At 33.6% G+C, this 70,387-nt stretch overlaps 1 protein-coding gene and 1 long non-coding RNA gene across 2 annotated transcripts; one reads left to right on the top strand and one right to left on the bottom strand.

Moving 5' to 3' along the window:
- The first annotated feature begins 21,041 nt into the window (after positions 1 to 21,041).
- Positions 21,042 to 38,833, top strand: LOC124372168. Its single transcript, XR_006923320.1, has 2 exons — positions 21,042 to 21,098; positions 38,642 to 38,833. It is a non-coding gene; the product is annotated as an uncharacterized LOC124372168 (long non-coding RNA).
- Positions 38,834 to 45,882: 7,049 nt separating this feature from the next.
- Positions 45,883 to 55,794, bottom strand: LOC124372167 (alpha-aminoadipic semialdehyde dehydrogenase-like). Its single transcript, XM_046830532.1, is given in 11 exon segments — positions 45,883 to 46,077; positions 46,079 to 46,207; positions 47,239 to 47,445; positions 50,868 to 51,050; positions 51,415 to 51,492; positions 51,494 to 51,595; positions 52,364 to 52,486; positions 52,488 to 52,580; positions 53,448 to 53,636; positions 53,639 to 53,667; positions 55,551 to 55,794. Coding segments are annotated over 11 exon segments (1,452 nt in total). The 5' UTR covers positions 55,786 to 55,794; the 3' UTR covers positions 45,883 to 45,993.
- Positions 55,795 to 70,387: the final 14,593 nt, after the last annotated feature.

The raw sequence follows: 70,387 nt of genomic DNA, 5'->3' as shown, positions 1-70,387 counted from the left end.
AATAAAAATAAAAAATTACTACAAAGTTTTAGATCCTTTAATTTATGTCTAGTCCTTGAATTTAAACACACAATTCTTAAAACACTGTTTAATAACATGTTTTTTAACCACTAAGTAGTAAGTAATGTGATTTTAAAACATTTTTTATAATTCACAAGTCGAACTTTAAAATCCTATTCAAAGTGAAATATATGTGTCCATGGTGGCCATTCAAATTTGCATTGTCAATTTTTTTACCAATTTTAATTTTTAATGATTAAATATAGAACCGCCTCTAAATAAAGATTTTTAAACAAGCATTTCTGTTATGGTTAAATATTTCAAAAGCTATTAGGTATAAGAGTGTTGTTTTACCACTATTGTAAAGAGAATTAAAGAAGTGTGGGCGCGTGAATTACTGATTTCTTTCATTTAAAATTACAATGGTCAATCTACAAATGTGTTTAAAAGAATCATTCTATATGTACAATTTTTAATGAAATATCTATAAAAGTTATATAAAATTAAAATAATATTTCAATTAATATTTATTTTAATGCTTATTTTATAAATGGAAATGTGCAGTATAAAATGTGGAATTACTCAATTTTGCTGTTTTGATTCTTATTTTACATTAGTAAAGCAATCTTGTAATATTTCCTGTTCAAATATATATTATATATGATAATATTAAACCAGCCAGTCATTTTTTTTCCCAGTTTTTTCCCCTAACTATTTTTTTATTTCCCCCAATTAAAGTGGTTAGGTTAAATATCTTATAAGCTGTCCACTTTTTCTGTTTGTACGGAAAATTGAATTGTGTGGAAAATTCTGGGTGAGACACCACAGTTTGGGTTTAGACTACCAATAGACCCGTCAGACCAAACATTCATCGTAGAAACAAGAGTTCCGAGATCTTTATATTCCCCGAATGGAAGAGGACGTAGCCGCAGCTGTACCACCCGTATTTGAGACCTCTGAGACCGTCAGGTTACACTGGCTACATTCATACAACAACGAATTTTGTATTAATTTCCGAAATTGGTTGAGTTTTGGGAATTAAGTACAGAAATATGATTTATTATGTAGAGGCACAAGTTTTGTCTATGCATTCAGAAGAAGGTTTTTACATGTGAATAAAAATTTTAAAATTACATTCTGTATGCAATAAAAAAAGGTATTTTATTATTAATTTTAATTATTTTTTCGTCTATTGAAATATATAACTATATACACCCTATATTGTATTTTATTGTTGGTTATGGTTTACTGTTATCACAGTGATAACTCACATATCAATCATGTCTTGGTTTATTTTTACAGTAATAAAGATTTTTGTTGGTTAAATTTTGCTTTACCAAAAAATAATGCCTCTTTAAATCTCCCATGGTTGCACTATATATAAACCTGCTTTATGGCTCAAACCAGTTTGTAAGATTTTATCAGGATTGAATCTTTTAATATTCAAAAAAATATTATACTTTAGAAGTAAAAATGCTTATTCTTCTATTGTAACATCACTTTAACTCAGAGTTATTTCATACAGTTTATATGGTGTTAAACAGTTTTGTTGCCAAAATTGTTATTACAGTGGAATGAAGAAATTCAATAACATACTTTCGACACATTACCTGTACTTGAGCACATTCAGCTGAAGTGTGGACAACTTCTGTTAGTCTAGTTATTTATTAACAATGTAGAATAGCTGATCCGTATGGCATTAAAGTACTTTGCTGCCAAAGCAATACCAAATGGATACATTGGAGGATTTAATATTATTCTAGATTTTTTAATGGAGGACTTTTTTTTTAAACAAATTATGAATCAAAATAGCTTACTGAAATCATTTTTAATTTGAATCAGGAAAATATGGAAAATTAATTTTTAAAATAGACCCTCACAGGGTTCTTTGTTTATAGGTTTTTTATTGACATATGGAAGGTTTGAAAGGATAACAGGAATTGGAATTTGTTCCTATTATCAGTGTGGGGTGAAGGGGGAAGGAAGAGGTAATAACACGTACAAGAAATAAAGGGACAGAAAAGAAGAAAAGAAGGATGGGACAAAGGGTTTAAACATACCTTGAAAGCTGTTTTGGAAGCCCAGTCCTGGCTGTATTGTTGAAGCCAAGTCACGGATGGACGGGGAATTCAGAGTGCACAATCACCATGTCCACTCCAGCAAGAAAAAGAACAAAACTGGGATAATAGCAAGAAACAAGGATAATTTTGTATGTATCCTTGTATGTATCCCTCCACCCTGACAAAGGATTGCAATCCTCAAAATGGTTTTTGTTATACCTTTTGTAACATATAGTCAATGGCAAATGTACCGAAATCCTGGTTTATCCTTTCAGCTCATGGAGTATTGTGACAAAAGTACAGATTGGGAATTTAAAAAATTAGTCAAAATTATTCACTTACTTTATCATTCCAGGTTGAATTGGAGAATGAAGTTTTCGACCAAGTTTAAAGTGGTGTAACTTAAAAACAATATTGGAAGAATGTGAGATAAGGCCATTTAACAAGGTTGAGAATGCAGCGTTCGGGGATATGATTGTAGTGTTTTCCCTGCACTAAGATGAAACCTGGAAATGTTTGGTGGTAAAGTCATTTTAATCTTGGAAGCCATTAATGTTCTTTAATAGTTGAATCATATTCTGGTTTAGTGCTAGAATTAGGATGAAACTAAGATTTTAGAAAAAATTCGTTCCCTATTTTGTTTCTTTAATGCTTCATTAATTGTTAAAATCTCTTTTTAGTACATATAGCCCAAAAAAAATTCAGACTTGCAACTTAAAAACTATATGTTTTTGTGTTTCCATTAGTGAATTGTCTGCCCATATTTGTTATTTCAGTGTAACATTTGGTTCCACATAAAGGTTATTCTGTTTTGAGGACTATTACATTTTGTCGCACTTTAAAAGTATGCTCTGGATGAAGGAAACTTCTTAAGATAAGTGATTAATTGACAGTGTGTGAAACAGTTGCTTGAATTAATAGAATTGTTTCTGGAATAGAATCTAAAATATTAGTACATTAGTGAGTGGCAACTGGCAAGCATTTCACGTGATAGTGGTTAAGTATTTTAAAGGTATATAAGGTAAGTTTATAAATGTAGTTTTTATGAAGAGGAAAAAGTCAAGGATTTTGTACTTAGAAACAATTAGAACTGTGAGTTTCTGTTCTTACAAATATCCTTTATGTTCAAGAAATAAGATTACTAGGAAACTTTTTTTTCCTGGGTTTTATAAATAGTAAAGAAAAGTTTGACCATCTGGTTCTTCCGGCAACTCCACAGAATTTGCACTCATCAGTCCTAGTCTTTAAACACACCTTTAAATCAATGTTTCTGAAGAGGGGCCATATCCTGTTAGGGTTCCAAGTATAAATCAGTATCGAGATTGATACTTAGCTTCCCCCTCATTTAGGGATAAGGTGAATGTTACACATTTTTTGTATTACCTGAGTCATGAGGTCTTTTCTCCATGGTCTTAGATCTGACCATCTTTTCATAGGCTTTTTGTAGCGTGGTGCGTTCCATTGTTAGGAAGAAGGGGGACTATTCCACAACCTGTCTCTGGCCCTACTTAAAGGCTTTCAGAGCCTTTATCTGGGCCAAGGCGTCCGCTTTTGCATGAACCAGCGTCACAACCAAGGACAATCTTTGTTGCCTTTTAGCCAGTTGCCATTAAAGCACTCCTGAATTTTGTTGTTACCATTTAATAGTAATTAGTAATATAGAAATATTTGAAACATTTGTAAATATGAGTATTATTTTAACTTATTCAAGTTATAAATTAAAAGACATAATTCAGGAATGTTCAAAACATGTCATTGGTGGTTGGATCATTTGAAAGGGATAATAGGATTTCTGATCTTTGGCCCATCATTATGTTTTACAAAAATAGAAACACTTGGTTTCAAGGATTGGAACTTATCTTTTTTCTTCCAAGTGCCTCAAAAAAAAACTTAAGATATAACTTTTAGCAAGCGAAATCTAAATAATATGCTGATTAAACTAATCAAACTCTGACTTGGAAAGAAGTTTGTAATGTCTCAAATTTTGAACGAAATTTGACATTAGACAAACTTCTTTATTTCATATATTCCCTTTAAGGAACAAAACAATAATTGCGTCATTGCATTTTTACTGTAAATAGGTAAAACCAAAGTCTATTTGAGTCTTGGATTACATAAAATATTCATACAGCTATAGAAATCATAACCACACAAAGTATTGTTTTAAACAGAGGCTGATTGAAAGTCAACAGAAGAATTATTTACATACTATCTCACGTTATTTAGTATCAGGTAAGGTGGTGAATCATAAGGTTATACATAGTGGCTGTTGACTGGTGGTACATCTGCGATCCTTGGGTAAGTTCTTCCCATCGACATTACCATGTCCCACCTTTCTGGATGTAAAGTCAAACTAACAGTTAGGATCCTGAGGGGATTTGAAAGGACAACTCTCTATATTCTGGACCTTCAAGCTATGTTTTCTGACCACTTTCTTCTGCAGTACACAGAATTCTCTGTAGATGTGAGATGTACCACCCCCAATCTGTTATAGGCCTTTTTTTTAAAAAAAAAAAGGCTGATGTAATCCCGTGAGTTATTTCTTTGTTTTTTAGCTCTTCCTGTATAATATTTAATAAACAATTTTAACACAGAAGACATTCCATCTTATACTATATCATTACTTTCCCAATACCCACCTTCTAATATTTAAGTAATTTCGCATAATATTAAACCATTGGTGAAAATCTGTTTTATTTCTTAAACTTTTGAAAATTAATAACTTTGCTCAGAGTTCAAATATTCAAAATTCAAAATTTATACACTACCTACTTAGCACTATATAAATGTACATGCTGTGCAAAAATCAGATTTTTTATATCATGTCCCACAAGAGAAGATATAGAGCTTTAAACTTTCAAAAATTTATAAACAAGTAAGGAAACATGTTTTTAAGGCCTAAAATTTTATTTGATTATTAGTATGCTTTATGCTATTCTTAACTGAAAAAAAAAAAATTTGAACTGTGGATAAATCATCCATCCCTTCTTTGTTTTTTTAAGCTTTCCAAACAATTGAGACAGAAGTTCAGTGTGGTCACTAATTCAGGGGGAGCTTGAGTTTCGAGGGAAGATCCATACAGTACGGTGGTAATTCAAGGAAAGTACTTTAAGGTCCTATATTATTCTTGATATATTATGAACAATTTAGGTAAAATTAAAAATATGGCAAATGGTAAAATATTTTTTATACGCGGATGACACAGCTCTGTGTTTCGAGGGGGTCCAGGCTGGCCAGTAGGTGTAATGTATGGGGGGCGCTCTGAGTCGTGGATCTCTAAACACTGTAAAGCGCTGTTGGTTTGACAAAAATGGACTCCACTATACAACGTCAAAAAAACAAAGGGCATGGCAGTGGGCACTTTCGGACGTGTCATGATCTCGGAACAATTTACACCTGAGGCTTCACACTTGTGGCGGAGTGGCAGGCTGTATGTCATGTGAAATGTGTAGAGCAGTGTACCTGAGTACAAGTATTTAGGAGTATTTTTTGGATAAATCGTGTTTGAAATGGACTCAGCCGTCATATCCTAGATATTTTAAGAAGTAAGTTGAGGAAATAACATTTTTTTATTTTAATAAAAAACTTTGTAATATATTAACATTTGATTTAAACTATAAAATCGGTTTATTACGCATTCGTACAGTCTAATTCTGCATAGTTCGGAAATTATTGCTTGGAGGTGGGACATTTAAGAGCTTCGCTTGTTACCATTCAGAAATCGTCCCAAAAGACAATCTTTTAAATGCTGGCCTTGAAAAAAAAATCGTCTTTATCCTTCAGATTTGTTATTTGATGAATTTTAAGGTTTTTATCGTTAGACATTTATATTGATTAGAAATAATTATATAATGGTACATGTTTTAAAAAACCACAGTAATATTTTTTAATCAAGTAAGCAATAGCTACTCGACCAGGATTGGCAGTGTCCTCTGGGAATTATTGCCCCAAAATTAGAGAAGTCACATCAATTGCACAAATTCAACACTACATTGCCAAAATATAATACTTTTTCCTAAAATTACCAGATTGTCCCTTAAGTTATCCAAGATGTTTACAAATCCGTCACTTATAAAAAGGTAAGTTAACATCATGGACTACACTAAACATAGATAAAGTTGAGTTAGAAGTATTTTATAACTTCATTTGTATGCACATTAGCATAATTTTTGAACCCTCATGTTTCGTTCATCATCGGGGTTTAGTATTGACAGTGGGTTGGTGAGTCCAATGATGTTTGTAACTGTGTAGGATTGGAGTGTTGATAGTCGTGTCTTTTGATGGTGGTAAATGTAGGGACAGGAAGGGGGAGATAAAAGTAAATGGGGAGCAGGGGGGGAGGGAGTGAGAGAGAGAGAGAGATTATGGATGGTTATTGTGTGGCTAGTGAGTGTTATAAGTTTGTGAAGTAGGTTCCAAGGAACCTCCTAATTAACCGTATTTATCTCGTATTTTGGATAAATTCCAGTTTATAATTCTTGTTCTCATTTATTAATCATCCCATTATCACATTTATCATTTCTGCGGTTGTTATCTGGTTGTAATCTTATTAGTCAAACACACTTGCTTTTGTTGGTAGCTAATGAAGTATTTGTAATTTTTCTTATATAATTACGTAGCATACCAAATGTTGCATTTCCATGTTGTTCATTACGTTGTTTATTTTCCACAAGCGAAGATTTTACATTACTTTTTATGTTGATGAGTACATATTCATGCTGCTGAATTCGCGTCTCGATCTTCCACACACAGGCTAATTATGCCCATGTGGAGATCATCATTTCCTGTTTTTGCGATGTTATGTTTGAGATCTTTGTGTAACTATGAGAGAGGAAATAAATAAATATTCCATTCAATTCAAATTGAAAGTGAAATTTAGCCCCAATTTTCCAATACCTAACTTTGGGGACGATTTGGGAGTTAAAATTTGCTTTTAGTTGCTTTGAAGAAGATAACAAGTATTTGTAGATGAGATATTTCTGAAAAAAAAGAATGGGTGTTGGCTGTTGGAAGGCTCTAGCTTAAATCCCATTCAGTGATAATCAATTTAACGCTAATGTCCTACAAAGCAAAAAATCTCAAGTTTCCTCATATAAAAAAAAAATTGGCCACCATTGCATAATACGGTAAAAGATAAAATTATTTAAAGTCATTTTTTGAACCCATTATATGAGTATAATTAAAAACATAAAAAAAAAAATGAAAATATTAGAAAAATAGGTCACAAGCAACCCTCATTGAGCACCCAACTCCATATGGATTGACCCCAGTATCTTTGGTTATCCTCTTGGAGGTTCATAGAGTTTTGTTCCAAGTAATAAAATCATTATTTTAGCAAAGAAAACCATACTATTTTTACTTATATTTTTTATGTTTCAAACAACCAAGATGAATACTTGATTGAAGTTTTTCGTGTATTAACACTGAAATGTTGTTGCTGTGTGCTAAATCAGGTTCCAATGGAACGTCATTAATCATGACACTAGTATAGGTTTTCACTACTAAATGTAACCGTTTAAACATTATAGACATCCCAGAACCTTGAATTTTCTAATTTGTATAAAAAAATAATGTCAGAACATCAACTTTTGGTGTACACAAATATTAATCCCTTTTAAACCTATACGAAAGGTTACAAGTTTTGTTGTAGTTTATCTTCAAGAATGTGATTTTCATGTGTGAACATAGTGCAAAAAAACAAAGCTGGTATTGTTTTGCATTTGGAATCAGCTAACTTCAATATCATCCATTCAAATTATGTTGTCAGTAACCACCATTTTTATGTAAGAATTAAAAATATATTTTGTTTTTTACCACAATGTTTTCCAAAAATTTTATCATACAAAGAATTTTCCAAACAAAAATTTTAAAACCTCTAAGATTTAAAAGTCTAACTGTTCAGAAAATGAAATATTTTTTAGATTCAATAATATTTTCCATAAATGGTATTATAATAATTTTAAATACTGTTTTTGTGTGTTATTTTAATGTTTATGTGTTTAATGGCTTTTAATTATTTTAGTTAGTGGTTATTTTAATTGGTAAGTTTATAGTTATGATGAGGCACCTGTTTTGTATTACAAATTTTGTAATAGTTGTAAAAATGTTTATGTGCTGATAAATGACTTTATGTCTCATTTGACCATGAGCCCCATGAGCGCACGCTGAAACTCTGGCTGAGAATATCCGTCGGCTCTGAAGTTTGTATGATAAATGGATATAAAATAGTTAGAAAAATCAAAGAAATTTTATTGATTTTTTTCATTCCGGACCAAAGCGATTAAACATATTATTGGATTTGTTGGAGATTTGGACTTGTTATTTTCTGCCTGTAATAATGTTGTGTCACTGGATTTCGTTGTTTTAGGTTGTAGAATAAGTCAAGTGTAAAGTTTACTAACGCTGAGCTATACACTGAAGGAATCTCTCAGTATATTCTCTCTAATCTTCAAAAACAAAAAAAGAGTGGTTTCATCCTTAAAATATCAACATTGTTTTAGTTTACACGTTTTGTCTTTGCCAAATAGGTTTTGGTGAAGGTTGACAGAATTTTTTTCTGGACATTCGCTATTCAGGTGATTAATAAAAATAGTTATTGAACAACCCAGTTTTACCTTAATTAATTGGTATTACTGAAACTGTGGGCAAATGTTCTTGGAAAAGTCCTGCCACCTTTCATAAGATTGTTATTATATATTATTTTGATAATGTATATAAACTGTATTATTACAGCAAGGTGTTTTGCTTTGTTGTAGGAGACAACTGTGGGCTAACGGCTCGTAAGGGCCTGACCTGTCTGTGCGAAAGGCTAATGAAGCTCCGTAAATCAAAATATCAAGTCCTGTGGACAAAAATGTTAATAAGATCAAGACGAGTTACTAAGATTATCTTGCAATTATATAAAAGGCTTTACAAATTTCCACTATCTACACAGGGTAATTTAAAACGTTTTTAACTGTTTGGTAATAAATACAACAAAGTATAAAAAGAACACGTTGGGAAATAGGTATTTTAAAATTAATTAAAAAAAAACATTCACATGAAATTACAAACAATTTACAAAATATTACAATTTATGGTATTGTTTTATTTCCATTTCTGTTAATAAGTAACAGGCGTGGCGCATCATATATCAGTTTCTCCCATAAATTGGGATGTTTTTTGTTTTCCAATAGGTTGGGGTAAACCATAAGTTAAGATTGGCAGTTGTAACACGGAAATACAGTTCATTGTTGTTCTGTTCCAGTGGGCTAACGTAAAGTGACGCTCCTTTGCATCGTTCAGTGTTATTTGTTTGCGTGTGTTTTTTTTAAAATGTTTACAAACCCATCAACGAGTTTACGTCCTTCAGTTTTTGGTGAATAGCATAATAAAAATACTGTTATAATAAATTAAAGAGTTTTTGCGTAAATATCCAGAGTGTCACGATACTCCCACTTGACAGTATATATGCCGGAAGTTGAAATAAGAGATTTGAAAAACACAGGATGTGTATTTAAAATGCCCCAGAAGTGTGGTCGTCCACGATCAATTTTGCAACAAAGAAAAACCTGCAGACAGGTTGCTCCATGCCCGCCCCCCCCTTTTGTAGCCTGCCCATCGTGGTAAATCGACTCTTAAGGCATCCTGTTGAACTAGAAATTAGAAAGAAGTGTGCAAAGAATTGTTTAAGCAATTAAAATTTTAAAACCATTACCCTCTCATCTTTTACTCTCCAAGCGTTTTCCACGAGGATGATTCCGATTAGGCGATTGGAATTTCCTGGTGATATAATAATTATCCCGCTCAGAGGCTGAAATAAAAATTTCTTGACATCAATTATTGTGATTGTGATTGAGGCATGTTTGTAAAACTAAATTAACGAATCAAGGCATAACTGCATTTATCTGGTCCTGATGTTAAATTCTCATAAACGTAATCCATAGTCAGAACTCAATGTGCTCGGGTGTTATGGGTATGGGGAGGTATTTCCAAGTACTAGCAATGCTTGGTCCTTATGTTCTTCAAGGAAATGTTTAACCTAAAAAAGGTACTTACTTACGGTTTGCTCCTTGCTGCATGAAGCCAAGTAGTTTTTCTGAGCTCAGAAAATCAATCATGTTTTCATTATTAATTCGCTTATCTTGGCAACAAGATGGTGCCCCAGACCAGCCACCTTTCGGTTAATCCAAGTTCTCCTAGATTTTTTACATAACACATTAAATGAATGGATTAGTCGGTGTGGTACAATCAATTGGCCTGACGTGTTCGCCAGACCTAAACCTCATGTGGATTTTTCATCTGTAGGGTGTTTTAAAGGAGGAACCCCGGGTTTATGCTTCAAAAACCGCACAAAATCTATGATGATAAATCGGAACACCTAATATTTAGAAATGCATTTGAACTTGTTAATCAACGATAAACCTTTAGTATATGCTAAACATTTGGTGATTTCTGGTTCTCTGTTGTTCGTATGAAGTTTATAAAAAAAATCAAGGGTGGACATTTTCGACACAAAACTGCTTATAACATATATATGGTTTGTATTTAAGTAAATTTCATTTAAACGAATTTGTATTCTCTTGCCTTAAAATTTGCGTTTAGTTCAATCAATAAACCCTTTAGATTACCTCTTTCTGAGGAAAACTGACATATGTGCTCACCCTCTACTGTATAATCCTATGTACATTTTTAAACCCTATATTAGCAAGTTAATTATTTTAATTCAACTATTGATTCTGACACTTTGAAAGGATATGTTAAAAATTTGGGTGGGGTTCGTTGATTTGACATGTAAATTATATTATATTGACACTATTCACTTTTATATATTTTGGAGAAAAATAAAAATGAATTAAGGAACTGTTTGACTCTTGACTTTCACTGAAGACAGATATCACTGTTACTGTTCATGTTTTTAGTTAAATACTAGTTTGAGTATTACCTTTGTGAATTATTTAAATTGTTAGGTATTGTGCCATCTAAATAAAATATAATAATTTAGTTTCAAAGCTAGGCTCTTTTTGATAAAAAAAAAAAATATATACATTGGATCTGCTTTACTAACCTTCTTCATTTTTGACATTGTGATTCTTTCTTAGATTTTTGTTTGATTTTATGAGAGTTTTGATTAAGTTGATCATGAATGTCCTTTAAGTAAACCCGTGAAAATTTTTGCATTTTACATATAGACATGGACAATCAAATTTTACAAGTAAATAAAGTAAAAATAATATTTATTACTGTTTATAATTTAAATATTAATCAGTTTATAGCTTGAAAGAAAAGCTGAAGGTAAGCTGAAGCTTGAGAGGAAGAGAAAGATTGAAGGAGCTTATTCTTGCCAAGCCGTGTTCCGCCACTGGACAGATGCTTTTAGGACAAGGTATGGACCTTCATTAATGTATCAATTTATAAATCATGAGATTGAGTAAAAGAAACTGGAATAATTATACATAAAGTGAAGTTATTAGATTCGTTAATCGGAAGAAAATAACCCTCTCTTGTGACACACACTTGTCCAGTCTTTTAAGAGATATCAAATGAAGCAGAAGCAAAAAAGCTTTACGTACCAGCCCATTTATACATTTCAGCCTGATTTGTTTTTTCATTAGGTACTCTCTTATTAAGGAACCAGACAGGTGAACAATAAATTGTGTGTTTTGTTCCTCCTGTCAAATCTCTCTGTGCTTAAAAAACCCTTGATACACAAATGGTCCTAGAGATTTGAAACTTGATACATAAGTTCCTCTTGAGGGAAGAACCTCTATTGATATTTTGGGTTCCAAAAGGTCAAGAGGAAAGCAAAGATGTTGTAATTCTTAAAGTACAGAGATAAGATAGTAAATCAAAAGTATTTGCCATCCGGTTCATTTACTGTAAAAGAAGAGGGTTGGACATATTCATATTTAAATTTGAACAAATACAATTAGGTAGTTATAAGTTTAGTTATGAATCCTCTGCTGTGGCTTAAGTAGAAGAAGATCTCAGAAGAGATGGATTCCAGGGATCAATTGAACGTTTAGCAAAGTTGAGATCTATAAAGAGAGAGAGCGCTTAAAAAATTAGCATGCACATTAGTTCTTGAAAAACCAGTTGAAATAAAAAATTTATAAGGATAATTTAATTCATTGTGTATGTTAAACACAGTACATTTTTTAAACATTTACACAGTTTTAGTACAAATTAAATAGCTATCCAGGTTTGTGCCTGAAACAACATGGAAAATTTAGAATGGGTTCGACTTATAAGTTTCTTAAGTGTCTCAGAAGGGAATTTTTAGCATTGATAATATATATAGTTTGTTGTTTTGTTTTGTTTACCATTGGTGAAAGTGATTTTTGTCCATTTCTTCCACCAGGGTGTTGCTACACAGATGAACAGCGTTCCCCAGTTTCAAGAGCCATATTACGTTAACCACTACAACGAGAGGACGGTGACTTGAACATTCATTGAGCTTGAAAGTTGACAAGACTTTCAGTTTCTTTCTTTGAAGAGCACTAAGTGAGGATGAATACTTGCAGATAAAAATGATGGAAGGTAATATAGAAATTGCCTCATTAGTGTCCATGTTGGGCTAATAATTGGTAGGAGTGAGGGCTTCATTGAGTATCACCAGTTGAAAATGAATAATTGGAAGAGTGGAGGGACTAGTTAGTATCATAAATTACATGTTAACTAACCACGTCTTTCACTGTGTGGCTCTATGAAATGATGAATAAAAATTTAAAAATATTTAAGCTGGTCATTTAAACTCTTGTTGGGCTAGAACATATGTCGGGTAACATACTAACATTTGAAATTTACCCTAGCACTTTAATACTCTTTTATGACTAGTAAGTGCCAATGGCAGTGGATTATACGTTGTTGTGTGAGTACTTGAGAATAAACGACACCTTCATCATTTTAAGTTTTTTTTTTTTTTGTAAGAAACCTTTACTTGTGTTTAAATAAGGAAAAGTATTAGTATCCGATTAGAAAATTAATTTCCCCACAAAAGTAGTGTTTTAGCCAATGGAAAAATTATAAAGAATTATTTTGTAGGGAGCTGACTATTAGGGTGGTTTAGGAGGTATAAAGATACCCTCCTAAAACAGAGGATCTGAAGTCTTTCTCTGGAAAAATCTTGAGATTTAAAACCTTTATGACAATGTGTTCTAGCTTAAAATAACTACTGTGTGCAATTTTAATGTTTGTTTTTTTAAAATTTTGAGAGAGGAGGCCCCCTTGAGCCCCTAAGCACCCATCCTTGTATACACTCACTCATGATTTTAGTGGCTAAAAGCTGTAACTTTTAATTGGTTTCAATTGCAACGGATTTATGTTATAATCCTTTTTCTGGTAAATTAATCTAAGGAAGAAAATTTATGATTAATAGTTTACAAATCGTTCTTTAAATTTTGGACTAAAACTTTATTATATCAGTCTATTTAACGAAATGATTCAGTGATTTACATGTGAATTATATTTTAACAGCATGACAATTTCATGGTAATAACAGCATTTGCAACCAATTTTTAATTCATTAGTTCTAATTGGGCTCGAGTTTTTTACAAATTAAAAGTTTTGATAACTTAATATTTTCCTACGCTGTGTAGAGATCATAAATTCTTGTGTTCCAACTATAAATTTTTTCACACTAAGTAGTCCTTTAATTTTCAATAACTGCAGCCAATACAAGGAGGTCCCTTCAACATTTATTTTGTTGGCACATATCAATCTGACCTGAGCGAGGGAAAACCTGTTAACCCGTTTTGAATATACATAACAAACATTGTAATTATATTTTGAGTTATATTTAACTTCATGTATTTATTTTATTTTATACTTATTGTAGCTTTAAAAATACATTGCTTATTTGTACTGATCCAAAAACCAAATTATTCTTTTAAAGACAGAGATATATATTTAAAATTCAAAGATGTGTAAAGTTGACTTTATAAATACAAGAGATATTAAAAACTGTTTTCTCATGAAACCAGTTTTTTGAGTTTAACTTTCCAGTTCCACCTTCTTCCATAATGCGAAGCGTCTGATATCTCGGTATATTTCCGGACTTAAGCTTCTGGAATCTGGAGTCATGTTCATTTTAAAAGATCAAAATAAAGTCTTTTTTCGAATTCTAAAACATCTAGACTATACAATTAAAGTGTAATCTAGGTTAAAAGATGTTTTCATTGTCTCATCAGGTTACACAATTGAGTGAGCACTCTTAACCAGTAGAGAAAGATTGCAGCCCGCAGTTGAAAAATTTCTAATTGTATGTAAAATATATGTACTTTTATGTGTTCTTTTCAATCAATGGACTCTAGGAGGATTAATTTCAAGGTAAGCTTGTTGATCTCCTTTGTTTTATATTTAGACATATCTATCAACTCGGCTTGCTCGTCACGAGGAACTTTGGGGATAAGACTTCTACATCTAGAAGAGCAAGCTTAAAAAGGACGTGACCGGCTATTCAAGAACCGAGGTGGCCAGGGCTATTACTGAGGAGAAAAAAAGAAAGAAAGCTTGTGCAAAAGGTATTTAGGTGGGAAGAAATGTCTGTAATACAATGCACAGTAAAATGTTAGTAGTGGAAATATTTGAACAAACATTAAGTATTTTTGTCCCCATCAATAAAGTTATTTTGGAAGAAAGAAAAAAAATGTTTATAGTGGTCATAAATCTAAGTTAATTACAGTAGAACCTTCTGGATAATTTGGAACTTGGTTCATATCGAAATCTTCTTTAACCCTTTTAGTGCCAACATACGGGACATTTAAAAAACTACAGAGAAATGCCAACGTCCGTATATACGGACGTTTGAATAACTAATCGAAGGAATGCAGACGTCCGTATATGACGGATGTTCGGAGTTAAAAAGCGTCATACCGCAATAATTTTTTTAAACTTGTTCTAAATATTTGGTTGGTATAACAAACAATTCAGAATGAACCAATCTACATTAAAAAAAATAATAATAGTAGTATCGTAAAGGTTAGTCAGGTGTTTAGCCATGATAAGAAATGGCCGGTATGTTGTTGCATCAGACAAAGTTGTGTCTGCTGATTCAGTTCACGTCTAACCTCTGTGTTTGGATTGTTTGTGTTGCTGCTTTCCACAGTGTTTGTTTGTTTGATAAATAGGTTTACTAACAAATGTTGTTAACTAACATAAAAAGTAAACTTCAATAATAATTGGAAAAACCACATTTGTGTGCAAACGCTTGTTAAACAAAAAAAAGAGGGGATTAGCATCCCTTATGTTTGCCTCACCATATTTGTGTTTTACCACCCAACCGCCTAACTATAATACCTATGTACAAAAGTGTGTAAATTTTTGTTGTTGGTATTTTACAAAGTGTACATTATTTTTTAAGTAGAAAGTAGTTTCAGACAAGTTTTTTAAATAGTTTCATAGTGGAAAATAGGTACTTTGGGATTATACCGGACCACACCCCAGACATGAATCGTTATTTGACATTTTGCTTATCACTGATTACTAGATTAGCGTAAAACAATATTTCGTCAATATAAAAACAGGGAATTGTCTTATCGCGAAACCCCTCCCCATCCTCAGGGAGACAAAGTCAAGCAGTCTAGTAGATAACGTGATTGCAGAGTTCGCGTCGCTTTGTTGTACTTCCGTGTTTTATCTCTACATTTCTCCCAAACACACAAAAATTCAACAAAAACAAAACATTACCAAACTAAAACTAAACTCTTTATTGAAAAAAACACTCAAAACTTGTTTTTATTCTTGATCCACATTCCGCCACCCAAAAATGCGAGTGCCTCCTGCCATCAGCGCGGGCTTCAGCAGCCCCCACGCTGATGTCAACGAAAGGAAAAAAAACATCCCTCAAGATAGTACCTATCAGTTAAAAATTTTCAAATTCTAGAAGGGGCATGATCACAGAAATATAAATTGAATTGTAATGGAAAAAGGCAATTATGTACCGTGACAAATCATGTGATGCGCCACGCTGGCCTGCCGTAATCAGGATTCTCGAGGAAAAGGATAAGATAACAGGCCACAACAATACCCGATCACAATACCTGGAAATGCTTGTAAGTTTGTAATTTTGTAATTACAGAGTTGTTTTTTCGTTCTATCATGTTTGTTTTCTATAAGATTTATTATTTTTCCGTGTTCTCTCATAAGGTGTGGTCGATATAATCCCAAAGTACCGGAAAATATATTATAAGCTTTATAAAGAAGAGCAAATAGTGTAAATAACACAAAAAAGTGAAAATGTAACTTTCTAAAAAAATTAAATATGATTTTTTTGTTTTTTGAAATATTAATCAAAACTTTTTTATGTGTGTATTCAGTTTTTAATTCCTCTTTCAAGTGATAGTATGTGTTTTAGTGAAATAATTTTTTTTTTAAAGTACTATTTTTCATGTGAAACTGGAAAAATATAAAAAACTCGTAAGTAAAATGTCTACTTTTTTAAATTTTTTTAAGTTAATTACTTTTAGAAATATAATTTGCTTTGTTGTAGTTTTTTATAAGTAAATTTATTTTACTGCAAAACAATGAAGTTAATTAGGAAAATATCTCAATATTTGTAATTTTTACAATTTTTTTAGTAAAACACTGCAAAAACGGCTGAAATAGGCCTGGCATCCTTCAGTAGTATTATGTGAAAAATCACTGGCATTTCTCAGACCAACTTTTGATTTTTTGTTCTGGCACTAAAAGGGTTAATTCGAATATTTATCTTCGTTCATAGCATTTTGAGTCCAAAACCATGCTTAAAAATCGTGGATAATTCAAAATTTTTAAATTAACAAATTTAGGTACATTAAATTTTATTCCACAACTGGAAATATAGTTACAAATTCCATCAGAAAACATGTTTTTTATATGACGTTTTGGCGAAAATGGTTCAAGGTTGTCAGTGAAACTTTCCCTAGAAAACATCTTAGTAATTCACATTTTTATTTATATGACGGGAAGTAGTCACAACTGATGGTGCAGAAATAATGCTAATAATGAAAAGAAGTGTTTTTTGTATTTGAAGCCAATCCTTAGATCACGTACTATAAAATGTCAAACATACTGGTCTTATATATTTAATGAATGACATTCTTTCTTAAATAAAAAAAAAGTTAGTTATTATAGACCTTAAATTTTTCAAATAATTATAATTTAGGTGATGTATATCAATGTTATATTTTTTCAGAAACTGCCATTATTAAAAAGGAACTCATCTCTTTGCTTGAACAATATAAAAAACACCACCACAAGGCAGTGACAGGTGATATTTCCTATATTATTGGGGAACCATTACTGGAGATGTCTTGAACAAAAAGAAGAAGAGCGGAAGCATCCAAAAGAAAATTGAAAAAACTACAGAGGGTAATTATTGACGGTTTCATTATGTTTTAATCTAATTGTTTACAAAGTCATGTAAAATGGATTTTTGTGAATCCTAACATATGTTATTTGAATAGTTTTACCCACTGACATTGAAACAAACGTTAGATGTCTTCTTGTCGTGTATTGCCATTTACAGGTATTAGTATTACTAAAGTTAATAGTAATGGAGAGTAAATGCCCACATTTTACACTATGCAAAACTTGTACCTTGGTACCATCAATATAACTGCCAATTGAGCCATGTGATAAGTAGGCCATCTTCATATCAATAACTTCAAGGTCAGGACAAATATTAAAACACGTAGTCATTGAGTTTATAATTTTGTTTTGCAAAAGATTAGTATTGCTTGCACAGTAATTTATTATTGTAATTACTAACTCGATGATTGTATCACTTTATAAATGTATTCATTATTGAAGTAATTTTTAACCACTACTCTTTGGTTTGTGACTGTACGATATAGTAAAATATAGCAAAAAGATTATATGGTTAATTAAAATGAGTAGGCTCCAACAAAGCTTGAAATTTTTTTGCTTCATCTATTGTAAGGTGGAAGCTATAACGAAAATGCTCACGGTCTATTTTTTTCTCTGTTTCAGAAGAGCCGGCCCAAGTCGTGGGAAGCGTGTGCAGTTGGGGAGAGCCGGCTGGGTGCACGGGCCCGCTACCAAACCATCGCCGGGAGGCAAAAGCAAACCGCAAATTGTATGACACCATTCAGTCCACTATACGTAAAGCAAACAAAATAATTAAGCTGTCGGCCCATACAACCAGGGCAGCATTCTGTCACCCATAAAGCACTGCCAGCTCCCAAGAGCGCGTCTCACCACGGGCGCGGAAGGTTTGTGCCTGCAGACAAGCTTGGCGGCGCATGGGCTTGGTGCATTGGCAGTCTTCTGCTGTAGCTGTAGCTTGATAACCGTAGTGTTCTATAAAACCGTTTTCAGTCGTCATTTCATACAACAATAAGTCCGTTTTTGTAATTTTCTTGTGAGACCTTAAAAGAGGATGAGTTAAGCTGTGTTTAGAGGGAAAAAGTTTTGGTAAAAATACAACAATTGATTTCAGGGAATCAGGAAAACATTTCTCTAATGAGTGGGTGTAACATTTGTTCTCAACAACTAGTTTTGATTTAATCTTTCAGGTTTAATTTTGTTCATTAACAAAATGTGCACAAAAATATCGGGTCATCCACCTATGACGGTCACACACCTCAAGTGCGCTATTTGACTGGTTAAAACAGACCATTGGGAAGTAAAACGCCAAAAACCAAAACTCTTCACACATGACAATAGATCTTTTCGTTGCCATTGACATTGCGCACTAAAATACAAGAACTATAATCTGTACAGCAATACTGTATGGAAATAAACTGGGAATGTCCGCGTGTTACAATATGGACAGTAAAGAATATTATTTCTCGTAATGTAGCCCAAAATAATCACCATGCTTCTCCTCTTTTATTGGTTCAAACTTCTGTGTGTACTTGTTTGGGGACTGTTAGATAATGCACGTGTTTTGTATTATTAATAAACAATTATTTTATTATTTAAATAACTTTGAAAAAGTTTTTAAAGTGTGAAACTAGCTTTAAAAGTGTAATAATTATGTTTTGATTAACTAGTTTTGTATTGTAAGCCATTTACTTCAGAAATTTTAATTCTAATTTTTTATTTCATTGTATTACTTAGTTTTTTTTGTGAAATTTATTAAAAGTAGTTAAAAACAAAGTAACAAATTTTAAATAGGCATCAGAAAAACTGTTGAAACATTGGAAAACCAAAGTCATTTTGGGATTCTTATGATGTTTAAATATAAACGTCTTTCATAGCTATAAATAATATATAATATTTATAAGATTAAAATATTTTGGAGGGTTTAAAAAAGCAAACTTTATGTTGTCAGAGATACAAAAGCAAATTAGACTAATGCAAATAGGTGTCTTGGGGCGTTGTACAAAACTCTTAGAAACTCTTTACGTCTAAGATTGTTTGTCACAATGCCTCCAAAATAAGAATTTAATAAAACAATCATTCAACCAGTCCTAATGTATGGAAGTGAAACATGGACATTAACGAAGAAAAATGAGGGCGGTGGTTTGATTGTTTTTGAGAATAAAGTTCTCCGAAAAATATATTTGGGGACCAATATGTGGATCGAAGGGGTGTGGCGAATAGAAAAAAATAGAGAATTACGTCAATGTATACCAAGATCCTGATATTGTGGCGGTGGTTGTGAAGGCAAAGAGAATTAGCTGGCTAGGACATGTACATCGGAGACAGGAGGGGCACAAGGTTAAAAGAGGTTCTACCGGCGGTACCGGCTGGCAGGAAGGCGCCCTTTGGGTAGGCCAAAGATAAGTGGGTTTGTGCGATCAAGTGGTCGAAGAATGTGACCCCGGTGGTGGAGGGGTTCCTGTGGATCTGGCGGAAAGACAGGGTGGCGTGGGAAGAGGCTCATAGAACGAGGCAATAGAATCGACTGAGATTTGTTACGCCCCGGCAGTAAGTAAGTAAGTATGTTGTCAGTACTAGTGGTATATGATACGTATTGCAGCACACTAAACGTGGCATTCTGGTACCTGAACGTGGTTAAACATTACAGTAATTATGAGAAGTTTTCTTGGAGAATGTTCAATAATTGTCATTAATAAGTTAGTCTGGTTAACTTTTTTAAATTTTTTTTATTCTGATCTAGATAGCTTGTTTCTGTTAATGAGTTCTTACTTAAACATTTGTAATGTTTATTATATATATATATATAATATATAATAGATTTTTGATTTTCGTTAAAGTTACAGTTTAGTATCTTGGTAATTGAAAGTTCTGTATATGTATTTTGAGGTAGCTTACGGGGAAAACACATTCGAACAATGGAAGAAGTAGGAATCATACTGCCACATCTAACTCTGCCACGTGTCTCCTTGTTTTATTTCACTGTTTTGCCTACTCACAACTAACAGTTACACTGTGTGCGAATTAATGTTCTGTGTTTATTTTCGTCATTATTTCTGTATATTATATCAGTCCCAATCACCTTGAATCAACCCCCCGGACTCTGCTTATTATGTAATATAATGCTTTGTGGGAAGTATTGTGTGTTTGTTTTTAAATATTACAAGTTTAGTCTCTGTGACCCTTATTCCTTATCAGAAAAATAAATGTATTGTCTTTGCCATGGTTTAGCCTATCCTTCCAATAACTCTTTTTAGTAGCATGATGTATTGTTTGTAGATCTAAAATGTAATACAAATAATACATAATTACAGTTTATAGAATAGTTGTATAATACTGTTTGAGTAATAGTTGCATTTAGTAGATTAAATACCTATGTATTCAATTATTCTAATTTTGTAGAACAAGATGAATAAAACCATATTTATGGTTCAGCATGTTTGAGAACATGTAGTGCAGGTAAAAATCCACCTTGTTGTTTCTCAAAGGAAAAGCTCCTCGTAGAGAAAATCGGTTAAACTGAAAGTTCTGCTTGCTTACGCTCTACTGTGTTTCCAGCAGGTTAACCGGGATGAAGCAGCTGCTTATACGCAAGCGAATGCAGTCACCATCACGACCAGGGTGTTCTGCTTTCATGCCCCCTGACACCCTTCCAGTAAGACACCGGTTCCCTAGAAACACCTGCCTCAAAGACGCCTATGCCGAGAACGCCTGCAGCTAGCGACCTAAATAACGGTAGCCCAACATATGAGTCGTTTCAGTGGGCGGTGTTGACTAACGCACATACGGGTGGTGGGTCGTAGGTTCAGACATTGCCACAGCTGGTTGATATTTCTTTTTTTTTAAATCATACGAAGCATTTAAGTTCAGTACTTGCTTCTAGGAAAAAAATTTAAGGCATGTGTTATAGGCAAGTGTAAATTCTTATCCTATAGCAGACATAATTCCAGTTGTGGGCTGGTTAAATAATTACACATATGCAGTCTTTATTGCAAAAAAAAAACCATTTCAATCCAAATTAAACCCCAAAAAATAATGTTCAGTAGCAGTGAGGATTGTTACAACATAAGGAAAATTGGGAGGTGTTTGGTAACTGGAATATTCTTATTTTTTTCAAAAGATTAATAATGCAAGTAGAGTCTCACTTATCCGATGACAGTGTCAATACTAAAGCCTTTGGATAATCATTAATGATGATGTTGACTATAGATCTATAAAATAAATTGGATACCAACACGCAACCGTTCTGGATTTAAATAAAATTTACAACACACAAATTTTATATGAAATACGTAGAATACTTGAATAGCAATAAATTTTAATAAATCTGGTAAATAATGTAGTAATGATTTTAATATTGAATATTGAAACTAAACATTTTATCCCAAAAAAGGATTAGAGAGGTATTCCTTTGTACATCTTGAAAGATCTTGGAAGTAACATTATGAGTCCTTGATTAAATTTAAATGATTTATTTAATACTAATCAGTAACTTAACTTTGCTATGTATCTTATCGTTTGTCTACTTGCCCTGCAACATCAAAACTTGATTTCTTACTTGATCATTCAACACTACAATCACTATATCACAATGTGCTGTTGTTACTCTCGATGCAATTCAAAAGAAGCTGGATCTCTTTGATTTGTCTAAGGGCTGCATTTTTGGAGGGGTCACAACAGGGTTTTTTTAAAGTCCACTCTGATATGGTCCGCCTAACTTCACTTGCTTACTCAACCTTAGCCTGTGCCACTGGTATGTTTCCCCTACAATCCTAAAATCCTAGTGATTGCCTTGATGTCTCAAACAACAGGCCTATTGTTTTATTCAGTCTGTACTGAGAAATGTGTTAAGAGGGTCTTATATTGGACATGGTGCCAGTATTCTTAATGTATTCACACATGAGCAAACCCACTTCTCCGTAGGTAAGATGACTATGAATTAATCTATCATCCTTTCAGTGGTGTCATGATATGTAATATTTCCAGCCATAGAAGTCACGTTGACACAATTTATATTGATGCACCTTCACTTTTCCACAAAGCTTAACCCTTTTTCCAGCGTTATTGACGCCGGATCCGCGGAGTGGCCACTACAAGCTCAAAACGTTATTGCCGTGGATCCGCGTTTTTTTTGCATTCTTTATTTTCTTACTGCTATGTTAGTTGAATATTTTGCCTGCTTATGGAGGTTCTAGTAGTTCATGCGACATACAGACGGGTTGCCCCTGCCTCGAATTCTGTTACAATGGAGTGGCAGTTGCTTCTAATATGGCCAAGACACTGTCTAGCTGGGCGTGGCCCCGCGCCTTTCACAAAGTCATTGCCAGGGAGCTCCCGTCAAAGGGCATCTAGCCAGTTGTTAGTGAGAAGCGTCCGGTACACGCAATATGTATTTCGGATATCGCTAAATTTCTGTTTGTGTCTTATTCTTTTTTAAAGTTAAAATTATATTCATATTAAATACAGCAGTCTTCCAGTTATTTATTTAGTGTTTTTTACCCCATTATTCGTGTGAATGGCGGAATCCATGACGATTCGGAATTTGAAGATTTGGTAATTCTGAGCATTTACTTGGTCAACCAACCCCCAAACTTTTTAATATTTTACTACGGTCATAAAGGATGTTATCACAAAGCAAGAAACATATAATTCCAAGCCCTGCAAGGCTGTCCTACAGGTTGGCCGAGAGGATAAGAAGGTTCAAAGTCCACGCGATATACAGTGCTTTGCGGGAGACGCGGAGGAATGTTCAGTATGTGACAGCCCGACACCAAATAAACACATCTTTGTCTACTTTTGTATTTTTCTAATTTTATTGGTTTGTAATATAGTATGACGTTTTATCTATAAAAGTGTAGTGTTCATCATTCCTCTCCATACTTACTGAATAAATTATAAAAAAAATATAGTGACAACTACACTGCTATTCTACAATATTCTCAAAAGTTTAAAAATTATCCTAGGTAATCCAAAAAAGGCTAAACAAATTTTATTTACCGTTTAAAATAACTCTATTTTCCACATACAAAAAACGAAAATAAATTTAACTTTACACATTGGCAAAAATTTTAAAAAAAATTGTAACTTTATCAAAGATTGAGGTCTAATTTTTTCAATGACGCTTAAAGGGTTAAAAGGAGTATTGGATGGTGTCTGAAAACATGTATCCAATGGTTAAGGAGCTATCCTCATAGAGTTATCCCATTTGCTTTGTGTCTCAAATATGATCAAGCCAATTTGGTGTGCCTCAGGCTTCGACCTGGGTCTCTTTTGTTTTCAATTTTTATTAATGGGCATCAGATACATCATCAAGGTTCATTTTTTTTCTTTTTAACAGTTTCAAACTATTTTTGGAAATTGGTCTTCTTCAAGACTAACATTGATGAGGTTCTTTAGTAATGCTCCCTCAAATGAAACAATCAAGGAATGCCACCAAAACAAACTCATTATGCCCAGTTGAGAAATGTACCTGGTGACTGATTACTTTTACTTTGTGAACATGGTCTCTGGTGAAGAGATGTGGTACAATAAAAGATTTTGGTGTTATAATCGATTTGTCTTTTGAAAGTCAAAGTACATACTAAGCCATATTTTCAAAATCATATTTATTCCTTCATTGCATTTCTGGGTTTGGTCATTATCGAACTATCAAGCATGAGCTGTATGTAAACTCTGGTCATCTTGACATTTGAAGTACTCGAGCATGAGCTGTATATAAACGCTGCTCTTGTCATCCGAAGTATCAAGCATGAGCCTGTATGTATATAACGCTGCTCTTGTCATCCGAAGTATCAAGCATGAGCTGTATGTAAACTCTGGTCCTTGACATTCGAAGTCTCCAGCATGACTGATATAAACACTACTCTTTCTCTTCAAGACAAGTTCAAATTAAACTTTATTGAAAATTTGTAAATAACATATATATATACAAACATGAAATGGTGTTCAATAAACAGAATAACCTAATTTAAATAGTTACCTGTGTCTTATTAGTTACAGTGACTTGTAAATTATTTAGCCAACGTTGAGTATTAAATTAAATATAGCTTTAAAATCATACAATTTAAGTATTAAGGTTTTGTGAAAAAATTCGTCATAAAGAATACAAAAACCTGGTAATTAAGTACAATTTAAGTTTTCTTTTTAAAATTCAGAAAACTGTCTGATAATAGAATATCCATAGGTAAGTTATTGTAAAATCTAATGCTGGCAAATGTTGGTTTTTTTCCTATAAAATTTCAAGTTCAATCTGTGTGGGCTGCCAACTGGATTCCAGTTTTTGTTGAATAGTTGTGGAAAGTTCCTAATTTAGGTAAACCTGTCTTTAGCTACGCCTTACTGCCAAGACTGTTTCCATTATATATAGCCCATAAACGGTTTGAATACCTTAAGTCTGACAGCAATTTTTGTTTCAATGACTCCTGCCTTTTGTAAATTAAGCATAAATATGGTATAGCTTTCTTTTGCAATATTAATATACTTTGCAAATGTGTATCACTAGGTGGCTCCATACACTACAACACCAAAAGAAATATGGGAGTGAATATGAGAGTTAAAAACCCATTTTTAAAGTTTTGAAAATAGATTTTAGTGCATACAGACCAGAAGATATTTTCTTTTCAATGGCCAGAATGTGCACATCCCCACATTAGCACTCTCATTTAGTATTAACCCTAAAAGTTTTAGTTTGATTAACTTTTTGAATGTGAGTATCATATACTTAAATAAAATCATTGGCTGTTGTTTGTGTTTTTGTTTTTTTGAGTACAAAATGTCATAAAGTTGGTTTTATCAGGTTAAGTTAAAAATGATTTTTCTGCTAAAGTAATTATAAAATTTGAAACTAAATATTTTAGTTTGCTAGATTTTCTTTTTTCATTTTGTATGGGGTATGATAAGGTTTAGGGTCATCGGCATATAGACACATGTTACTGTTTAAATTTGTTACACTATTTGGCAATCCCCTAATACAGCAAAGAAATAATACGGGTCCAAGAATGGAGCCTTGAGGTACTCCGTCTTTATTGTATTTTCATTGTTGATTTAGCATAACTAGTTTTCTAATATCTATAATGGGTAGTTCTACATATTGTTTTCTATTTTTAGGTATGATTTAAAAACCAGTGCAGTGCAAGGATTTGACAATCCTTTAAATTTTCTAGTTTTCAAATAAGGGTACTATGACAGACACTGTAAGACGCCTTACTGAGGTCCATTAAAAGATACCCAAAGCATGGTCACCCCCTGGTCTATGGACATCAAAAATTGACTATAAACCAAATTCCTGCATTAATGACAGATTTGCCCAATCTAAACCCATGCTGCTCATCATCAAATAAACTATTGGTTTCCAAAAATTTCCACTAATCTGATATACATTTACATCATAAATATTTTTAGAAAATGTTGGTAATATAGACAATGGGCGATAATTTGTAGAATCAGTTTTTATTCCTTTTCTTAAAGACTTATTTTAGAAATATTTAGTCTGTTTGGGAAATATTCTACTTACAAAATAAGAATTAATAATGTAGATTTAGTGGTTTAATCAATTGATATTTGGCATTTTTAAATGATAGGCATAGGACTTCGTCATACCCAGTAGAGAATTTATTTTTTAAAAGATAATATTACTTTGTCCTAGTTCAATTTTGCTTAGAGGTTTTATATGAAACACTCTTCTGCTAGCTTCTGGAGTATGCTTTGGAGGTGTAACATCCTATTAGCAGTTAGTAGTAAAAAATCAAACGCTAACCAAATTTATAGAAACATTGAATTTGGGCATGTCTTACTTAAATCACAGCTGTGGTTTGAGAGGAAATGTAATCTAATTAGATTAGGTTTTGAATGTAAGGGGGCACATAAAAACTGAGAAAACAATTTGTAATGAGTGTGGGTTCACTCTCTAATAAAGCATAATCACTTGTTTTGTCCTGCACAGCTTGTATGTGATAATGGGAATTGAATGTTTCTTTGTTCATGTTGGGTTGAATTTGTTCTGTGCCTGTGTTTTAGTGTTTATTGCTTAAATTACTTTGTATTGGCATTGTTCAGTTTATGTTTTAAAATGGGAATTTACTATTGTGTATAGGATCAAAACCATCAAAAACCATTGTGTATAGGAATTAAAACCATGGTTGACTTAATTATGTCTTATTACCTAATTTATAGATATTTCAGAGAAACTTGCACAAAAAATCATCAGTAAATGATCAAGATTTATGAAAAAACCCATCCACACCTCAAGCCCCTTGGAGCTGTTTGATATAATAAACCCCAAGTAAAATATGGGTTTCCAACATGTTGTGGTTAATGTTGGTCTATAAGAGAACTATTAATAATGTTCGTGTGCATATTTTTTAGAGGCAGTTTTCGCTTATATTGATTTTCCTATTGAAATATGTAGGCATGAAACATACAGACACAAATCTATATACTAGTTCATTTCACAATTTAAAAAATTTTGACTAGTACCCCCAGTTGCTCTGCAACATCTGCTACATCACAAAATACAAAAACAAAATTTGTTTTATTTTTCAAGTTAGAATGCATATGAGATCTAGGGAAAGATGGGTAGAAACACTTTCACGTAGTTTCCGTATATTAATTAGAGTGCACTTACAACAGAAAAAAGAAAAAGCAATCAACTTATTCTATGTAATACATTGGTTTGTTATATTTATCTAATTTAGTGAAACTAATTTTTACGTTTTGGGTGGACATGATAATTTATAGTCTGTGATCGTTAGAAAAAAATCACAATGATGTGTGGAAATGTTTGCGTTAGTTCTTTATGTGTGTAATTTTGTTGGCTAAACTTGTGTTATTGTGGTCTCAAAAGTTCATATTTTTCTTATCATAATCAAAATTTTTACAAAATAATGTTTATATTTTTATTATAATGTGGTACAAAAAAATTTTTGATCAGATTTTATAACAGATATTAAGAAAGTTCCTGGAATTTAATTGCGTTTGACCAGCGGTTCAATGAAAGAGAAACTTCTCTTCCTGCATTTGGCAGAAACTGCTGGTGAAAGTACTAGAGTCATTCCATGTCAAATCAAACCAATGGTCTGGACCTTGACCTCTCAGATTTTGATAATTTTTTTGTAGGGAAGTTGTACTTACTAAGACTAGTTAAAATGCAAAAATTTTACATTTTTCTCTCCCTTTGGGTTTTTGAATTACAGGTTTTTAAAAACCCAACAAAAGGCAGTTTTTTAGTCATGTATCAGTATTTTCTAAACAATTAACTATTAAGACTAAAGTGCTCAAATTTGTGGTATTGTTTTTCTATTTGAAAATACTCTTTAATTTTATATATCACAAATATATGTTATTCATACTATACACTGAATACATATACGCCAAATTCCAGAATGGGGTGTAAATGGGTTCTTATTTAAAAAAAAAATATTGTGTTACTGGAGTACACAACCGTTTGGTATGAGCAACCATTGCTATGTACATTAAGTAAGGTAGTGTGTTGTGCATTTAGGTGTGTAATTATATGTCTTTGCTAGTTCAATGTTTTTTATCCATTTGGTTTAATAATTCTAAATTGCTTATGGAAACATTTTTATGTATATTAATAACTGGTCCATTATCTCGTTTGAAGGAAAAGTTCCTGATTGAGATTATATAATGAGGTAAAAACTGCATATGATGATAAAGCTATGAATCGTACAAGTGTGTTCAAGTGGTGGTTGTGAGTTTAAAAACGGTCGTACATGTGTGCATGATGATCAGAGGAGCAGAAGACCTTCAATTGTGACTGAAAATTGTCTGGGAAAATATTGTATATTAATAACTGGTCCATTATCTCGTTTGGAAGGGACAAAAGTTCCAGTTTGAGATTTATAATGAGGTAAAAAACTGCATATGTTGATAAAGCTATGAATCGTACAAGTCGTGTTCAAGTGGTGTTGTGAAGGTTTAAAAACGGTCGTACATGTTGTGCATGATGATCAGAGGAGCAGAAGACCTTCAATTGTGACTGAAATTCTGGAAAATATTTAAAATGCAATCCATAACGATTACAGATTGACTGTATATGAAATCTTTGCAATATATCCGCAAAACTTCAGATCTCTGCTACATGAAACCATCACAGAAACCTTTGGATATTAAAAAAATGTTCCCAAAACAGTTGATCAGACCAACACAAGTTGAATCAAGTGGAGACCAGGCAAGAGTTTTGGAACGCTACATCCATAGAGATAAAATTTCTCCACTCCATCGTTTGGAATGAATGCAGTTTTTTGGCTCATTTAAAACTTCCCTTCCAAATGAGTAACGGGATGAAACCGTGTATTTCGCTCATTTCCGGGAGATTGGATTGCCATATTTTTTCACAAAATGTATTTTCGCCTCGACAGTTTCTCAACGTATTGACCTTAAACCGGTCTCGTTGCGGAGGGGAGAAATCAGGGAAAACAGCAAGTGTAGAAATGTGAATTTTCTACACTAGTAATATATGTTTTCAAATTCACTATAAATAGATAAAGTTTTTTAAAATTCCACGAGTATTTAAATTTTTTTAAAGAGTCCTAAATGAAAAAAATAAGCAGATGCAATTGTTTAAAACATATAAATATTTGAGACAACTCTCTCAAGGTCTTGTCAGTTGAGATATTTCTATAATCTTAAATCAATATTAGAAGAAAGTATTTTTAGTTGTTGAATTTGGTAGTAAAATTTACTTTACCATATTAATCAACTTTTTTTGCTGCTTTAACTCATGATTTTTTACAATTTTTAGGAGCACATGAACACGATGAGCAATGAGGGGCTGCTTGAGTTTTCCACGAAAGATTTTGGGCAAAAGTTGTGTTAAGGCCGAGAAATCTAAGAGAACGAGGGCTGATTCCCCTAGAGTGACACCTTACAAGACCCCGTCCAAGACCCCAACCAAGATCCCTTTCAGGATTGCCACAGGAGTCCAAGATACCAAGTGTAGTGCCACCCATTAGCCCCAAGGAGTGCCCATAAACTCACAGCATCTCGAGTAAAACTCCCCATTATTTTTTAACTTGTCTAATTATTCTGCCCTGTAAGGGAAAATTGCAATGTTTTTTACAAATTGTATATATTTCCATCAGTTAACTTCCATGTTTCTATTTATATTAGACTTTTCATTCTTGTTATTTAACGTATTATATTTTTAAGATTTCATAATCGTTATGTGTTTCATTTGCATCCGCTTCAAAGTTTTTTGGAATGTGTTTTTTGCGGTTTTTGTGCTTTAATAATTGTGCATTATTAATCAATGTATATACTATTGAATATACTGTTTAACTTATGATAAATATGCAATACAAAATTTAAATAACACTTGATAAAACTGTGCTTAAAAGTTAAATAAATAAATCACTTAACAGTGTATGTATGTGTAAACTATATAACGTTATTTGTATTCTTGTAAGAGTAAAAAGTAATGTTTAAACATTTTGGTTACCAACACAAAGTAAATTGTACTGTGTAATTGTTGTTACTGTCTGGAGTGATTTAATGTTAAGAAATTACTCATTTTAAAAGGTAACGAAGGTAAGGCTTTGAAATCCGATATTTCCTCTTCAATTTCTATCCAATGCTTTAAATTTAATCATAAACACCATTCTTTAGTAATATTGCTATACATTTTTAGTATGCTGTTATGTGAGATAAATTCATAAATGAGCTGTACATATTTTGTTATTATTAAAATATTTTATACTAATTCCTTATTGTTATTATTCCCTGTCTTTACAACCAATGGGCAGAACCTTCTACTGTTAACTGTCTATTATTGATGGTTTTGCAAGGGTCATAAAAATAATGAACAGTATTCAATTATAGATTTCATATATATTTTTTTTTTTTTTTAAGGTGTTTTTTGTAAAGTATGTTCAGGGTATAAACAAAAAGATTGGACTGGTTATACATTTTCCAGATTTTATGTGTGATTCTAGAAAATAAAAATTAAGAATAACTTTTTTCCCAATTTCCACTTGTTTAGCCGCTAGCCACCATTTTGTATTTATTTATTAAAAAATTATTATATCTAAAACTAGTAAAGCTAAAGAAACCAAATTTGGCACACATAAGTTTGAATAGGTAGGATGAAAATAAAAAATAAATTTGTATTATTATTTTTTATATAAAAAAATGGCTTCTGTTGAAAATTTGTTAAGTCAAATGACAAAAAAAATAACCCAGTATAGTTATAAAAAAAATTTACCAGACACCAACTATTTTGGAGAATTTTATTGTGATTCCAACGATGCTAGTTTCAACGACGAAATCCATCAAGGTATAAACGAGCACAAACACTAAAGGTACACTTGCACAAGCTGAGAGAAGCAAAACGTTGTCTTCTGATAGGCATCAGCTGTATTTAAATCAGTTTATAACAATTTTACAAGGTATCTATTTATACAATGTTATTAAAATTACAACGGTACCTTATTCAATGAAAATCCGTCAGATTGGATATTTTAATATCCAATCTACGAAGATCGTAGTTGTTGTCATTAATTATTGGCAATACACAAATTTAACCGATTGCTAAAACATATTATTTGTCATATATGTTTTGAAAAATAGATAATCTTACTAATAAATTACCACACTAATATTTTGCTTGCAGTTAATATATATATATATAAAACGCATGAGTTGTGTCTGTTGTGTAAAATTTGTAGACAGCAGCTGATTGGCAGTTATGTAAAATTTTACCAATCGCGAAAACGTGGTTCCGTTATATTATTGTGTATTAAAAACCCGTAAATAGATAACCTAAGTAGCAAATTATCTTGATATTGGTAAACCATATGTTGCTTACAGCTTGTATTTGTCCTTGATTTTGCAAGACAGAATTGTCTTTTTTTTGTAAAAGTATTGCTAAGTATTGCTTGAGCTATTGAACACTACACACACTCAGTAAGGTAAGATTTTGTTATAAAAATGTTTCTTCAGTTTATGCACATATTTTCCCTAGTTTTAATTAGCAAAGTACACCTGAAAATATTGCTTTTATAAAAGATGTCGCTATTTTTCTACAGTACTTTTGTAAATGGCTGTCTATTACAAAAGTAAACCTAAAAAGACCAAAAACGTCCATTAAAGGTATGTAGCCTTCACTTAGTCATCAATGGACTTTTGTGCATCCCCTAACCATAAAAAATCTGAAGTTTCTACAATAACCTGTGACCTGTTGTATTTCAGGAAGTAAGCCCTCGTGCACTTTGTTTTCTTGTTTTGTAACAACATACAGTTCAGCCATAAGTGCTCCACTGATGCTTCTGTTTTTACACAGAGTCTGTATTTATCTCCATCTTAAAACCCATCTTCATCAGATGTTTTACAAAGAGGGAGACAGTTTCCTGTTGGTATTTATGGGAGCATTAGTCTTATATCGTTACTAGTCTTAAGAATAGGGAAAAAATAAAACATGTTTCTACTTGAGTCCTAAGGTTCTAAGTTTCGGATCTGATTTCCCAGGCTTAGCTCTTAGACGCGTTGTTAAAAATAAAAACTTACAAATACAAATATATTTTTAACGGCTAATCTTATACAGCTTTCAAGAATTGTAATTCGTTTACACGAGTTTGCCTGCCTCACCACTGATCCTAATTGAGGATTTACTCAGATGTTATGGATCCAGGTAGGAATACGAATTTGTAATACTCATAAATCAATATTTATGCATATGTTTTGAGCTCTTAAAATTAACATTTCCCAAAAGTATACAATATGATTTAATACTTAGGCTATTAGATTCTCGGGAATTTTAATTATTTTTCTGTAAGGGGGAAACTGGGTCATCCGAAATATGCAGTTGCTACATCCAGACAAGTTCTTAAAAATTGCATAATTAGTATTCATAGTAATTGGGACAGCCAATGGCCGAGAAGTCTGAGATATCGGACTTAGGATCTGAGTTATGGTTAGCACAGATTCAGATGCTATCTGTGACTAGTACTTTTTATCAGTCCCGTCAACATTGTACTGCACTGACTTTTCCTCCTAATTCTTTTTGACAAAGATCCTCGCACAGGCCAGTAACCCATGAGAGTGGGCAGAGAATAAGACTTAAAGAGAATTGACCTCTCCTTTAATATGTATAAATCAATTATTTAATTTTTTACATAGTCACTTTTGAACTATGGTATTGCATTATAGATAGAACACAACCCAGATTTTAAGATATTTTGGAAATTCAAATATACAATGGGTGTTGAAATCTTTTCAATTCTTATCTAAAAAAAACAAAGTCAATAGTCTTGTTTAATTCACATAAAAACTGATAAAGAATTATATTTAATATGATTGATCATAATTTACATGGTGTCCATTGACTTGAATATAATGTGAACTTTTTGTTAATTTCCGCTAATAAAACACTCATGTTGGATATTTTTACATATTGTTACAATCTATTAACGATTTAAGTCATGTCTAAGACTGACAGTGACTTACCACATAAGCCAGAAAAAAATACTGTCCGCTTAAACCATACCATTTCAACAGGATATGCTAGATAAAATTTGTCAGGTCAATTGGTGTCTTGTTAATAGTATCTCACACAAGCCATGTCAGTCTTAATATTTCTCCAATAGCTCGGTTTTCAAGTTTTAATTTTTGATTGCCTTAATGATACATTTTAAATGTTAATTTAAATACTTTTATTAAAAAATACTATATTTAATTTAAATAATAAACAATAGGCTATATTAATTATGGTAATCTTTTATTTTTGTTTTATTTATTTATTATTTTGTGATTGTTCACAATGTCGAAGAAACAATACATTAACTGCACAAAAACAAGGTGTCTTAGTTGTCAACACCGAATGGTTGTTGATTGCAATGGCAATAGTTTCCTCAAGTGTTTGATGTCAGTCAATAAAGACTGACAAGGCGCCAAATAGTAAAAGATTTTTCAACTTTTCCGAAATTACAAAATTTTACATCCCTTTAAACAATTACCAGAGGGAGTGCATTATTATAAACTCAGCATGTTACACAAGTATCCTCGTGGATATTTCCTTAACTGCTTAAAACAAATAATACATGATAAATAAAAACATATTGATGTTCTTAGACGCTGTTGAACAAAGTCCAAAAGAATTCTGCCACGGCATATACAGAGTAGTATGCTAGTCAGTCTCTTATGTTCTTCTTCAGCTTGTTGCACTTGAGACATCGAAGTGACTCTGAAAGAGTATTGTGAAGGTTACGTCCAATGTAGGATGGTTTTCTCTTCATAATAATGCTGTGCGATGAAGGGGTAGGATGAATTGTGTGTATGTACACTACTGTAGGTAGTGCCATCTCATCGTTAACAGCAGCTAGTATTTAGAGAGTGCAATGACTGTTAAGATCCTGAGAGATTTAAATGATTCTCTGTAACTGTCCATTAGGGACCAAGATCTACCCGACATCCTAATGGCTGTCTTTTTTATTAGTTGAATTTGATTAGTTAATGAATGATCCAAATATTTACAGAGTATTTTGATATTTGAAAATACATTTTTAGTTAGTGTTGTATATATATAAATTATTTTGAAGGGGACCGATACACTGGGTGGTTATACTAGGTATAACATATACTCTACCTTGCAAAAGAAGGCTGATAAGGACCCCTGGCAGGACTTGGACGGATGGAAAGGTGCAAAGAAGCATTAAAAGAGTTTTGGGAATTTCCACAGTTGTTGCTCTTTATATCCAAGAAAAGATGCTACTTTTTGAACAGTACAGAACTCCCCAAAAATGGAGATATCCATCAGCACCACACAAGACATGATGAAAATGAAAAGAAATATATCTCTCTTTCAACTACTTCAGATTGTAAAAGTCATGTACCTAATTCTAAATCTGACACCATATTCAAAGATTATGAATAAAGAATGTTTCTCATCCTCATTCCAAAAACGACCGCTTACAAACCTACCTTAGAGAAATTATTGAGTCTTAAGACCTCATAAATTAAATTAAAAAATACTGGTGCAATTTTAATAAATTTCTTTTTTAAAATTTTGGAGGCATTGATCCCCTGATCCCCACTCTTATATACAGACCGTTTTCAGTATACGAGGTCCAATCAAAAAGTAATCCTACCTTTTGGTGCAACGTAAAAACTGAAGTTACCTGAAAAAAGCTGGCGTTAATTTTCCTTCAAAAATAAGCACCCTGAGAAGCAACACAACGATTCCAGCGACGTTTCCACTTCTGGAAGCAGTCTTGAAAATCACTTTTCGGCATCGCCATGAGATCAGCCGTCGTTTTTTTTTCATAATTGCCTTCTCGACTTTCAAATCTGGTGCCCTTTCAATGGTTTTTTTTTTGAGGTGGGGGAAGAGCCAAAAATCGCATGGAGCCATATCTGGAGAGTACGGAGGCTGAGGAACTTACGGAGTGCCGTGTTTGCCGTGTTTTCGCCAAAAAGTTTGAATGAGCTGGCGCATTGTCCGTGGTGTAGCCGCCCAATTTTTGAGACGCCCACAAGTCAGGTCCTTTTGCGGCGAATAGCATCTCGGAGACGACGTTGGACACTTAAATAGTACTGTGCATTCACAGTTTTGACCCTCAGGGGCATATTCATGGTGGCACAACTCCACGGTGGTCGAAAAAAACAGTAAGCATCACTTTGACATTTCTTCGAACTTGCCTTGCTTTTTTTTGGCCCGAGGATCCTTGGGGGAGACTGCCATTGTGATGACTGAAATTTGGTCTCAGGGGTCATATCCATAGACCCCAACTTTCGTCCTCCAGTTATTATCGATGTGAAAAAGTCCGCATCATCCTCACAACATTGCAGCATGTCCTCGGGCAACATCCAATCGCCGTTGCTTCTGCTCGTCTGTCAGCAATTTTGGGCACAAATTTTTGCGGCTACCCGGCGCAATCCCAAAGTCATCCGTTAAAATTGCTTCAGCTGATCCGAAACTGACATCTAACTCAGTACTTACTTCCTCCACAGTCATTCGACGATTTTCACAGATCAAAACTTTTGCTTTCTCGATGATTTCCGGAGTTCGACTTGTTTTTGGTCGGCCCGAACGCGCGTCACTTTCTGCCGAGGTTCGACCACTTTTGAAACGGTTATACCACTCTTTAATCTGCGTAACACTCATTGCCTCATTTTCGAATGCTAGCTGAATTTTTTCGAATGGTCCTCACTTTGTTTTTTTCTCCGAGTTTCACGCAAAATTTAATGCAATAACGTTGTTCCACTTTTTTCCCGTCATCTTCAACAGTTAGAGAAAACCGATAACGCGCACTTGACTTATCAGTACAATACTGACCCGTCTCCCGGTGAACCAGTCGGGGGATCAAGATAAGACTTTGTACCTTTCCTTATCATAGTAGGAACTATTGTCGCAACAAATTCTTATCTCATTATCTGGCAGCAGAAGCCGCGATACACGACAAGGTCGGATACTTTTTTGATTGGACCTCGTATACAAATAAACAGTAAAAATGTATTTTACAGGCTCAGATTAGTACATTTATAGCCTCCCCAGGATCGGATGTTACAACTGAAATTCACACTCAAACTGTTAAGATCTGGTCATTAACTGTTTATACTGATGGTCATTTTGGTATTAGCCCCATACAGAATAATACAATTTCCTCAAACATATCATGTGCCCCCAAAGGTGTTTTCAATTACTGCATATTATTGTCGCATTAAATGATACATTTTCTGAGGACATGCATTTATTAGAAAGTATATATGTAAAACACTCAAGTTTTTTTGTACCATAATAAGCTATTATCAAAATAAAAGTAAAGTTAAAAAAAAATATTTGTACCCTAAAAATTTAATATACATTTTTACTGATTTTTACTGTAAGGTGAGATCAATTTCTAATTCACTTGATGAGTCTAGAATTGAATTGCAACGTAATAGTAGAAAACAGATAGGTGTTGTCGCATTGTGTCAAGACAGGCTGTTCAGAAACCATCTGTGTGTCAGAGTTGTCACAATTGAGGAAATGACATTTTGTTTGTGTTTACCTAAGAAGTTAATAAAATAGGTACAACCTCAGTTAAACCCCACATTGGTAACCATGGATCTCCTCAAGCTAGTAATATGTCTGCTGTCAATATTTGCTCTCCTGCCTCTAGTCCCCCAGCCTATCCGGTAAGATTGTTTTAAAGTTGAACAATTTCAACTACTTTTATCAAGAGGAAATCATAAGAGAGAAAAAATTATATTCATTAAAAAATAGTATAACTGACAACTAATTATATAAATATGAGAAAATAATAATGTAATGTAACTTGACTTTTATTTTGATGATAATTTGTTTATGGTTACAAAAAAACTTGAGTTTTTACAAATATACCTTCTAATAAATACAAGTCCTCAGAAATTGTATCATTTAATGCAACAATAATATGAAGTACTGAAAACCCCCTTTTATTTTATATTAAATATGAGAAATAACAATGTAATGTAAATGATTAACTAAAACAAACAATAACTAGAAACTGTTACACAACTTTTAAAACTTTGACTATTGTGAAAAATTATTATTTTGTAAAGTTATGAAGAAATTTTACATATAACAATTTAATAAATTGGCATTAAATAAATAATAATAATAATAATTATAATGTAAGCATTATAATTATTATATTTGTCAGTGAAATATAGTATACGATTAGCTCATAAATTGTGTTCTTTTTTCTATTAGTTTCATTTAACCCTGGAACACTACCGTGTTTTGATATACCTTTATTACTACCAATACGTAAATTTTAACGTAGCATATTTAATTTTGTGTTTTAGGTTATTTAAAGGGTTTATTTTTCATGCCTGTGTATTGTGTTTTGTGGATATTCTTGCCTATGTGCTTACTTAAGGTGATTATGCGTGTGTTTAAGCGTGTATGTGTGATACATTGGTGTTTTCCTAACCTTATCTTCATATCTACAATGCCATAGAAACACATCCTTTCCAATAAGCCTACAAATTGTCTACTAACTCCAAGACTTTTATTTACCAAAAAAACAACCTAAAATAGTTTTAGTTACTTTTTGTACTATACACACTTATAACGTATGTTTTTATCAAGCAATAATACTACCGCTACATAAAATTGACGCACAGCCTAAATAAAAATCAATATTGAGATAAGAAAAAGAAACTATACACACCATTACACTTCGAAGGACGAACGACCATTGATCAGTAGAAGCACTGCCCAAAGTCTTAAACAGGAAGGTTGGGGGGGGGGGAGAGTAGGTATAAACATGACGCATATACGTAAAACTTACGCACGGTAGTTTTCTAGGGTTAATTTGTTAATTTGAATATCACATTTGATTGTGTTTCCAAATGTTTCACAGGCTAATTGAGTAATTTATTGAGAAGTTTTTATTAAGATAAAAATGGACACTTAATAAAAATATAATTCTTGGTCACTCCCTCGGATGAGTATCCAAAACATGAGATCTGCTCTAAATGCTTACCTGCTGCAGATGTTATCTACACAACTAATATTTTGAATCTACTGTATGTGTTTCTGAATTGGCAAAAAATAAAGTTACCCATTTTTATGTTTTAAATTAATAATTAGAAAACAGTATATTAATCATTGATAACTACAATGAAAGGGAAGATAAAATTTACTTAATGGAGCCAATTGAGCTGTTAGCTTTTTAAATATATTACTAATGCAGATCTAAACATTCACCTAAATGTTTTGTTTCTAGTCATGAGGTAATACAGTGTTGAACATATGTCACATCCATACAAATTAATTCAAAATACAAAATTCATAGTAGTCATGTACAAACTCCTCCAGACTATAGTATGGCCGGTTCATCAACCATTGGTAGAAGATCTTCCTCAATTACTGGTGGGAGTGATGAGCTTAGATTTCATCAGAAAGGATGTTCCAGTATTTGGCACCATTGTATGATGGTTGTTTCTCAAACGTAGTTAGGCGGTGGAATAGGGGGAGGGGGTTATTGTTGGTCCTCCTTGTCTAATAATTGTGGAGTCTACTCCTCTTGTTAGATTTTGCTTGTTTCCACAAGTGGCTATCTCCAGAACTTTTAACTATTATCACCTCTAAATCTTAGAGTTTGTAACATTAACTGATTATTAGTTTCTAAATGCAGTAGTAGCAAGTCTGACCAGTCAAAATTTTGTGACATGACTACATGTTTTTTTCACCCAAATGCAAATGCCTATCACAAACAAAGCCATAAAAATATGATGTGCACTATTTCTGTATTAAAATAATAAAACTTCTTCTATAAAGTGTCTATTTTTTATTACAGGTTGATGACATGGACGCAAAACCTATGGAAGCCAGATTTTTGTGGAAGAAAAAAAAGGGATTTTACGGCAAAAAGAAATGTGGATAAAGTTAAAAGATGTGGATTCTCATTGCACTGCCTTCTTAATTTCTCTATTATTTTGTCAGAGTGTTACAGTTATTTAACTTTAAAATTATACATCCAGATAATTTATGTTTCTCTTTTCAAACCTTTATAAAAATCTTAAAAAAAAATCATAAAATCTTTACTTACAGAACATCAGTCCACAAGAATAAATTGCACTTTGATTATATTGTTAAATCTATAATAATGGCTGTCAATAATAGTAAGTGTAATCAATCAGGAATGGTTATCAAACTCTTTTCTGAAAATGTATTCGATATTCTTGCCCCTATTGTCACAAAACTAATCTTGAGAGCCCCTATCCCTTGCATAAACAATTTTCACAAAATATCTACACAAAAAAAAGGACTCAGCTTTCTGAAAGACCAATTGGTCAAAGTCTACACGTGATTGGGTTGCTTAGAAATCATAAGCAACAGCTGATCAGAAATGCCAAAATTAGGTTTTATCACAGAACTCTGTCCAAGCATCAGTCCATGAGGGCATGAGGTCACTGTGGATCAGGGATACTGGAAAATCAAATGTCAACACCCCTGTTTCTTTTTTTTATCTTAACATAATTAATGATTATTTTGTAAATATTCCAATAGATCAGTCTGCAGCTTGTGATCCATATGTACCTTAGGAAGGTGGCAGGTTTCTCATTTATACCTGTGAGTGAGGCTGATGTACTGGACGCATTTTTGAAGATGAACAACACAGTCAAGCCCAATAATGTACCTCTACACTTTCTGAAGGACAGATTACCAGTTACACTGCCTATTATAGTAGGGATGTTCTATTCTTCATTGAATTTTTTGTTTTCCTCGATATTTGGGACTTTTATTCACCCATTGAAGAAAATAGGTAACCCTCAAACTCCTTCTTAACTACGGCCTACAAGTATTCTGTCATGTCTCTTGAAATACCTCAAAAGAGTAGTTCAACAACATTTTTCTTTTTACCTTAATAACTATATTTTGCCAAATTCCAAACAAAACACAGGTCAAATCAGAGTATCACTCCAGCTTTATTGAAAATCACTGATGATATCAGATTGTCAATGGACAAGAGGCTAGTCAAGTCAAGTCAAGTCAAAAATCTTTATTAACAATTTCTTCAAGAAATGTAATAGAGTCACAGAATTTAACAATCTTGTTTACAAATAAAGTTAAAGGATTTAACAATAAGTCAAAAATTGGTTTATTTATTAATTGTGTGCAGTTTCTTCCTAGGTGGTCCTGTAGTTCCTGCAGCGGTCAATAAATTCATTGAGGGTATAGATGGTTTCTTCAAGCAGCCAGTTTCGCAGTCTTCTTTTCAGAGTGTTGTTGTCTCCTCTCTTGATTTCAAAAGGAAGCAAGTTGAAGAGCTTTGCGCCGGCATATGATGGTTTCTTCGTAAAGAGTTCCATCCTGTGTAGTGGGAGGATGTAATCCTGTGCGTTTCTAGTTGCATGCCCTCGAAAGTCTCCAAGCTTCTTCAAGTTTTTCTTTGTGGCGTGAAGAATTACCATCCAGAATATAGATAGCTGTTACTGTCAGGATTCCACGATCCTTGAACACCTGTCTGCAGCTTTCATGCGGCAATAGACCCACCATAGTCCTTAGGGCACGCTTTTGCAGGACAAGAACTTTTTGAATATTTGTACTAGATGTACTGCCCCACAGTACCACACCATATCGTAGGTGACTCTCAAACAGAGCATGGTAAGCGGTGGTCATAGCTTCATCTGTACTGGTGGCCTTTACCCTTTTCAGAACAAATGTTGCTGTGCTTAGTTTTTAGCACAAGTAGTCAACATGCAGAGTCCATGAAAGACAGCTATCCAGAATCATTCCCAGGTGTTTTAGTGAGTCAGTCATTATTATATTAGGAGGTCCTGATACCCTATCTTTTAGTCGTCCCAGGTTCATCTGCTTTGTTTTTGTTTCATTGAACACAAGGTCATTCTTTTCACAATAGTCTTGTGCCATACTTAGAGATATGTATGCATTTATTTCCAGTTCTTCTGCAGACCTGCTGGTAGTGAGTAAGGCCGTGTCATCAGCATACATGATGGGATAGCAGTAAGCTTCTAAGTACTTTGGCAAGTCTGAAACAAATAAGATGAATAGAACGGGTCACAGGATGGATCCCTGGGGCACGCCCCGTGATACACCCCTAGGTTCTGAAGCCACTCTCCTCACTGACCCTTCAATAACATGTTTGATTTCAACAATCTGTCTTCTGTTACACAAATAGCTTGTGAACCATTTGAGAGGTGTTCCCCATATTCCCAGAGAATCAAGCTTCTTCAGTATTAGGCTGTGGTCAAGACAATCGAAAGCCTTGCTTAAGTCTAGAAAGGTACTAACAACAGAGTTTCCAGACTCAAAGCTATCGATAACAAACTCAATCAGGTCAACAAGCCCAGTTGTAGTGGATTTTCCAGAGATGAAGCCGTGTTGTCTCTCTGGTAGGAGCTTGTTAAACTCAAGATGTTCAATTAGTCTTATTAGCACAACTTTTTCGATGACTTTAGATACCGTTGGGATAAGTGATATGGGTCTAAAATTGGTTATTTCATCTCTTAGACCTTGTTTATGCAGAGGAATTACTTTGGCAGTTTTTTAGTTTATTTGGAAAGACTCCTTGTGAAAGCGATTTGTTTATGATGTCCTTCGAGGGAGCACACAACTCTTCTTTGCAGAGCTTCAGAAGTCTTGAGGAGATATCATCTACACCAGCTGACATTGAAGATTTCATTCCTTGGATGATAATCCTGACTTCTTCACTCGTTGTAGGTTTGAAGCGACTATTGCAATACTTTTTTACTTTTCTGACGCTGTAGACTGTATATACTTCTCATCATAATAAAGAAGTAGGGTTTCTCCAATGGTTGTGTTAACTGGGGCTGGGTTTGAGTCTTACCTCACTGGACATCAGCAATGTGTGAAGGAATGGGAATAAAATGTCTGACTTGAAAATTGTACAAGGAATTACCACAGGGCTCTGTCCTTGGTCCCCTTATGTTCTTACTTTACATAGACAATATTGCTTCAATATATTTCAAATATTTCAACTAACTTTATGCTGATAATTTAAAAACATACATTCACTGTTTCCTTAACAAACTATACACTTTTGTGTCATTGCTCAACTTGGATATTGAAGCGATTAAACGTTTGGGTTTAAACAACATAGAATGAAACTGAACGAAAATAGGACGCAAGCATTGATAACAGGTCACTTGAGATTGATAAACCTTATTAACTTTGATACTGCACCAGAACTAAAACTTAAGTGTAATAATAATAAATTACCAAAATAAACTAGAGAATCTCTGACTTATTGTGAATACAAGCCTATAATAGAGTATCTATTTTACAATAACATGAAACAGTCTTTGCTGGCATCCATAGTTTCAAAGAGGTTTGTTTTGTCGTTGATTGTTGAGCGATTGGACAGACATCAGCACGCTCAGAATAACGTCATGAGCACATTTCACAATCTTTTCATCAGTTTACCACTCATGAAACTTCAAGAAATATGCCAATTCTATATTCTATCTATTATAAACTACTTGTAAGGTAAATCTATAAGGAGGGGAACCACATTACTATTCTAAGTCAAAGATAAACAATTTCTAGTATAATGATCTAGTATTTGTATAATGTATCTAGATATAGTATTTGAAGTATAGTGAATCAAAATTATGACAAACAAGATTTATACAAACAATTTGGAGTATACAAACTTAACTGTAGTGACTGTGAAAGCAAACTGGTAGAACTTACATTATTAAGTTTATATTTTTGTCTTTCATTAAGAATTATATTACGAGGGCTATCCATAAAGTAGATTATGTTTTTGATATAAACAGAAAGCAAAGTACAAGAAAAAGATTTTAATCATATACATTTAAAAGAGACACTAAAATAAAATTTTTCAACATATACATCATATAAATTTAGGCACTTATCATAGCAGTGAACTAATTTGGAAATAACAGCGTTATAAAATACTGCCGCCTTAGATTTCAGCAAGGTAGTCACATTCTCCCTCAGTTCAATGTCGTCATTAAAGTGCTGCGTCACAAGCTAGGTCTTCATTGCTGGAAACAGGTGTTAGTCACTGTGTTCTAGGCCTGGACTGTAAGGCGGATGTGGAAACATCTCCCACTTAAAAGCAGTCAGGACTTACTGAGTCCAATTTGCTGTATGTTGATTTTCGGTATCCATCTTGTATAAAATGTATGGTAACCTAACTTCTGCGAAACAATTTCTTGTAACAAACTCCTTGAAATTTGAGAAAAACTAAGTAAGAGTTCTAGGGAATGGGCTGACCTTAGTTCTGATGATCCCCAATGAACTAGGAAATTACCTCTCCAGGGGTGACACCTAGGTGCCACTCAAGACCAATGGGGGATCCGAATCCAACCAATGGTTGGGCTCGGATAAATGCTTGTCTGGCGAGAGGTGGCCCTGCTCTTAACTGAACACCAGGGATCTAGGCTAATGCCCCGATTGTGCACTCTACGTGGTGATGGCTCTCGGCGCCGCACAGTAGTGGTGCCAGGCCGTGTATGACCAGTCCTCGGCTGGACTGTCCGGAATCGTACCACGCACATTTAGTTTGACTGGGAGCCCCCAATCCTACAGTGTGAAGTGATCCGTGCCTAAGAGATGCATTGCACAGGGATTGTGCGTCACGAACGGAGCCCTTGGGAGTTGGGCGCCCCCCCAAGTGTAAATACAGTAGCCTTACTTGGTCATACGAGGCTCTGAATAGGCGGACCTGTTACTTCCTCGGTACTTGTGGGACCTTATGGAGTCTGAAAACAAAAACCAAACCTCAATAGATCTTGATCTGGAACTTTTGCAACAGGCAGTTGCATCCGTCAACCTGGCTTTGGATGTCTCTACTCGTTCATCGTGCACAACTACCATCGACGATGACTCAGCAGTTGGTAATGTTGATGCGGAGGTTGAATCCATGGACACAGACCCTGAAGCATGTGAACTGGATTAAAACCTCAAGCTCCCTTTCAAATTGCATAAGCAGTGGGCGATGTAGTAAAAGAAAGCTGATAGCACCCAGCTTCCGGATAGTGAATGGAGGAGGCACAAGGGCAAGAAATTACCCAACGAAAGGAAAAGACTGAGGAAGCAGAGGGAGTTAGCACCGGGTGGAATCGTAGGTGCTGACTACTCCAAGTGGGTACATAGCGAAACGTTATCTACTTTTTTTTAGCCCTTGTAATATTTTTTGACAGCCGTACCTCTGCCTCTTTAATAAGGGCATTTTTAATTTCCTTTTATAATCATGGAATACAATGTAACTAATATTACAGTTAAAGGTCGCATTTAAAGCATATAAAAGTGCTAAGGAATGACATGTTTCAATTTACAAAAATCAAGGACCAAATACCTATGATTGAGCTTTGAACATGTTAGTTCTAATATTTCACTCATATCAAAGTTGAACGTTTTTAATAACAGTGTTTCATATGAGTGTATACAACAGGTCTCTCCACACATTCACTTCACAGGTTTTATCTGGGCAAGTATGTTTAAAAATTTAAGCTCATATTAGTTTTTATATCCACACTTTATTGGAATTTTACAATTGCATACAAATATTCTTCTAACAATATCTTCATTTTAACAATAGTTAAAATAGATTCATTGTAAATAAGTTTCAAACACAAATTGAAAACTTAATTATGCTTCTCAATAACTATGTATAGTTTTGTAAACATATTTCCAAATGATCATAACCAGCTTTGAATTAGCTGAAAAATGCATAAAAATTTAACGTTAAACTTTTTGGCAACCCCACACCCTTAAATGTTTATAGTGTACTAGCGGGCCCGGCGCGCTTTGCTGCGCATTTCAATAATTTTTTGCAAAAGTTGCCCGCGGCTTCGCACGCAATTTCCCGTTGAAAACAGTACACTATATTCACTTATTCTTTTTCTATCACATTCTAAACATTGCTGAGATAATTGATAGTCGTTCCATCGTGAGCCTCTTGGGCGTATTATGAAGGTATGTACCATATTCCTGCCTCTATCTAGCTGTTACCCACGGCTTCGCACGCAAATCTTAAGAACCGAAGTCCTTATATTACTTAGTAAATTTTTTTTTTTACTATAATAAATTTTTAGATTAAAATTAGTTATATCTCCGATGCCACGATTGAGCTTGCTTTGTTGTCTCGATCGAGAGAATCACACGGAGTTTTTGAGAACCATACTTCTGTCAAAAAAAAACAACTAAGGTTGATTTTATAACATTCTTTATATTTGTAGCCAACGTAAGATAGTAATTATGATATCTGCATTACTCTTCTGATCAAGCATGAGCATGGTTTATATTAAATAAATATTGCAGTTAAAGGTGAATTTTTACGTCAAATTTGAATTGTATTATCTGGATAGTAAAGTCTATGTTTAACAGTGATTGCAAAAAACAGTTTAAACAAAATTTGTCGTTTCTCTTAAGCTTACTCTATGCTTTAAAACTATAAGTGTAATATATGTTTACAAAGAACAGCTGATTAAAAAATTTGAAAAAGACGTTAACATATGTTTGCTTGCAATGCATTTCTTATGGGTATTTCTGTAACCAGTGGGGCGGAATCCTGAATCGGGAAAGGGATGGGCATAGCTTATAAACCTTCTCCGTGGAAAAATACATATACGTACAAATTTTCATCATTGATCGGTCCAATAGTTCACGATTCCATAAAGGACAAACATACAAACATTCATTTTATATATATAGATTATCTTCTATGCAATCAGTCTCCAGTTCACAGAATGTCATGATAACGCTTACACCACTTGATGATACCTACAAAGGGATTTGGTCTCAGCATCATATCCTTACCAGTAATCCTTATTCTTCTGCCACCTCCAATCATCACAACCTTGGGGCCTTCCATCTGTTTCCCATGCAAGAGATTAAGTGAAAGAGAGGACTTTTAAATCCTAACTTCACCTTTATAATAAATACTTTTAATTTCATTCCAATTTTTCTTAAAGCAATTTCCTCAACTGGACATGCCCAGCTTATCATTATAAATTCTATAATACCAATAAACACAAATTTATGGCATATCTATCACTTCCAGATAAAAATTTCCCAACAGAATTAAGCAGTAAAAATACCTTTATTTTGAATACCTTATTTTATTGGACAGTAGTTCAAATAAAGCAAAACTTAAACAATGGTGTAAAACGATTTATTTCTTGACACGTTCAATCACTCAAACTTGATCCCTTGGGCTAAAGTGAGACTGGAGCTATGGTTAATGGTTATGGTGGACCTACGCATATACTGCTTCCAGGGAATCAGACCCAGACTCTCTCCCGCCTCCGGTGTGCTTCTCACCTCCAAATGCCCCCCCTATCTCAGCCCCACTTGTGGGAATGTTTATGTTGACGATTCCACAGTCCGACCCTTTGGGTCCAATCCACTGAAACATACAAAATTCACTACTAGAGGAAAAGATTAAAGACATTTTTAAGGCAGTTTTTATACAATTTATTAATTATATAATTTTATATTGGTATAAAAACTACAGGAGAATGGTAAGAAATTTATAGTGTAAAGTATAACAATTTTTTTACTTACTCTAAAATAGGCATTCTATAAATATTATTTTTAATGTTTGCACTAAAGACAAATAATACCACCAAATAACTGTTATCAGATTATTGTAATAACAGATAATCTTTTGAAAGATTTAAATTCAATACTTAAATATTGTTAACGTTTTTTAAGCAATAACAATTAATGGTTATACTCATAAGAGAGTTGGAACAACAGCTTAATTAGCACTTTAACCGCCATGTCCAAGAGATGCCGTGCAACTGTAGTTTCGTAGATAACTAAGCTAAGTATTCATGTAACCGATAATGATTCTGTTGGCCGTAAGTGATACAGTGACAGTGTCAAGTGTGTAAGCACACAACAAGCCCAGCAGGAGTCACGATATATGTGCGAAAAATGCGGCATTGCCTTGTGCCCCATACACATACTCTGAAGAAGGAGTTCCATGTCCTTTAAATGGATATAAAGTGGCATTTGTACATTTCTTATAGTCAAAATTCATTCAAACTTTGATTTTTATTGCCAGAAGACCACAAACAATTTTTGCAAGTAACTGTTTTTCTTACATGAATTTTTTTAGTTTTTTATATATTTTATCCCTTCCCCCAAATATAAATAATAATTTATATTACCTTACCAACTCTCGGTTGACATTATTTGAGATGTTTGCCAACATTTTTAGTGGTTTACTCTATTTGTCAAACTTAAAATAATGTGTTAACTTGTTATGTTAAAAACTCCTAAAAATGGGGAAAATACTCGGTGCTAGGGGGGGGTCTTAGTAAGTAAACTAATCCCAGTGCTCGGGTGTCACCCCAAATCCAGGAACATGGCAGTTAAAGGGTTAAAACAACATGGAAACTTCTAAGATCTTAATAAATTAAAGTTTTTCACCTTGAACAGGGTGGCCAGGTCCTGCGTGAAGATACTGGAGGACAGGCCTTGCTTGACCTCGTTGTTCCATGAGATGGCTTCGTCCACGTTGTTGGCCCTCAGGACATAGACTATAGGAGCAAAGGTCTCTGTGTGAACTACCTCCGCATCATGGGCCAAGCCAGTGATTATTGTGGGCTCTACATAGAACCCAGGTCGTTCTATAACCTGTGTAGCAGACAAAAAGTAAGTTATAGAATGGGATAAGTTGGTTCTGGTTCTCAGAATTGAGAAATTACACTGAAAATTTGGTTTTTAATTTGACAATTCAATTATTCAAAAATACAAATATAAATTTTTGCAAAATTCTTTTAATTAGGCAACAATACTGGAACTGAAGACTGGTACAATCAAACATCATCATTTCAAGTGATATTGCTTAATGGTATAAATGAAACTAACACAAATTATATGGGATGATTTGAAATTTAAAAGAGGCGTAAACAGTACATAAAAAACTGTAAACCATTGGCAGTGGATTTCAAGTCATCTGAATGTAAAAAGTACAACATAGAAACTCCTATTATTTCCACTTCCAGACATACTAGCCACTATTTCCAAAACATGAGTAATAATAGTAAGTTTGTCATAGTTTTATTTATACCATTAAGCAATAACACTTGAAATGATGATGTTTGATTGTACCAATCTTCAGTTCTAGTGCTGTTCTATGTGACTATGTACAATCGTATTTTTAAATCTATTTTTAAATTATGTACTTCTCAAGAAAACTGTTAGCTATCGGGATAAGAGGCAGGCCATTGAAGTGGATCCATAGCTACTTGAAGGACAGAAAAATGGTGGTAACTGTACGATATTCAGGAGCAGATGGTCTAACTCGACACTACTGTTTCAGAGGTCTCTCCCCCTATTAACACAGGTGTTCCTCAAGGTTCAAATTTGGGACCCGTACTGTTGAATGATTTACCACAATCAGTAACAGAAGGTAAGGTCTGGCCTATTTGCTGATGATGTTTGTCACTGTTTTTGAAGACCTGAACAGGGATTTACTAAGATGCAGAGCACAGGAAGGTCTTAATGAAATGAGCAAATGGTGCCAGGAAAAATAAGCTACTACTAAATAAAGGCAAAACCATAGATTACAATAAGACCAAATAGATGGGCTATGCCTATCTTGCCAACATTGGGGCAGGTGAAGCCAGGTCCGCCATGTTGTCGTGGGATAGAAACTCAAAACTACGCTCCGATTAGTGTAAAAATTCAGTTCTCTCCCGTTTCAATCAACTCGTGATTTACCCTACTTAGAATAAAGAAAATACTTTTGAAACTTTGTATGAGTGAAGTCAATAAGCTATGGATGCCTGTGGTATCATTCAAATGTTCAAAAAAATTAGTTTTTTGCAATTTAAATAATTAAATAAAGTCGAGAATTATGTTTACATTTTAAAACTTGACATAAAAAAGTTAGTCGGCTGCTACTTTTGCCGTTTTTTGGTCAGGCAAGTTTTTAAAAACGGTGGAAAATGTTGTTGAATAGTTTGAAGTTTTCAGAACATATTTTCTTTTTTAATTAGCTCTTATGGTTTGGCCAGAAAGTTATTGTTTGTGAGCCGTTAGTTTACGAGTGCCGCGACCGCTTGGAGCTCAACGCTCCGTGCCGGGCCATCTGTTTCCCTCGTATCGTACATTATAGCATATTATAAAAAGTGAGTAGAATACCCTTTATTTGTACTTGTTTACAGTAAATTACTTCAAATAAAATCACATAAGTTATGTAATTTAAGGAAGGAATTCAATCTGAGTCAATACTCTAAACTAAGAATAACTAAGAGTTTATTTGCTATTTATTTTTTTTGCATATATACTATAATATGAGCAAAGTTTGTATATGCGGGTAAATTATTAGATGAGGGAAACATGACTTTAAACCTTATAATCCTTCAGCTTAAAATATCCCAAAATACAATATCTAAAGTTTATGTTTACATATTGTAAAGGTTTAATAAAATATTTTGTTAAGTCTGTAAACATTTATTATACAATTAGTAAGGCAATAAGTAAGATTTATAGATGAATTATAATAAAGTATGGAAAATTACTTAAATGTACAATAAAATATAGTTTCAACTCAGTTAATTAATTGTAACTAATCTGTAATACTCAGTTGAGAAGAGGAGGAAGTTTTAAGTCATATATTATAAATGTTAGTTTTATTGACCTTCGTTTATTGACGCTTTATCAAACAGTCCGAATTCTGAGAAATTGATCCTGAAGGAACAATCTTCTGGTTGGTTGAAAGTTTAATTTTTCCTTTTTATTAAAGCATCCAAAAGCAACACATGACATAGGCATTGTGTGTTTGTGAAGACAACATCATCCACAACATAAACAAGTTAAACAAGACTAAAACAACAAGATGTTTAGCAACACGCCGGAAGCACACGCGTCAGTAAGCAGAGTGTATAACAGGTCACTACAGTAAGCTCGACAAGGGCGAAGTGAAGAGCGGGGGTGCAAGTCGACGCTCCCTCAGTAGGGTGACTCACGCCCGCGCCGCCATATTGTTGAGTATTAGCCGCTCCGCAGTGGCTTCACCTGCGAGCACCCGATGTCCTATCTATTGGTCTTATTGTAATCTATGGGCAAAACTAAGGCTCTAATGTTTTACAACAGGAAAAAACCAGATAGTGCCCCTTTACTATACGCTTGAGGGAGCGAGCATAGCAGTAGATGAAAGCGTGAAATATCTTGGCTGGCTTACCCATAAGCAGTGACCTAAGGTGGCAACAACACATAGAATCCATATCAGCGAGGCTTACTGCAGTATGTTACATGGTGCGAAGGCTCCAGTCAATTATGGACGAGGATGTGCTTTTGAAGGTGTACTTTGGATGCTTTCACAGTATCATCAGCTATGGAATTATCTTCTGGGGAAACAGTTCAATGGCGCAACGAATTTTTTTTGATCCAGAAAACGCATCATAAGAACTATCTGCAAAGTGCCCTATCTAGCTCACTGTAGGGCACTCTTTGTACAGTTTTAAAGGTGCTAACATTGCCAGCCATCTATATTCTTGAATCCGCAATAATGGTAAGGAGGAAGACCTGAAATATTTATAAAAAATGACCAAGTACATCAATATGCTACAAGACAAAAGAAAAACGTTTATGTCAGCCAAGTAACATTCAGCCTAGCAAGAAGTGGCCCAAGATTCATGTTTGGGAAAATATATAATAGAATCCCAGCTGAAATTAAAGTAATTGAAGATATTTCAAAAATTCAAGACAGCCTTGAAGGAATACTTAATCCAAAGACCCTATTACTCAGTAGAGGAATATTTTACTGAAGAATAGACACTACATGACATGACGACCATGGTGCAATTGCGCTACCATGGGGGGATTATCAAGAAAAGATTGTGTTTAAAATTATTAAGAACCAGAACTAAATAACAATTGAGTATACTACTATGATACTAAATATTCTATTCTACTTTAACCCTGTATTTAAGCATACAATGTGGAGGGTCAATTGGGAAAGAGGATACCCCTGTCATTGCAATCTAAGGATATATTGTAACAAAATATGTATGTATAGACCTCTACTCTGCCCTATGAAAATAACGAACCTTTCCGCCAAACTCAATTTTACCACCAGCTTTAACTGCTTTCTCAATGGTGGCTGTGAACCTCTTAATAGAGTCTGCAGAGTGGAGTGGTCCGTACAGAGTGTTCTCATCCAAAGGGTCTCCAAGCCTCTTCAGCACACTCTGGTATGCCTTCACTAATCGAGACAGCACAGCGTCATACACCTGCAGGCAGTACAGCATTCTTCATTATCAAACACAAGCATATGCATACAGCACAGCATTTTAAATTTACATGTTAACTCTATTGTAGATCTCCTTCTGTTTATTAACTATGTTCATTTGAAAGGGTAAGAAAGTTTGTACCCTTTGGAATGGGGTAACATCTTTACCTGAAAAAATTGTAAAAATTGCTCAAAATGTGAAGTCAGAAAGCTAAAGATCAGCAAATATGGACACATCTTTTTTTCTCCATTAGTTAAAAGTCAGTGACTTCTAAGTAAAAAATTTGGGGTGAAGGGTGGAGATATTGATCTAAGAATGTGATAGTATGTAGTCAATAATTCCTCCCTCCACGTTGCAAACATACCTTGGTGTGCAGGATTAGTCTTCGAGTGGTAGTGCACCGCTGGCCAGCTGTCCCGACGCAGGCGAACACCACGGACTGAGGCCACCATGTCCAGGTTTGCATCTTCTGCCACGATGATCGCGTTGTTGCCCCCTAACTCCAAGAGTGGCTTGCCAAACCTATCTTGCACCTTCACTCCCACCTGCACCACAGTAAAAGTTTGTTATTTTGCATTCTAGCTCAATAATGATACTCTGTTTTGATTGTATAGACCAATTGTTTATTGTTTACGTATTTTTTCTATTTTTAATTCAAAAACAAACAAATTTCAAAATTTAAAAGGTGTAAACAAAATTTTTTATAACTCATAAAATATAGAATTATGTGCAATAGAGATGCAACCATGTTCCAAATGATCAAAAAACAACAATTTTTGAATTTTTGGAAATTTTATGGAAACCATTCTATACCTTGAAAGTTATTCTAATTATTATACCTGTACATACAGAGAAATTTCAATAAAACTATTACAAACATTAGTTAAACATGTATATTTTAAGTATTTTTGAACTTGGAGAGCAAGCTGTAATGAAAATTGTGTCTTGACCCTATGTTAGTAATTTACAAAGATAATTGTAAAACGAAATAAAAAATTATATATTGGAAAACGTCGTATTTCTTTATCTAGTGATACTACAATAATTGTAAACGTTTGCTGCAGAAAATAAAAAAAAGTTCTGGTCAAACTCACACAACAGTCAAAAATTTATTCTGAATCAAGATGGATTAATATTACATCACATTTTAATTAATTTTTAAAAAGTTGGCTAAAACATTAACTCTGGAGAATCATGATCATGATATATTATTACCCAAATTGCTAAACTAGTAAAACTGTATGACAGTAATAGTAATTGAGCTTTGTTTGATGATTTGAACAGTGTAAAGTTGATCAGCCAGTAGTACCAACCTTGTGGCCGACAGCAGTACTGCCAGTGAAAGAGAGCAAGGGGAGCCTGGTGTCAGCAGCCATGGCCTCACCGACATCACTGCCACCACAACAAAGTGCGCAGACTGCTCCAGGCATATTGTTTACGCTCCAACACCTCCGACACCACCTTAGCTGTGGCAACTGACACAAGAGGCGTGCTTGGAGCTCCCTTCCACACAACTGTGTCTCCGCAAACCTGTCATAACATGCCAAATTTTTATTGGACCATTAAAAACAGTAACATAAGGACAAAACTACAATATTCTCAACTCTACCACATCAATATAGAGATTTTGATACTGATCATGAATTTTGTTCATATCTGAAAATAAACGATGCAGCAAGGGTCATGTTTACACTTAACTGCACCCTCTATCAACCTTACTGATATTACTGGCCAGTCCAATTGCAGAGAGCATAAAATAATTGAAAATCCAATTATTTCAAAATTTTAGGTTGTGCACCTAAAATTTTCCCCCTTTAAAATAAAATTTTCTGATCCCTCCAAACTCTACTGAAAATTTGGTATTTATCAAAGTTGGAACTGCTACATAACAGAGATTAAAATAACACATTTTGTTTAATTATTAGTGATTACTTTGAACACAGTTTAACAAAATATTATTTTCTTAACTTTGGGCAGCTGTAGCTTCCAGGATGCTCATTTTCAAACAAAATGTTCACTCGAGAAAAGTCTTATTTCACTCCTAGATACTGAAATTAACTGATATAAATTTTGGAATACTCTGAACAAATCAGTACTGAAAATAAACGGGTATATTTAAGCACATGAATACTCCACCATATAGCAAAAGTCACTCCATTCTGCAAGTCAACCAGTATCACTGCAGCAAAACTTCAATTGTACTCATGAATAATTTTATGCTATAGACTCAACCAATTTACGGTTTTTAGGTATCTAAATTTAGGTACACTCAAATGATCAGTTAAGATTCCGGCTGAAATGAAAAATTTGAATTTAAGTGATGGCAGCAGGTTTTGGGATTAAGTCATCTCTAGATAAAACTAATCTAAAACTGAACAAAATTGGATACTAATTTACCATGGCGATAGCACTATTCCAGCCGTAAACGGCAATGGGGAAGTTGAAGGCACTGATGACACCGATGACTCCAAGAGGATTCCAGCGCTCCAGTAGCACATGACCCGGTCGTTCAGATGGTATCAGTGAACCGCTGAATGAGCGTGACAATCCTACAGCGTAGTCACAGATATCCACATACTCCCTGTACCTTCTCCGACCCCTTCAGCCAGGATCTTACCTGCAACGACCATGGAAGTGATTACACAACAATATTGCATGCTCAGAGATGACAGATACAATAAAGACTAAAACCAACCCACATATTTCATTCTATGAAATCATTTTTAAGTTGATTCAAAATAAAGGAAAATCTATACATTTTTACATTTGGATACTGGCCATTTTTTATTTGTGGAATCATTCTTACACTAGTGGAGTGATGTTTTCTTCATCTTTGCTATTGTGACCAGAAATTAGGTAGGAATGAGTTACCAAACTTTTTCTAAAATTTATTACAGCTACTCCCTTGTAGTTGACTTAATTTGTATGTGGGAGAATAGCTGAAATTTGCTATACAAAAGTGAATAATTTGTTGGAAATCTAATTGTATTATTTTTTTAAAATCGTTTTGCTGTATATAAATGTTGTCATTAGGTGTTTCAAATATTCAACTGAAGTAAGAGAAAGGGAAAAATATAAATTTATAAGTGAAAGGTGTCTGACTTTGGGAATTTGGTAATCATTTACATAAACTAGAATGGAGTACTAGTGAAATTTGTACAGAGTACATCTATGTGTATATAGTTGTACATCTCACTCTACACGGTAACAGTTTTACTCTTTTCTAGATAGTCGATGAAGATTATTCCTTGAGTATCCTAAAATATGGTTGCCATAACCTTCCTGCCTGAAGGAACGGTCTTTGCCTTTCTTGGTGCAAATTTCCCTTTGGCAACCCATTGTTTAGATTGCTCTTTGGTCTCAAGAGTGTAGTGGAGTATCCATGTTTCATCAACAGTGACTTAACAACGCTGTGTCCTCCAGGTTGTGCTGGAACAGGTACAAACCGTGCTTAGAACACTCCACAAGATTTAGATTTTGGCCAATCATGATCAATCGCAGCATCCACCTTGCGGACAGTTTTTTTTTTTCACATCCAAATATTGGTGTAACATATTATGTATCCACTCACTCTAGATGCCCACAGCACTAGCAATCTCTTGCATCTTCACTCTTCTATCATCCTTCACCATATCATAGATTTTGTGTCAATGATTTCTGGAGTTGTGACCTCAACAAGGCATTCCAGAACGTTCGACGTCTTTTGTACTCATATGGCCAGTCCAAAAATGTTGAAACCACTTATAAACTGTTCTTATTGAAGGTGAACAATCACCGTAATATTTATTAAGTCTCCTGAGGCATTTTGTCTTCATAAAGTAATGCTTTATCACGCAAAATCCATCTTCGTCCATTTTGAAAAATCACTTGATTTCCTAGATTCTAATGAATGTCAATCACAAAGAAATAGACCAATCAGGCTGAAAACTTGTTGTGTGTTCTTCCAAGAGATAGTACCAACTGAAAATAACCTCAATACGCACCAGTAGTGTTATCTTGGACTTTGCATGGTAAGTTTACCATAGAATGGCCGACTTTTTGAATTCCAATCACTCAAAAATATAAAAAATGTATTTACTTACTGATTAAAAATACACACAATAATAATGTTATATTTTTTATTGCTGATTATGAAAATGCTCAATCCTCTCGACTACAGCGAAATCACCAAGGTGTACATGTAAACAATGATGACAGAGGGCCAAGGAAGTGCTGATATCTATTAGAAAGCCTGAGAAATACTTGTGTGATCCATGTTTGTCATAGACATACTTCCTGCACAATATCATGGCAGAAAACAGAAATAATATTACAATGTGTAATATTAAATCATTAAAACACTTTTACGCAATCACTCTGAACGTAATATTACGCCAAAGTCTGTAAAGGGGTTAATGTACATTTAAATTTGTAAGAAGTTCATTTATAACTTGAAAGATATAAACAGCTTGAGAACAAATTTTGGTGAATTAGAAATTAAAACAACCTGATGCATCCTACCCATTTCTAAAGAGACGAGTTTCCCCAGGGGGATCAACTTTTTCCTGAGGGCTTCTCCAATCTGGCGGACTATTTCACCACGGCGGGGAGCGGGCAGATCTGCCCATAGTTGCCAGGCTGCCTGAGCCTCCTCCACACAGGTTCCATAATCTGCCAGGTTTCCCTGCTGTACTTCTGCTATCACCTGACCGTTGGCGGGGCACACTGACTGACAACCTGCACATGTCATCAACATGTAAAAAATATATATATATAAATATAAAAAGTATATATAGTTTTTTATTTTTTTTAAATAAAAAATATATTTAAATTCAATCAGTCCTATAAGTTTACAAAATCCTCGAGTTTAATAGGATTGTTCCCTAAATAACTGGATTTAACTGCTTCACAGTGCACTCAGAATTACATCACATATTACATACTAAAATTCATGTTATTCTTAATTTTTAACGTTTACAATTTTACATTACTCGTATTAATAAGCAATGGTACAGATCACCAGCATCCTAATAAATTACAGTAAAAACAAAGCTTACCAAAAATAATAATTAACATATAATAATCTTGATGCATAATATTAATAGAGAAATATTTTTTTAGCTGGTGTGGTTGAACCAGATAGCCTTATGCACGAGAGCTGCAATAACTAATACTTTTTCACTGTTTCTGTGACAACTGTGCATTACATAATATAGTTATAAGTTATGCTTCGTATATTTTTTTGTTAATAATTTGTAAGCTTACTTCAAGCTATTGCTATTAAATGAGCAGTATGTATTTAATGTTTTCTATTACATTTTTTATTTGATTTACACAGTTTTCATCAAACTTTGATTTTACATAATAATTAACAAAATATAATTAATTTTTAACTTAAAATGTATAAATGTATTAAAAAACTCAAGATAAAAAAAGTTGTGAAACTGTGATTGTTGCACACACCATTCTAAACCTCATGTAAATTTAAAGTTATCTGATTATTTTATAGAAGTTTATTCAGGTTTTTGGATAGTTTTCTACTGGAATCACTATTTTTGTTCCCACAGGAAATAGATAAATAAATTCTTTATAGCCTTCACAGCAATACTGTTGGTAGCAATGTTACAAACACTTAGAATTTTGAATGTTTTATAATAATTAATAATATAGTATTATAATGTAAAAGTGACATAATAAATTTTACAATAGCCAATATTATCCTGTATAAGATATAACGCCTGTCATTGGAGTTTTCAAAGCTCACATTGTTTAAATTCGAGAAAACTTTTCTGTTTGGTCCAACTAAGTCACAATCTAAGCCATAGACTAGAAAAATTGTTCCCTTAATTTCATTTACACTGTCATTTAGAAGATCTTTTTCTACTGCTTTGTCAAAGCCAAAAAACACTGGCTGCCTCCATTTGCAACCACAACAACTAGAATTTTTGTGAGCAACCACACACTAAGGTATTATTAAATCAGTAAAAAAAAACAAGCACACAAACAAAACAAGTTAGTTATTGTTTACAAAGTTTCATAGAACAGTGACGGTAACAGCACTACTTGTGTTTTGGCATGCTAATTGACCATCTCGACCACTGACGTCACACAAGGAAGGGCTTGCTACTGCACATCATCCAGCGGATACATACCATCTTTGTTTTATACAGGGTGTTTGAAAAGTATGGGTTACGGCTTAATATTTTAAAAACCATAGGAGATAACATCTATAAACTTTTGCACAGTGTCATATGGCTATGTAAAACTATTTTTCCTTGCTATTACCATGACATGCCAACCATGGGGGGACGGCCCACAGAGGAAAACATGGAAATCTTAAATTGAAGCATGGGTCGAGTGATACCTCATTTGAAAGAGCTCACTTAGTATAAATAAACAATAATAAAACACAATAAATACCAATGTTTTTTAGTTTGATTTATTGTGTTATAAATTTCTGACATAATTTGCTAATTAAAAAAAGTCAGTAAAAACACATTGGTTAGTAGAGTGAAACGCCGCCTACCGCATCAGAATACGACGATCCAGTCAGAAATGGCAGCGCATAATGTACTTCACAATATGTACCTAAAACAAGCCGCCATTTCTGATTGGATAAACCTTTTGAGATGCGGTTTGCGGCATTCAACTCTACTAAGTGAGCTCTTTCAAATGAGGCATCACTCGACCCATGCTTCAATTTAAGATTTCCATGTTTTCCTCTGTGGGCCGTCCCCCCATGGTTGGCATGTCATGGTAATAGCAAGGAAAAATAGTTTACATAGGCCATATGACACTGTGCAAAGTTTATAAATTGGTTATCACCCATGGTTTTTAAAATATTAAGCCCGTACCCATACTTTTTTCTAAACACCCTGTATATCGGGAACTGTACCATAATTGTAATACAAGTTTTCATTCTATAGGGTGTCCATAAATTACTTTATCAAAATTTGATTTGTCAGTTTGAAACAAGTAAGAAATGTCATGTAAAGTGTAAAATCCTATTTTGCTTAGTTTGTCATTTAACTGTCTGTGTGTTTCTTATGGAAAAAATTACTTCTTAAATTGAATAAAGTTCAAACTTTGTAAAATTTTACATCTAATTAAGCAATGTTGAAAAAGTTTAAAAGTATATCAGGTTTCAAAATAGTGGTCATATACTTACATACTCTTACTCTTACTCCTGTGGCCACTCGAAACCCAGATGATTTTTTGACCTCGCCAACAATGTCTCTCCAACTTCCTCTATCTTGAGCCACTTCCAGTGTAGTGCCAATCGTTCTTAAATCCTTCTCCACCTGATCTCTCCATCGCATCCTAGGTCTGCCCAATGGCCTCACTCCCTCTGGTTCCCCTCACCACACCTTCTTTATCATTTTATCTTCTCCCCTACGGGCAACATGGCCCATCCATCTCATTCTTTTACTCCTGATCAGTGCAATCACATCGGGATCTTGGTATATTTCTCTTAATTCTCTGTTCTTCCTGATCCGACATATGTCTCCTTCTTGAACTGGTCCAAAAATTCTTCTTAGTATTTTGTTTTCAAAGGTTATTAACTTTTTTTGGGATTTTCTTTGTGAGTGCCCATACTTCCGACCAGTACATCAAAACTGGCAAGATCATGGTTTTGTAAATTCTTAATTTAACTTTCCTCATTAATAGTTTGCTTTTGAGAAGTTTTGCAAGGCTCCAGTATGTTCTATCTGCTGCCTGCTAATCTACATTGGACTTCAACTTTTCTCTATTGTCATGTGTTATCGTCACTCCTAAATACTTAAATTCCTTCGTAGCCTTGAAATCATGGTTGAGTACTTCTAGCTTTTTCTCCTTCCTGTTCCATTCTTCTACTTATTTTTCATGTAGTGCGTCTTGTCTTGCGTTTACTTGTAATCCTACTTTTCCAGCCTCAACTAAAAAGGCTTCTACTAGTCTGTTTAAGTCCCTCTTTCCTCTCAGCTAGAATGGCTACATCATCTGCAAATGCCAGGATATTGAACTTATCTCCCAATTTTACTCCTTCAGGCATCCCCTTTATCTTTTTTAGTGCTTCTTCCAGAGGCAAAGTTGAATAGAATATGGTGATATTCCATCACCTTGCCTCACTCCTGTATTTATATTAAACAAGTTTGTGTACTCCTTTTCCCACCTGTACTTTTCCTTTGGAGCTGGCTTACACAGAGTCTTGCTAGACTTATCAGTTTATTTGGGATACTAAACCTTTTCAAAATGTTCCATAGACTACTTCTAGAGATACTATTGTATGCTTTTTTAAAGTCTACAAATATTATATATAGATCCTTATTGTATTCATAGTATTTAGAAGCTAGCTCTTTCATTATAAATATCTGGTCTATTGTAGATCTTTCTTTCATGAAGCCTGCTTGATGATCTTCAATGTTTCTATCCGCATACTCTTTGAGTCTATTCAATATTAGCTTGGATAATATTTTGTAGGTTGTGTTGAGTAGAGATATACCTCTATAAGTTTTTACAGTCCAGTTTGTCGCCTTTTTTGTGAATAGGTACAATAACTGCCTCTTTCCATTCTTTCGGGGTTAATTCCGTTCTCCATATTTTTATTATCATTTTTTGTGGAGGTATTCTAAAAGTGGAGTCACTTCCATGTCTTATTAACTCTATTGGTATTGCATCATCTCCTGGTGCTTTTCCCTGTTTTAAGCTTTTTAGCACATCCTTTACTTCTTCTAATGTAGGTTCTGATATCTGTTTGTCATAACCTGGTGGTTCTTTCTTGTTGTTCTTCTGTTTCCGCTTTCTTTTGCTCTTCTTCTGTTTCTGATATTGCTTGTTCTTCCGAATTTAAAAGATCTTTGAAATAGTTTTCCCAGACCTTGAGTACTTCTCTAGGTTCATGTATTATTCTTCCTCTTTCATCTTTAACACCCTGGGGTTTTGGTTTAAAACCTTTTTGGAAGAATCTTATTCTTCTTATAGAAATCTTTTGTATTGTTGTTAGTGAGGTCTTCTTCCGCTTTCTGGAGGGTGTTATTTATATATTTTCTTTTCTCTGTTCTTAATCTACGGTTAACACATCTGTTGATCTTCTGATACTCTTCTTTGTTTTCAATTGTTGGATTTGTCAGCATCTTCTTCTTTATGTTCCTTCTTTCTTCCACTAACAATCTGCATTCTTCTTTAAACCATGGTTTCTTTGGAATTTTCTTCTGAGTAAAGATTTTCTTTGCTGCTTCTTTTTATAGCCATTTTGAAATTTGACCAAACTTCTTCTACTTGTCCCTTCTTCGGTCATTGTATTCAGGTTCTACTTCTTTTGTTTGTAGGTGCAGCAAACCTATTTACTCACCTCTATTTGGTACTCTACCACTTTGTGTCTCTCAAAAATTATCTTTCCTTCCACTTTATTTTTGTCCCTCTTTTCTATCTTTATTCTTTGTCTAATATTGGTTTTGACTAGATAGTGATCTGATCCTAGTTCTGCTCCCTCTCAGGCTTCTAAACTTGTGTAACAGTTCTAGCGTGCCTTGCATCCACCAAGACATGGTCAATCTGATTTTTTGTCAGTCCATCTGGTGAGGTCCAAGTTTGCTTATAAGCATAGTGGTCATATACAGTTTTCAAACTGTAATAAGAACTGGAGATGTTATGAAAAGTTTATGAGAGTAGTAGAATATGTATTATGTGATCTTTCTGGTACTAAAATTTAATTTTGCTTACAAATTTTTCGTCCTAAAAACCTACACAGACAGACAAATGGTAAACTGAAGCAAGATAGAACTATACTTTATGTGACAATTTCTGACTTATTTTGACCTAACAAATCAAATGATGAAGTTTGATTGATTAATTTATTGACCACCTGTATGTAAAATACGTCTTGCCAAACTTGTTTAATGACTACAATCTCAATAAATCAAATTTTGCCAATAGTTCATTCACTTCAATAGTCTCTTCCACCAGCCTCAAGTATTATATTTTAGATATATTATGTTTGTTTACAGCTCATTGTTTCTGCAACTTAATAGGGACATTGTAATATTCTGCTTTTGAGCAGGTATAACTTTTGCTATTTTTAAATTAGATGTAATGTAATTTTGAACAATTTGAATTAAATTTTTAATTATAATATGTTCGAGGAATATTTAGTAATAATTCTTGTATATATGGGTGTAACTTAAATACACTGACAAATTTCAGGAGGTTGTTCCTGGGGTGAAAAAAAACCTAAATGTTCCTTAAATGTATGTCCTTAAAAGAAAGCATAGTTTTCCGTCTGTCTATCTGTTTGTGTTTTTTTACATTACAAATTTTGTTCTAAACAACCATTATACGTAGAGAAGTTCAACATATGCAACTAGTAAAGATCGGGTAGAAAAAATAAACTCATTAGTCAACAAAATTCAAAACGGCGGCTTTGTTAAAAATCTTTTGATGATGAATTTCGTAAAAACTATTTCCTGTATAAAAAATTAACTAGAATCAAAAAATGTTTATTATAAAACAAATGGTACCTTATTTATTGAAATCACTCCAGAGATAAAAAAAGTTGTGGCATTTTCCTTACCCTAGTAACATTTGCAAGTTTTCCCAAGTTTCAGAAAAGAAGGAAACTTGGAAAGATGGAAACGTGGATGGTGGAAAGATTCTACAAGTGTTATTCTGAAAAAGTGAAAAAAAATATCTCAACATCAAAAAGAGTTTTCAGCTGTCATTACTAAGAAATACGGAACAACTTAACAGAACAGCAGTTTATTTCAAAACCTTAGGGATCACTTTACAACAAATGTTCGATGTGCCTTCAATTTGATGCGATGCATTCATTAACATGTGTGTGGTTCATTGATTGCAGAGTTCTTTTGAGTATTCCTGGTATATTCATTATTGTGTTACAGGCTGCATTGAAAATTATTAAAATAGTATTTAGTATGTTAACATTTTTAATGAGTGTAAAAAACACCTGGTTATTTATTATTCACTAACCACATATACAAGCAAAATTTTGTAAAAACCCACCCATTACTCTGGTCATTTGGAAATGCTTTTACACATTAAATACATACACACAGACATATATTTTTACAAATCTTACATTTTTTCCGGAGCAAAAGTTGCAACTAAATTGAATAATTCCACTAAGAAACAAATTTTTTTATTTCCAACCGTAACAATATTTGTTTTTTACCATGTATTTGAGATCAAATAAATATCACTTTTAGAATAAAATTGACAGGTGTCATTATTAATAATAAATTTTAATTTTTCTTATGCCTAAAATTTAAAAATACTGGTATATTTAGTCTTATTTTGATTACTAACAACCAATTTTTATTCTTGTACATTTGTTATTTATTTAATCATTTATAAAACTATTAACAAAGGATGACTGTGAAGTTTTTACTACAACCTACCTGGCCACTAGCTTTCCATTTCCCATGGTAGACTCCAACATTTACTCTCTCCAGTCCTAGTTCCTTGAGGAATCCATACTTGGGGTCTTCTATCAGATATTTGTTGTTTTGAAGACATCCTGCGCACTATGAGATGGAAGAGTCGCAGACGTGGACCCACCATCTCGCTCACACACACACAACACTGCAATGGATATGCTGGCTCTCTCACTGATACCGTACTGGAGAGGTTATCTTTCACCGGCTATCTCAACAGTTCGAGTTGCTGCCCAACACTGGGGCTTATTGTAATCATCGGTAAACAGCTAGTGTGTAATATGTTTTATTAATTAGATAGTGGGGAATTCTATTGTTCAAGTACACCAACGATAATTTTGTTCAAGGGATTCTGTAATAAATTTTATAAATCATATAAATGCAAAATTTTGTAGAAATTTTAAAGTTTACATAAAAATAGATTAATAATTGTTCACAAAAAGTAAAAAATCTGAAACTCTATATGTTTTTGAAAATGAATTTTTTGTGACTGAGTAGCGAGAAGACCTCAAACTCTACTGGCTACGCAAAATAAAAATTAAGGCGCTATAGCCGGAATAAAAAAGGCTACGATACGCTCATAAAGTTTGTATTTTGAGATATTGGAGCTTTGTAAGTTTTTAACAACATTATAGATCTTTTATATAAGTAAATTATTTAGTCCAGGTCTTTATTAATTAGTTAAGTTTTGTACTATACTATTTGATTTATTTTATCTTGCTATGGGGGTTTAAGAAGATTTAAAATCTCTTAGTTTATAATTGAAGACTCCGGTGTGCTTGAGAATAAGTGTGTTATGTGCGCCTTTTTCCCAACCAGGGGTTAGGTTTATAAAATAATATGATGTGTAGTCTTATAGTTTTTCTATCAATAAAAACTTTATTTTTATAATCTATTAAAATCTTAAAAAATATATTTGTATTACATTTTTAAAAGTTTACTGACATAATGATTTAGTTTGTCTATTGCCTCGATGAAATAACACTATTTTACAAAGAAAGAAAAAGAGAAAAAAAAAAAAAAACAAATTTCTGAAAACCATTTTAAATTTAATTTGGAGAAAGTAAAGTTGGTTAGACCTCTGCAAATATTAGTAAGAATAAACTGTTGGTCGGATGAAAAGAAAGACTTTAGAACAAATCTAAACCTATTTCCTTAAAACAAGTTAGTGACTTGTAACGTATACTGATTGGGTTCTTTCAATATCTGTTCGAGTCCAATCACAGTCTGTATTAGGGTAAAGTTGTGAAAGACCACAAACGCTTCCGTTAACATCTCCGTATTGTTGCTAAGCACTAACTGTTTAGGTAAAAGAGAGACAGGTTTTGTATAAGTGTATACATTCTCTTTAAAATTTTCCGTATTATTCGAATGTGTGCCAAGTAGCGTAAATGGAAGTGTATTATTGGCAAATAGTTTTTTCTGAGCACAGTACGCACTGCCACTTTTTTCTGTGTACTTACATCATAGAACAGAAAACTTCATTAATCGTAAACTTTCTCTTGAATTAGATTTTGGTTTACGAGGTAGAAAAAAAGTTGGGATAAGTGACAGTGGCCATTCGCCTAATCTTTGATTAATGCTCGATCCATTGCCAATTATGAAATCTAGGAAAGCCGTTTCTCTTCTCGACAAGCATTTTACTTATAGCTTTTTCCAACCAAGGGAAGTAGCGTTTCCAATCAACTTTTCCCTCTTTTTATATTTTTAAGAACGTGTACTAGACGCCAAAGTTTCGGTATCACATTGGCTAGAATGAGATGATGTCGTACCACATATTGTTTTTTGGGGTAAAGGTGGGACCATTTGCTATATAAATGAGTTCTTTGCAAACCCAGGTACAAAAAATGTTGTCGTATAGTTACATTCCCTGTTTGTTGCCCTCCTGTTTGCAGTCAGACATTAAAACAAATAGTTTTTGGTATTTGGAAACTTCTGCAGAGTTTTTCTTCAATTGTATTTCTATTATACAAAGGACAAACTACAAGAGTTTGCTATTTTTACTTGCCCGTGTTTCCATGTGGCGAATAAAAAGTATGACAGAATTCGTCGCGTTTAAATTACATGAAACGTTAAAGGACATATACACGCCAAAGAACACATCGTGTTTTTGTATAAACTGACTAATGTTTCACGCATTAGAGCCTTGGGAAGAATAGGTGTATTGTTTGTTTTCCCACTTGAATAGTTTTTTTTTCCATAATCAAACCTAAGTGAGGAATGTGTGGCGGTCTTATCTTTAGTCCTTGGAAATAAAATCTAGCATCTGCAATAGAGGGTGGATTGGTTCTTGTTAATTTTTCTTTTGTGGGTTTTCCAGACTCACTTTGCAAGGATGCATCTGTTGGCTATCGCTTTTTGTGAAACACTCGGAGAATCAAAAATCGACATTATGTCCTGTCTTTTAAGACGGTTTAAACTCCATAGCATTAAAGATTGACTTTTTTGAATAGCTTACGATAATGTTTCGTCAATGTTAAAGAATTTTGAGAGGCCTGTTGGTTGTTTTTCACATCTTAAGTAAAATTCTTAAAATAAAGTCGTAAAAAGGTCTGTCTTTATTAAGCTGCTGGGTCTTATCAAAGTAGATTTTTAGATTTGTTTTAGTTGAGTACAATAGTGGGCGCTAAAATCAACTTTGAAATAGATTGTTAAGATATGAGCCTTCTAGTTATCATCTATAAACATCAGATCTTGTAGACTTAATGTGGTGCGGTTTATCATGTGTTCCCCCCCCGCCCTTTCCTCGATAAATCCTGGCGTCTCACTCACTTACGGACTTAAAACATGAACAGTACGAAGCCTTTCCGATAGAAATCCTAAAAAAATAGTGTTAGAATAAACTATTTGGCTATACCTTAACGTTTGTGCTTGATTGCAGTTTATAGACCACAAGTTGTTTAATGCGATTAGGTATCCCTTTACCTGGTTGTACTTTATTGGGTGTTACCAGACGATGGTCCATACAGGCAGATAATAGTGTAAGGCATCTTGAAGTGCTTTGTTTTTTTGGTCCATATGGTAGAATGAATCATAGCACTGTGCACTTTGGTCTTGAAGTAAGAACTGTTCATAGGCATTATTTTTTGCAACTTTCACTAATCAACGCCTAAAGTATAAGAATCTTTTGACGGAACAATATTGGTTACCTTTAACACGCTGAACGATACGCTTCATCACCCCGGAAACTCTTCTACTAATGCTTTTAGAGCACTTTATCAACGTTTCGATTATTTTAAACGTATTTATGCATTTAAAACCGTCTCTTCATTCTCATACTGGACCCCTCAGTGTTAACTCATTTTCTTATTTGTTTATTTAGTAAATTAAACATTAAAAACCACAAACTACAAAACACAAAAACAATGCGTCACTAGGGTTTTATGTTGTGTGGTTCAACAGGGCTTTGTAGTTGTGAATTCCCATGTGTTAACAAAAACTGGCTACTTCTGACCTTGTAGTGTTGAGATTATTGAACATTGAAAATTTTTTACAGAGTATATAAAACAACAATATGGCCAGATTAGAAAAAAACCCTCCATGGTTGGAAAAAGCGGCACATAGGACTTATGTTGTCGACCTTTGTGTTTTCCCTGGATGGCGCCTCAATTATAACGACCGTATATTTTCTCTATTATTATTATTCGCTATATTATACATTAATTTCTCAAGAACCAGTTTGAATTACATAATATGTGGTAAAATTTTCATGTTTTCAAGGTATAGTTTTTTCTACTATGGAAATATTGTGAATGTTTTTTAAAACACCCAAAAGAGAAAGAAAAATGTTTTTGACGATCTCTCTTCCAGTTTATATGTTACAAATTATTGTTTTGTAGATTTATCCACACTTTTTAACCCTGATGATATGTCATCCTGTACGCAAGACATTAGTAATCCCCCAGGCGTTAGAAAACACTCCTTCTCTTTTCCAATTCTCGCTATAAATATTGCAAGCTTATTTAGAAAAATAATTATATTTATTATTGTAACCAAGCACACTTTTAAAATTCCAACAGACGTAAATACACAAAACAGTTATTATAATTAAGGCTTCTAACGTTAAAAAGTCTTAGAGTCTAATAATTCGATGATAATATCTATGTTCTAAGTAGGCAAACCTATTCTACTATAATACATGATTGTTTTTTTCATGTTAAGTTTTTGTATTTTTTGAGATATCGTGCTCGAGCAAGATAGGTCAAGACAAGGGAAGAAATTTTTTCCAGTTTCTTGAGTAATTACGCTATGTGTTATTTTAGAATGCCCAGCCCAATCTTTAAAAATAGAATGGGTACTTAACAGAACCAGAATCGACTAAATGCTTAGGCTAAGTTTATTGTCAATATACTTATATAATTGTTTGATGGTTTAATTTCATAACATTACAACAAGTTGCCAAACTGACAAGATGTTGTGAAGATGAAATAATATATTATACTTGGAAAAATAGGATAGGAAGTACATATCAACTTTCATTAGATAGTAAAGGTCACATCTGAACAAACATTCTGTTAAATTTTGTAGTCACTTTTATCCAGTGGTTATATTCTGTTATCTAATATCTAGACCTGTTTTAGATAACTATATGTGGGCTTTTAATTCTATTGTAGTTAGTCCACAACTGCAGGTACATTAATAAATGGACTAATAAAAATAAGATGGTAGATTTTTTTGTAATTACCTAACATTGTCTTACTTAAAGTGATATAAAAACTGTGAAAAATTATGTATTAAATATGATTTTTGTTACTATATTTTGTATTTATTACAGAAATACATAAACAAAGCATATGATGATTATGTCTAAGATAGTACGTTTTTACATGGGAGGTGAGAAATAAAGAGGGAATGGAGAGGTCACTTATTATTCTTGAAAGCGCGTATTAATAATATATCATATCACATATTTATATTCTTATGCATGGACAATTCAAACCTATGATGCCCTCGATACAACACAGATGACACGATTAGGAATTTATCATATAATTAGTATTTGATTCCCTATTGGAAACACAGAAGAAATGATGTATTTTATCTTTTGTACTATAAAATAAAAAACTTTGCTAGAATGATGTAGTCCAATCATAGTTTTTATCTAATTGCATACCAAACATGATATGTTTTTTCCTAATTCGCAACACCAGGTAAGTTCCAAATATAACTCAATCTGTTCTTCCAGTCCTGAGAGGGTGGATTCTTTACTTGTCCAAAGAAACCCCATAGATTGGAGATTATTGTTTCCATTTTTGTTCCATGACTTCCGAAGTAAATGATATAATAATTGGGCAACGATGGTACTCTATGTATCGATTTAAAAGCGTAAAATGAGTCGGTGTGAAGACAAGCAGCGTTGGGACTATCCCTCAAAAACAGACTAAGAACAAAGTGCAAAAAGTAGATTAACCAATGCGTTTTTGGTTCAGAAACTTGTGGAAATGACTATCCGAGAGCTTATGCGGGAAGATTAACAACTTCGTTACAGTTCCCTTCTCAAATTCACGTTTAACTGATAATTTGCAAATGAAGAAGAGTGATGGTGTTAAAATTTGTGTTCCTAAGACCTTTTGAGTTGATTGAACAGAAAGGGGAAAAAAGAGCCGTGGCACTAGTATGCCCAGAGTTGAAGGACTATCTTAAAGCAGATCCAGGACTTCCATGGCCATAAAGATTGTAAACTGGGGATGGAATGTTTAAGGTTCCCTATTGGATATGACCCCTGTGTTAAACCAAAATGCAGTTTTCAAGTTGGGGAACACCACTGAAACTAATAATTTCTTCTCGCTCCTAGAAATAAGGCATGTCCAATCTAAAATCCGAAACAAGAAAGTGTGTCGAATGTCTCATGTGTTTTTTGTTTCTGTATGTTAGTAAAGGGCATTAGATGCAATCTAGAGTTTCGTTTTCAAAGGAATACAACTGCAGACAACTCTGGAATTTTATAAGAGTCTACTGCAATGTTTGTGAAACGACATAATGGAGAAAAGAGATTCCAGAAAAATGGCGGGGTGATATGGGTTTTTCTGCTGTCAATACCCGACAACGGGTTGTGTCCACACACAGCAATTTCTCATTTATTGACTTTTTTATCTGAACAAAAAAGTGTTCCTGTACCTGTCCACATCCGCCATAACTCAATCCCGATCTTAACCACCATGCGACTATCTGGCTCTTCCCCAAAAAAAACTGGACTTAAAGGAAAATGGTTTTGACACCTAGTTCCTGAATGAGAGAGGGCCTATGATTCGAGAGTCAGCTAAAAGCCCTTTATGAAAAAGATAGCTTTCCAGAAATGTTTTCGTCATGAACATAAAACGTTGGAGAATAAGTTCATGTACCTAGCCAAGTGACAGTACATCTTTGAAACGGATGGTTTAAATTGAGTATCGCCAATGTATATAGTTTATTACTTTTTGTAAATTAGAGAATAAACACATTAATTTACCGCATTTTGATCACATTTCGTAATTTTCTTCCTCCACAATTAAGAGTTGTTAAGATACAAGAAATTTGTATCAAAATATTTGGGTTAGATTAAATGTGTTTGTCTGGTTGGTAAAATAGATATTATATTCCATCATTTTAGTTTTTGTTGCTGCTGCCAATACAATTTGCAAAAAACTCTTACCATTTGGAAATAATTGGCTATGAATAAATTGTATCATGTCTTTCCCGCGCAAGTGATGTATAATTTGTTACAGGGTCCAAAGATTAATAACTGCACACCACATATTGGGGTGTCGCTAATAAATCGATTAGTTACTCGCACGATATAAAAACCCCTTTATACTATGAGCCATTTGATTTTTAGGGTTTACAGAAACTTATTAGGTGTTAAATAAATCCATTATACCGAAACAGCCATTTGGGTTTTCTTTCATATATTCATTAAGAAGTTTAAACCTATGTTGAGTGCAATAGTACAATTAATTAGGTGAAAGGCAACACACAACAAGGTCGGACTATTATAACGTTTAATAAAATTTTCAAACAGTCTGGCTAAATTTGTACTCGGATACAGACTTGGTATTTCCTATTTGGTCTCATTTAGGATACCTTGTTAAACCAGTTTTTGTTTTTACTGGGGTTCAAATGGAATAACTGTGGTACAAAAATAAACTTACTGGGTAATTAACGTACTCAGGGGAGATCTTTCTATGGCTTGATCGAGGATGTTGAACTAAAATTGTTTACAGCACATGTTGTATTTTATCTTCCTATGCTACAACAACATTGCAAAACCTAACCGGGCGCGCATAAAAATAAATTGCAAAGTATTAAATGTTATGAATTTCCTGAATTTCATTGATAGCTACTGCATAATATGCTTTTCGTAATATCCTGGAAGATAAACATATGTTAAGTCTACAAAAAACAAAACCACACAAATATGCAACCAACTAACACCAATGCAAAGTAATTTAATTTCCAAGCACATATTGGTTAATTGACGTTATTGGACTAATTGTGTGTCCCTTACAAAAATTCAATTTTTAACCGCAAAATTTTCAAGACACATTCTCCAACAATCCATACAGTGGGATAATCTATGCCATCCAACCATAGCTTTGCATATTATGGCCGCAAAACTCACGCTAATAAAAACAATACACATCAATCAGAACCAAAACGCAAACAATTTGGGCACAACACCATTCTACAAATAAATGCATTGTAGAATATAACTCTTGGTGGAGTCTTACGGCTGATGAATAGAACACATATTGATACCGCAAGGAAGATTATAATAAAAAATGCCATGAGCAGTATTGTATAAGTAATTCATGATAATTTTGTCTTGTTGTTGGAAACACTATTTTCACTCCACTTCCCTAGACAAACATATTTTCTATACGATTGTACATCATGTAGAAACATTTCTTTGAGGTCACACGCAACCACGAAATAAAATGTATAAATGAAAAC

This window comes from Homalodisca vitripennis, unplaced genomic scaffold (genome assembly GCF_021130785.1).
Source record: "Homalodisca vitripennis isolate AUS2020 unplaced genomic scaffold, UT_GWSS_2.1 ScUCBcl_2678;HRSCAF=7675, whole genome shotgun sequence".
NCBI classification, from domain to species: domain Eukaryota; kingdom Metazoa; phylum Arthropoda; class Insecta; order Hemiptera; family Cicadellidae; genus Homalodisca; species Homalodisca vitripennis.
The sequence above is the reverse complement of the archived record's forward strand: the minus strand, read 5'-3'. Positions and strand labels throughout refer to the sequence as shown.